Below are 72,089 nucleotides of genomic sequence, written 5' to 3' on the forward strand. Positions count from 1 at the left end.
AAGCCGTTTGATGGGACGATGGATCATCACACACACAGGCTGCTAGCGCTGCGCTCCAGCTCGCTGTCCACGTTAAAGACAGCCTAAACTGAGTGAAGAGGCTGCCCGCCCCAAGTGGTGGTGTTTCCCCCACTCGCGCAAAAGACGGACGTCCGACTCAAAGCACAACCTTCTTTTAAAGTCCGAAAACCAGGTAGCGTTCGCTTAGGTGACAGCTACATTGTTTTGACAGGTGTCAAATCGCCGGCCGCGGTCAGGGGCCGAGCGGCGCTCCCGACTCGGGAGTCCCGACTCGAGTCCCGGCCGTTTAAATGATATGTGCCAAACCCTCTGGTCCAGACCGGTGTTCGTGACTGTTCTGTCTGTGGCATCTGGCGAGGCAGAAGTACCCCACACCTACCCAAGGAGTTGCAGTAGCAGAATAATGTTAGACCGTGGACAATTGTCCTTGTGGCGGGGTGAAACGGAAGCTCAGCCAGGCCGGCTGTCAGTCACTAACCCCAGCGCCCCAAAATCTGAGAAGCGATATTGGTTAAGGAAGAGGGGGAGAACAGAAAGCTTTGCTCCCCCACCTCCCTCTCCCTCTCCCCCGCTGAGGAAGTGTTTTCACAGACTTTCAAATCTCCCGCCCGGCAACTCCCGTCATTCCCCAACCCAACCCCACCCCAACACGCCGCGCGTAGCTCCGCCCCAGCACTAGTCCGACCTCGTGCGCTAACATGGCGGGGAGAGCAAGACGCGCCCTGCAGTGGAGGGGCGTTGAGGTCGAGGAGATGCTGAGGATCATTGTCCATCATGGGCTGGCCTTTGACGTGACCCTCAGCGACCTCCCCCAACGCCCCTTGTTTACCAGGGTGGCGCGGCTTCTCTCTCGCGCGGGATATGCGCGGAGGACCGCCAACGCCTGCTACAGGAAGTTTAGCCTCCTATTCATCTCCCTCCAGATGTTCGACTTGTTGGGAGGGGAGCTACCACCCCACTACGACCGGCTGATGGAGATTCGGAATGCGGCCCGCGCAGAGCTGGCCGCTCGTAGGGGTGAGTCAATCGCTTTACCAAGACCTTTTGTTTTTAGGTGATGGGCTTGTTTTGTTGGCCTAATGACACATTAGGGGACATCAACGTACATTTTCAGATTTTAATGGGAACATCTGGTCCTGCCTCAGGCTTTAATTCCAACTTTAGGTAACCTTGAAGTTCCTTCCAGGTAGAGTCACCTTCCTTCTAACTTTTGGATTTGCCATTGAAAGCCCTTTACCATTTTCGGGGGTTTAAGCTTTCAAGAAGAGTCCAAGCTCCCACCCTCACAGCAGGGGGATCACAAGACAATGAAGACATGACACTCTGCAAATCTGGTTGGTCTTCCGGTTTAAGGTGCTTATGGAATGCAATTGAATGACCTTGCCCTCCCTCATTCTCCCTTTCAGGGCTTTTTTTGGGGGGGAATTCCCAACTCTAACTTCCCCTTCTCTGCATGCTGGTGAACCTCGGTCATCTCTGCAAAACTGCGGGTAGGGTTGCCAATGTGCAGATGAGGGTTTACCTGGAGATTCAGGGGTGGAGCATGAGGAGGGTGGGGATTGGGGTGCATGGGCATTCATTGGGATTATGTGCCAATGTGAGGACCTTTACCGCTTACTGTTTTCAAAGTGTGCTGGAGATCCAATGTGATATCTCAAGCTAACGCCTAGAAGATTAATAACCCAAGCACTCTTCAAACCAGACCCTGCACCCTCACACCAGCTGCACATTGCCTTCCCTGTGTCACCTTCTCATCCCAATCTCAAGTGTGCACAGGATATTCTATTATGTTCCTACCTTCTTGCATTCCTAAACATCAACTTCACAGGCACTCAAGCAGCACCTAGAAAGGAAGAAAATTTTACATTCTTCCCATCGTGGTTGCTGGCCCATGATGCGAGTCAATTAAAGGGGTTTTTTTTTTATGCCCCCGCCTCAGGGGCAGAGAGGATCCAAGCTTCTCCTCCAAGCTTCATCCAAGCCTTTTGTAATAATTTTCTGAAAGTCAACACAAACTGGTTTTTTGGTGCTGCGTCCATGTCAAATCTTTGCTCTGGTCTTCATGATAAGCTAGAAAAAATTGGTTTCTCCCTTCTGAAATCATTGCACTCTACAAGTGAGTGCATGGTATGAACAGTGAAAGGTGAATGTGTCAAAGCAGTGCTTCGTATTATGGGCCAGGTATGAGGACACCACGGGGAAGCATAGAAATTTTTTTTTTAATTTTTATTCTGGGGGCATCACATTCCTGGCCAATTTTCATGCACAAGCCAGGGTGCCATGTTTCCCTCGACTTGGGATCTCTCGCATCTAATGCCCCTTCTCATGTCTTCAGCATTTGCCCGTCATCACAGAATGTTGATCTCATGAAACGGGATGCTGAAATCATACCCTTAATGGAAAGCTTGGTATTTTGAGCGGTGGGTGGGGTCTCCGTTGGGACGGCCAATTAATTACCCTCCCCTGGCAACTGCTCCCACAGTGTTTGAATGAAGATGGAAGGATTCAGCAGGGTAACAATAACCACCCTGCTGAAATTTCCAATTAAAATACCACATCACCTAACAGTTTTAGGCAAATTCTTGATTTGGATAAATTAACAGGGGTTCCCAGCCAACGTCACAACTCGACAAGGAGGGCAGCAGCTCAACGCTTACTCACACTTGTGGAGCGTAAGTCTAAGAGTGGCACATAGCGCAATTTCTGGGTGGCCTTGCGTTATTGTAACCGCGCTCCTTCTCTATCTCCCTCTCCCCCCAGAGGCGGAAAACCGAATGGACATGGCGGGGCAACAGGGCATTCAGCAGTGCCTCCAAGAGCGGTGAGTATGGAGTGTAGGCTGGGCAGGACCGTAACAGGAGTTGTTGCCATCCCCACGTTTCCCATCATTTAACACTCCTCAAAGGCCCACTTTCTGTGTCCTTGCCATCACCCTCCGACCCTCCAGTAGCTTTAAATACACAGTCTGTGTCTCGGACTGTGTTCTGGCCTGCAGTTAGCGGAGACTCACTGAGCCTATGAGCATTTGCCCGCACAGCATGCTTCCCCCATGAATGGCCGCTTCTACATGTTGCAATGTCATCATCTGGTCCTAACTTCAATTTAAAGTTTTTATCCATTTACAAGCCCAAGATTACAGTAGCACCTTGAAGCCTTGCAAAAAAGGGGGGTTGGAGGGGATGATCTCTCGTGAGCCAGTGTTCACTTCTTCTGATAAGACGGTGAGCCGTGGCACACTCAAGCTCATGCCCTCCCATCACTTATTTGTGTAAGGCTTAAAGTTTGCAACGGACTATTGCCCTATTTGACCGCCACCAGAAAATTAAGGCGGCCGCCCAATGCGAACGATCTCACTGAACAAGTTTTTCCTCTTACAGATACCCTGGTCATGGGCCAGAGTGCGAAATATGGGGGTTGGTGAGAGAACTGCGTGCCTCCGGTGACTCCTTGCAGTGATTTGAACCATTTTTCTGTATTATGAGGGACCACATTGGAAGCCCACATTGCTTAACTCGCTTAGAAGTGGCCAGGCTGCAACTATCTGTGTTCTCTTCTCCAAATCCCCAAAAAAAAAAAAAAAAACCCACACATGACCTGCAACATGGGCATAGCTCTACAGTTCTTCCTGAACACTTTCAAAGTATTCTATTTCTAAGAAAATTTTAAGCTACTTGGGGAGCTATGACCTGAGGAGCGCTGTGATTTGGGTGGCGGCTCAGTTCAGCCAACGCTTTGCCCATAGAGTCATTGATACTGGCATTGCAACCCCCCCTTTCAACACATTAAAGTTGTGAACTGACATGTCAACACTGTTTCCCCCCCCCCCTGCAGTGGAAAACCTCGAGCAACGCGTGTCGCTCCTGGAGGAGGAGCGGCGCTAACCAGAACCACGGGGAGCCAGAGGAGAACACCAAGTTTAATAATGTTTTTGTATTTATACTTGTTCGGTTTAAAATGTTGTTTTATTGAGGTTTTTTCAAATTTTTAAATTTTAATAAAGGAAAAGTTATTCTTTGGCATTACACAAGTGTCCTCAGGAAGACTCATAAGGTTACAGACATTTCCCCAATGTTTCCTTTTTAAAGAAAAACTCAAGGTTTACACCATTAAGGGAAGGCCTCAGAGCAATTGGGGGAGAGGGGTTTTACTGCGCCTGTGTCCAGGGCAGCCCTCTCCGGTACGACACATCAACAAGCAGCGTGCAGACGGAGGAGCTTTTCAGTGTGCGTGCCCAAGGTGTCATCACTGGCCTTCGAGTTAAGGGAACCACCCCCCCACCCACATAAGCGTGATGAACGTTTATGGGTGCGGCCCACACCATGCTGTGTGGCCTTTGGGCCTGGGTGGAAAACCGGAACATTATTCCTTTAGAACCAATGGGTCATGAGAGGCGTGGAAGCTCATGCGACAGATCAGGCCCACACTTCAATTACATGGCGCTCAGTGACAGTAGAGGCTTCCTGGATGGCTCACGCCAGAAAGGACAATCTGACCTGCGAAGGGGAAAAAAAGGGGGAAATGAGGAAGGGAGACAGACTGCCAAACAGCCACAACTCTACAGAAATTAGTCCCTCAGCACTGACAGGTTTTTTTTACTCAAGCCAAATCAGAATGGGGAACGACTCGTGATGAAAGCTTCTGGACTTGAATCAGGAGCAGTGGTGGGGAGCAGAGCAGAAGTGGCTGCAGGCCTAATTCTTACACTGACTTTCCTCCACACACAGCCCAATCCCGAACATTAAAACGGCAACTCATGAGCATTGCGCGTGAAGGGGTCCCCCTTCTGCTACGTGTTGTTCTAAAGCAGGGGTCCTCAAACTTTTTAAACAGGGGGCCAGTTCACTGCCCTCAAACACTGTTGGGGGCCAGACTGTTGCGGGGGAGGTGGCGGCGGCGGCGCAAGGCGGCTCTCCGGAGAAGCATCCTCCTTACAAGCCCAGACCTTCCCCCTGTAGTGGTTAAGAGTGGCGGTTTGGAGCGGGGACTCTGATCTAGAGAACCGGGTTTGATTCCCCACTCCTCCACGTGAGAAGCGGAGGCTAATCTTGTGAACCTGGTTGGTTTCCCCACCCCTACTCACGAAGCCAGCTGGCTGACCTTGGGCAAGTTACAGTTCTGTTAGCGCTCTTTCAGCCCCACCTGCCTCACAGGGCGTCTGTTGTGGGAGGGTATGGGAAGAGGATTGTAAGGCAATTTGAGTGTCCCTTTAGTGGTAGAGAAAGTCGGCATGTAAAAACCAAGGCCATTTATTTATGGAAGGGTTTGCCTTGGATTTGCCGCTCTCCAGATGCACATTTTCCCCATCCGAATTCTCCAAACCGTGCCCGGGGAAGGGGAGAGCTTACTTTTGAGTTCTGAGAATTTGGATGGGGAATATGTGCATCTGGAGAGCGGCAAATCCAAGGCAAGACCTCCTGTGCATAAATGACCACAAGTCTTTTTCTTCTCCCTGGAGATATTCCCAGCCCCCCCCCCAAGGGCCGGGGAGGGTGGGAGAGAGAGGGGGAAGGGGGCAACTGGGCGGCGTGCGAGGCAGGAAGACACCTTGTGCGCCCAGGAAAGGGGGTTTTGGATTGGAGAGGGTGGGAGGGAGAGGGGGAAGGGGGCGACTGGGCGGCGCGCGAGGCAGCAAGATGCCTCGTGCGCCCAGGAAAGGGGTTTTGGGCTGGAGAGGGAATAGGGAAGGGGGCGATTGGGGCGGGAGGGAGGCTTCTGGCTGTGCGCACGCCGCCAGGAAGCCCAGAAAAGCTCTGGGGAGGGGGGCAAGGGGGGACTGGCTTTCTCGGTCTCCGGGCCGGACAAAAGCCCTCCGGGGGGCGGATCCGGCCCTCGGGCCGTAGTTTGAGGACCCCTGTTCTAAAGTGAGAATTCCGGACCAGACACATGAACGCTTGGGGAGAAAACGGGCAGGGGAAGCCCATGAACCAGATAAACTCTCACCTTTCTTTGCATGAAGCTCGGGTGCAGTAGAAGCCTCCAGGATGTCAGCCAGAAGAAAGAAACACCAGAGCTCATCCGGGATGCAAAAAAACATACAGAGAAGGTGATTAGAGAAGTGAGAGAGCACACGGAGTTTGAGTCTTGACTACAGCTTTAGACCTCGTTTTGGCTAGTCAGTGGTCAAATTAGTCTGCAGAGGGGAATGGATGCTCTTTCCTTTTTTAAAAAAAAAATCGGGAAAGAGCGCCTCACCAGATTCCCACCGACACAGTCCACGAGGACATGCGGTGACAACACGCTTGTTCTAACCTCATCCTTCCTCAGTGTCCAGGTCGGGGAAGCCAAACAAGGGCAGGTTGACCTTTAGGAATGCCAACTGCTCAGCGTGCCAGGGTGCCAGGCTTGCGCGCTGTGGGCGAAGAACTTCACCCAAATGAGAAAATAGCCGCTCACTCTGGACGCTCGTAGGAGGGCAGGAGAGGAGCCTCTGGGCCACGACTGCGAGGTCCGGCCAGACTGACTGTTTTGCGGCCCAGTAGGTCAGCGGACACGTCATCTGTGGCTCGTAGGGCTCAGAAAGGTACTCCCTTACCATTGCTTCTCCCGTGTCCTGTCTCCTGCGCTTAGACAAAGCCTCGGAGGGGCCAACTGCCCACCCGATGACGTCCATCTCCATCGCCATCGAGGCGGTGGCCTGCAGGGGGACGGCACAAGATGCTGAAGGTGTGGGATGGGTGACAAGGGAGTCTTCCTCCCTCTCCACCTCCTCAGTGTCAATCCCCCGTTGGGCCCGCAATCGCTCAACTCGCTGGGACAGCTTGTCTCTCCAGCGCAGAAGCTCGCTGGAACGCTCTGCAATGCTGCCCTTGATGCGCGGGTCGCACATGCTCGCCAACATGTAGACCGGCTCCTGAGCGACAGGCATCAGACGGTTGGACACTCCTTCAAGAAGCCTCGTCACTAGGCCGGTCAAGGCTGTCTGATCTTCTCCCTGTTCCTGGAACTGCTGCTGAAAGGTCCTCATCCTAACACGGAGCCTGTGGGCCATGGGGGTGAACAGAGCCAGCGTAGCCGTGTCCAAGGAGAGCATCTCTGTGCAATGCTTGAAGGGCTCGAGCACTTGCACAGTCTGAGCAATAATCTGCCACTCACGTTGGTTGAGCTGCCGCTCAGACCCCACGGATTCTGATTCCAGAAAAAATGCTCTGAGGGCCCTCTTTTACTCCACCAAACGCTCGAGCATGGCGTAAGTGGAGTTCCAACGCGTGTCTACATCACCCTTCACACGGTGCTCTGGCACGCCTTCCCGGACCTGCATCTCACGCAGTGCGTAGTTGTCCTTTGGACTGCGCGAGAAGTGACTTGCAAGCTGCCAGCATTTTACCATGAGCTTCCGGAAGTTGCGAGTCTGCCCATCCATTTTGGATTCAGGTTGTGATCCGAGGCCCAGGGCATCTTTCACCACGAGGTGGAGAAGATGGGCCGCACAGTAGATCCGTGATTCAACACCCAATTGCCCTGCCGCCGCCCTGATGTTTGCGCCACCATCGGTCACCATGAATCCCATGGTGACTTCCCTGCCTAGCCAATTCTGTATGTGTGGCTTCAGGACGGCGACGATGTTGGCCGCCGTGTGCGCCTCCGCGAACTCCTGCGTGTGTAGCATGGCCTTGCAATAGCCGGGCCGGCGACAGTGTCCCTGCCTAACGCTGCCCACCCCTCCCCCACCCACAAGGTCCTGTGGTTGCCACCAATGCGCGGTGAGGGAGATGAAAGATTCCGCATTCAGACTTGTCCAAATGTCGGATGTGAAGTGCACAGTGCCGCCGGCAGCGCGCGACAGCTGTGCCCTCACATGCGCCTTTGCGCCCTCGTACAACGATGGCACAATGGATGTAGCCATTGTGTTGCGAGATGGTAACTTGTACCAGGGCGCAAAGAATTGGATGAGTCTGCGGAATCCAACCTTCTCAACAACACGATAGGGCATATCGTCCACGGCAATCATTTCGCCAAGCAGACGAGTGGCCTTTTTCGTGGCTGCTCTGACCCCACCTCTCGGCATCCTACAGATGCCATCCCCCACACCAAACATCTCTGAAAGAGTGGTTTGGCGGGTCTTTTCTAGGGGAGTCGCAGCAAGGGGCGCGACGGGGAGAGCAGCAGACGATGGCAGTGCAGTGGCCCCGGGAACCCTTGTCAGCGAAGTACCAGCCTGTCTCTCCTCCTGGAGCAGCACCGCGTTGTGGTGCTTCCGGAGATGGTTCCGGAGTGCGGTGGTCGAGAGATGCTTGAGATCTTTCCCTTGACTCACCCGCGCCCTGCAGAGCTGGCACTCGGCAATGCGGGTATCATCCTCTGCCACTTCGAAATGCTTCCAAACCGAGGATGTGAAGTGGCTCCCATGTGGCTTGTGCGCGGAGGTTGCCGCAGGAGCAACCTGCCTGGAGGTGCTCAGGGCAGACTCTTGCTGTCTAGGGACCTTGCGGGGAGGGGACGGCGGGGTAAGGGTTTGAGATGGCTCCAGCAACAACACAAACTCTTCCTCTTGCGACTCCTCCACCCTCTCCTCACATTCCGTAGTTCCCAAACTGCTTCTGGGAGTTGGAGAAGCAGGCAAAGTCGGCGGGCTGTCCATCGAGTGTGCAAACTCCTCGACCACTCTTCTTGAAGTGGGGGTGAGATACCTCAATGCATCGGTATCAAAACATTCCATCCCGAACTCCTCCCCAGACAGCACCCCCTCCTCCTCCTCCCGCTGCCGCGTGACAGGCCCCTCCACGTCAACAATGGGAGGAGCAGGAGGAGGTACGGTCTGGACAGCAGCAGCATCAGCAGCAGTCCCTGTACCAGTGTGAGCATCACCTCTCACCTGTGCAGGATTGGCAGCTGCGGAGGCACCGTCTGAGAAATCGATCCGCCGCTGCACCCCTGAGGGTGCCACCGAAGCTGATCTACGCACAGGGCGGGGGTGAGCCGAGGCCCTCCCCCTACCCCTCCCCTCCACCCCTCTGGTCTTCTGCAGTGCTTTCCCCCCAGGGCCCCTGTTTCCTGGACGCCTGGCACTCATCTTTCCCCTTGGCAAAACCCAGAGGCGGGTTTGCTGGGTCAGATAAGGTGGCACGCAAGCACGGTGGAGGGGGTGGGATGGGGTCGCGCGAGCCTCAGCGGCGAGAGGGTCCTCGCGCCTCCGCACGGAGACCGCACGCCCTTCTCAAGGCAACCGGGGGGGGGGCTAGGCCGGATCGTGGAACCCCAAGCAAAGCAACCCACCGCACCACTCACAGGCCACACGAGGCAACCAAAAGCCGAAGGCGCTGGATGAACTCAAGTGGCACCCAAGCACCGGGGGTTGGGATGGGAACACGGGAGGCCCGGCCGGCGGCGAGAGGGTGCGCCTCCGCACGGAGACCGTACGCCCTTCTCAAGGCAACCGGGGGGGGGGCTAGGCCGGACCGTGGAACCCCAAGCAAAGCAACCCACCGGACCACTCACAGGCCACACGAGGCAACCAAAAGCCGAAGGCGCTGGATGAACTCAAGTGGCACCCAAGCACCGGGGGTTGGGATGGGAACGCGGGAGGCCCGGCCGGCGGCGAGAGGGTGCGCCTCCGCACAGAGACCGCACGCCCTTCTCAAGGCAACCGGGGGGGGCTAGGCCGGATCGTGGAACCCCAAGCAAAGCAACCCACCGCACCACTCACAGGCCACACGAGGCAACCAAAAGCCGAAGGCGCTGGATGAACTCAAGTGGCACCCAAGCACCGGGGGTTGGGATGGGAACGCGGGAGGCCCGGCCGGCGGCGAGAGGGTGCGCCTCCGCACGGAGACCGCACGCCCTTCTCAAGGCAACCGGGGGGGGGGGGCTAGGCCGGACCGTGGAACCCCAAGCAAAGCAACCCACCGCACCACTCACAGGCCACACGAGGCAACCAAAAGCCGAAGGCGCTGGATGAACTCAAGTGGCACCCAAGCACCGGGGGTTGGGATGGGAACGCGGGAGGCCCGGCCGGCGGCGAGAGGGTGTGCCTCTGCACGGAGACCGCACGCCCTTCTCAAGGCAACTGGGGGGGGGGCTAGGCCGGACCGTGGAACCCCAAGCAAAGCAACCACCCGCACCCGCACAACACAAACACCACAAAACACCCTCAAACCAGTTCCAAAAGATGAACTCAGGTGGATCTCTCACAACTGCAACAATTCTGCTGGCTGGATCTCGCCACCAAAATGGCAAACACTGGGGAAGGAAGGGATGGGCGGCAGGCGTTTTAAACTTTCTCTTGGCCAGTTCAAAACTTCAAATCAAAGCTCTGATTGGCCAGGGGAAGATTCTGCTGGGCTACCATTGGCCGTGGGAGAAAGCGGCCGGATCAGCTCCTGCGCATGCGTCTCTGCCGAACCACCGAATTCGCTGAATTCACACGCCGAACACGCCGAACATGAAGAGTTCGGCCATCCGGATTACTCTCATTTTGGAGTTCGGATCCGTCCGAACTGAAAATCGCCGAATCAAGGAGAATTCGGCTGATTTTCAGTTCGGGCCGAACCGAATTGACAGCCCTACTGCCATCCACAGAAGAATTATTTTTCCTCCATCAAAGCTGTTACCAAGGCTTTATTGTATTCCAGAGGAGCATAATTACCAAAAGAACTCTACAGGACAAAAATGCAGAAGCCTTGAATACATTTTGACTGGTAGGATGAATTTGTTTCTCACACATATCCCATAACAATATCTGAAATAAAGCATATAGAGGTGTTTTTGTTTGTCTGTTAAAGATTTGGTTTAAAACCCCATCAGCTTGTGCTCCTCCTCACCAACTGCCCAATACCAGCATAGGGCAAAGTTGGGTGCTGCTGTACCTGTACTCCTCATCTCAGGGCTGAGCATGATGGGACTGGCAAGGAGGAATATGGGAGAAGAAGAAGAGTTGGTTTATATATGCCGACTTTTTCTACCACTTAAGGAAGAATCAAACCTTCCCTTCCCCTCTCCACAACAGACACCCTGTGAGGTAGGTGGGGCTGAGAGAGCTCAAAGAGAACTGTGACTAGCCCAAGGTCACCCAACTGGCTTCGTGTGTAAGAGTGGGGAAACCAACCCGGCTCACCAGATTAGTGTCCGCCACTCATGTGAAGGAGGGGGGAGTCAAACCCGGTTCTCCAGATTAGAGTCCACTGCTCCAAACCACCGCTTTTAACCACTAAACCACACTGGCTTTCAATGGGTTGTTATTATTCCTAAAAATATTTCATCTGGTTCTGCTGGGGCACTTAGCTTTTTCCTGGCCCCTACTTCCCTTTCAACACATGCCATGGGTTACTCATCACCTTAGTCTAAATTTAAAAAAAAATGTTTTTAACAAGGTATGAACAAACCTTTCATTACTCCAACAGCATGATGAATCAGTGCAAGTATTGCTTTGTTTATTACTGTCTCTTTCAGTCACTCTGTTGTGGGGAGTGTTTGGATGCTCAGAGCGCCTTTCTTTCAGATCTTTCCGTCTATCTCTAATGTCAACACAAGGCACTCTTACAGTGCAATCCTACTTCCCTGAGAAGGGCGTAATGTCTGTCTGAACTATCAAAGCCCCGGAGAGCAGCAAACTACTTCTGTATTTCTGACATGTTTTCCTCCCCAATCCTCCCTCGCAAGGCTTTAAGGGCAACCACACTGCTCATTTGCAAAACAATGTCTGTATATTTTGTTCTTCTTGGAATGTTACAAGACTTACCCATGTTGGAAGGGCTTTAAATAATACCCAAGTATACTCAGTGCTTTCCTTTTAAGAAGAATAGGCATGATCCAGTTTAGGTTAAACTTTCACATCTCCAGTTGAAACCAACAAGGTGTTTCAAGTGCTTCTTGGACCAGAAAATGTCAGATGTTTTTTATTACTATGCAGATGTTTGCTGATTTAATCATTGAAATTCTTGACCAGTCAGCTAAAATAGGGATGGATGAATGTTTCGTCCTCTGATCTTTGGCATTTTTGTCACAAGTTTCATTTGTCCACTTCTCACTGTTGTAGATGCATTTGAATTTTGCATGCAGGGGGTATAGTTTTATATGCATGTCATTTATAGGGGTGTTCTCCAAGAAAAACATTAATTATAATTTCAGATCCAGGATTAGGAGGGGGGAACTTTAGTGAGATTGCTGATTTTTGGGTAGGACATTACTGGATAATGATAATCCATACTTCAGAGTGGGGGTGTTCTGGAATTTTGGGACAATTATTTTCAATGGGAAACCAGTTCAAGGGTCTGGGGCAACTGTTTTTTATTGATAATGGCACCAAATTTGCATGGGGTGTGGGGAGCAGGACCATCCCATTGTCTATATCTAGACCTATTAGCATTTCTGAAAGGGTGGCTGAGGTTGGAAAACAACTGAATTGACTTCCCCCCTCCTGCCTAGAGAGAAAAACTTTTTAAAACTCATGGTTAAGGTTTTGCTCAATTCAAACCTCCAAAGAAAAAACGAATTTCTTCACACTCCATGTTAGATGTCACTCCTATCATATATAATCAGATCCCTTTGTCCATCCATAACCATCCTTTCCTATAAGCCATTCTTTTTTTGTTTCCTATTCTGTTTTCTAGAGCTATGGCTGCTGGGTCCAGGCACAAGTGTTTTGCTTGCGCACGCTGGCATACATCCAGTGCCTGAGGGAGAAAGCAACGAGTGCTGTACTTCTGGCCCCTTCATGAAGTTAGGCAGCACTTCGGCTGTGGGGGAAATACAGAGGCAAACATTTTGCTTGCTTCCCTGTGACTAGAGGCAACTTGTAAACTAGGGGGACGTAAATAATTCTACATTCCCCTCCGATGCCATCCATACAGACTATAGTGCCTTAGCTCCATTCAGTTAAAAAATCACCTCTGTTAGGATTTCAAAACTACACATAATATAAAGTTCTGTAATTAGGGAAAGGGAAAAGAGAAAATACTGAAATATTAATGTCACAAGCAGGACGGAAAGTTTAGATAGTGATTTTTTGAACTGCATTGCTACCCTCTATAGTTACGCTCTCACGTTTTTGCTAAATGTGGTACTTCCCTGATGACACTTCATTTATGATTTATAGGCCATTTATGCATGGGCATTTTACTTTGGGTTCGACGCTCTCTTGATCCTCACTTCTCTCATCCGAATTCTCAGAACTATATGCATGGTGGCTTACTGCCTCGAAGAAATCATGTCTAATCTTACAGTAATGTACCCATGCATATTTTCCCCTGCAAAAATGCAAAGCTGCTGAAGCCACACGCACACACCCCTTACATTGGTGCAGGCTTGGGTCCTTCCCCTCTGAAACTGATCAGCTGCCTCTTTGTTTTTGTTTTTTTAATGTGGACATGCTAGTTTAGCGATAAGACGTTAAATAAATAAATAAATAAATTTTAAAAAATGGAGAGGCAGCCGAAGGAAAAATTATTATAACTGGAAAATATATTTTCTTTCAAAACCAATGAAACCAGAAATAAGCTGAATAAATAAAATTCTTAATCGACATAACAAAACCAACTCAAGTTTAGTTGTTTAAAAAGGAAAACAAACATATTGACCCTGGAAATTGTGCCCTCCCCTAATCTGTATATCGGACATCTATCCACTACTGCAAATATTTGTTTTGTTTAATGAAACAGAATATTATGAATATTTTTTTGCATCCCTATTGTAGATAAAGCCTTCATTCAGCTGGATGTTTGCGGAAGCAAATTCTAAACTACGTCTGAACTATGCAGAAAAGAATGCTGAAATCTTTAATCCTTTGTTTCTCTGTTGTCAGTATGAAACACTGTGTTATTCATAAAATAAAGTCAACTTTTTTGCTGGTCTGCCAAGTCTTGCTTGTTTGATCTGGACATGGGAGTTCAGCATTTTAAGAGAGGTAATGGGGGAGGGGAAACAGAGCAGAAAGGAGACAAAAGTCTACTGGCTATTTGTTTCTGTGGATATTTTTGAATTTTCACAATCATTTCCATAAGTGACCATGCCTGTTTCACACTGTAGAACGGAACCAATAATCAGCAGAAAAAATAATAAATAACACTGTTTTGTATGCACTAAAGGATGGAAAATAAGATTTCTACTGCAAATGATGAGTGACAAGGGAGAAAGCCGTTGTGTAACCTGATTTGCAAGAATATATGGACTGTGTGTAATCAAATTGTGACCAAACAAAAAATGAGTAAGCTAAATAACCTTGCATAGTGTGCAGACAAGATGTATTAACTTTAGCAAGGAGAAATTACTATTCAATAGAGTTATTTTTCATTATTAAAATGCTCCAACTTATATGTAAAATCCTCAAGTGTTTCAGCTTCCCAGCAATAGTTAGGAGAACTTTAATAAATGTACCAAACTCCAGTTCTCTACAGATGGTCTAAGATACTGAGGTTGGATTGGATCCTAACTCTGTCATTTACACTGGTCACATTTCTGCCAAGTATTTCTTTCACTGCAGCCCTCAGGATTATTTTTTTGCATTTATTTACTTCGTTTATACCTCACCTTTCTCCCCAATGGGGATTCGGAGAGACTTATATCTCTCTCCTCTCTTCCATTTTATCTTCACCACTACCTAGGGATGCCATACCGGTGGGATCCCCTGATTTAGCCCCCCCCCCTTAATAATCTTCTCTATCTAAAAGTTTTTTTATATATAATTTATTTAGATATTACAGTTTACGTTGTTCTCACCACCTTCAACAACAACCTAATGACATAGATTAGGCTGAGAGAGAATGACCAGCCCAAGCTCACATAGTGAGTTTCCATGGCAGAGTGGGAATTTGAACCTGGGTCTCCCAGATACTTTTTTGACACTCTACCAAGGACAACATGCTGGTGAAATGGACACTTCAGTTGAAAACGGCCTTTCAGGGCCTCTTGAATTGACATGGCGTTGCAAGTCTGAATCCATTTGCACTTGATCCACTTGAAAGTTCCACAAGGATTCTTCACTGGGATCTCTATAATCTTATTCCCTGAGGCTCACAGCACCTCATTAAAGCTCTTGTGGGCCCTGGGTGAAGTATAAAGCAGCAGCCAACAGCACCGCCTCTCCTGCTCTGCCCAAGAGTCAGAGCTGAGCACGTTCCCTTTTAATTGCTGTGGTCCAGCAGTGCCTCTCTAGCACCAGAGTCATAGCCAACTGAGCTCTCTCACAGCAGCAATTAAAGGGAAGGAGATGGGGCATTACCTCAGTGGTGGTAGATCTGGGAAATGTATGATGCCAAATGTTTCCTCTGCTACATGTTGTGTGGAGAAAGTTTGTGGGGCTCAAGACAGAGTTGATGATCTGATGACAGCTCCATGGTCTTCAGAATCTCCATTTTCCTCTCACACTTCCACTTCTGACTCTTTGACTGGGTTCATCCTTCAAAGTGCCATCATAGCTCAGTTTCATGTAAATGGATTTTCAGTCCTTTCAGCATATTAAACTGCCTCTTTGGGTAAGAAGTTGGTTTGCATTGGAATTGCTGACTGGACCTGCTCTGGCACCTTGTGTTATATATAATAAGAATTTAAGGCTAAAGGGTATGGCCAGTCAGATAAAAGTCAGAATATTGAAAAGGTCAGAATAATAATCCACATTATTATCATTCATATCCCAAAAACCCACTATCAAGATTATTAGGGCAATGGAGAATTTACTGAAATTACCCTATTAATATTCCAGCCTCATATTGAGATTTAATAGTCCCTTCCTTTCCAAAATTGTAAGCTGGCCCTTAATAGACATCATGATCAAAATCCTGTCAAGAATGGATCTAGAGCCTTTGACCACAGGGAGTAGAACTGGAGGAGTTCATATTTAAATGTTAAAATAATGGTCTTTATAAAACTGGAGAGATTTTTCTTGAGCTCTGTGATAGTTACCTTTGGAGGCTTTCAGAATCTGTTGAAAGAGGTCTTCCTTATCAAGACCAGCTCATCTGGGTTGCAACGCAATTAGAAGGTCTATTTATCGGTGTAAATACAGTACTCTAGTTTGCATCACTCTCATCGAAACGAATGGCTTTGTTCTCTATTTCCATCCCCTGCAAAAACAACCCAACCACAACCGAAAGTTATACCTGTATATCTGAGTCTATTGCCCCCAGTGAGACATGCCAAACTAGTAAGGCCCATAAAGGCTCAATAGCCTAACTGAAATTAATTTAATGGATCATTGAATTGCTATTAAATGGATTAATGAACAAGACATCATAAAATGTGGATTAAAACCAGAACATTAACCAAAATGCACAAATCAAAAGGGGGACGTCCCAAACTTGTATCAAAACAACAAGTATTCAAGGCAGTTCTGCACAGTGGAATGATAAACAAGCTGCATTCCAAAGTAACTGCAAACATTTAAAAAATAAGAGCAATGATCTACAGAAAGCTACAGACAGATGTGACATCAGAAAACTAATGTTCTCGAGCACTCCAGGACCAAATTCAGCTCTGGAGCATGTCTTGAAGGAAAGAGGAGCTTCAACCTTCCCCCTGTGCGGTTTTCCCAAGCTGAAACAGCCATGGGATGGGGCCCTATTTGCCCCATTATGAAGCTCCACATGCACTGGCTACAGCACATGATCACCCAGAAGTGATTTCACAGCATCCACAACACTCTCCTACCCAGACCTTGCACCCCAAAACCTCCCAGGATCGGCAGAAGCATTCCTGGCAAATCAGCAACTGCTGTAAAAATTGGCATGGCCATGGCAGCCATCACACAACTTAGCCTAATCCAACAGCACTGGTAGGGTTGCCAGGTCCCTCTTCGCCACCGGCGGGAGGTTTGTTTTGGGCGGAGCCTGAGAAGGGCGGGGTTTGGGGAGGGGAGGGACTTCAATGCCATAGAGTCCAATTGCCAAAGTGGCAATTTCTCCTCGGAGGAAAACACAGGGCTGGTTTCTCAGGCTTTCCAGGCTGCTGCTGACACGGTCACCTTGTTTCCTCCTCTCCAGCTCCCCTCCCCTCCCGCCCCATAACCTCCCCACTTGCCCCAGAACCTCCTCGCTGATCAGCTGTTTTTTCAGTCAGCTGTTTGGCGAGGAGGCAGGGAGGACGGGCTGCTTTTCTCTCCACCTCCGGGTTGGGGCTGCCTCAACAAACCCGACCTGACATCATCACATAGATGCCGCTGGTTGCAGCCCCTAACGCCGCCTCCCTAAACCTCCAGCTGGTTGCAAGGAGGGACCTGGCAACCCTATGGCTACTGCTCATCCCTGCCTACTGGTGGCATCCGCAGCACAACTTGGCCCAGTGACCATTGCACAACTCAGTCTGGCTTGACTTGGTGGCAGCAGCCACTCCACAGTTTGGTCCGGCAGAAGTGGCCACTGTGCAGTTTGGCCCAGCTCTATGGCCACCATGCAACACGGCCCAATGTTTCCCAGAGACAGTCTGCTAGGGGGAGGGAAGGAGGGAAAGCTGAAGATGGAAGCAGGTAAAGTTAGGTTGGCTGGTTGTTACGGTTGCCAACCACCAGGTACTAGCAGGAGATCCCCTGCTATTAAAACTGATCGCCAGCCAATAGATATCAGTTCCCCTGGAGAAAATGGCTGCTTTGGCAATTGGACTCTATGGCCTTGAAGTCCCTCCCCAAACCCTGCCCTCCTCAGGCTCTGCCCCAAAAACCTCCCGCCGGTGGCAAAGAGCGACCTGGCAACCCTACTGGTGGGTGGAAAGGAAAGAAGGAAGCAGGAAAATGAGAGAGGCTCTGGGACGTTGCCACAGAAAGAACTACAGCCTGCATTCTTTCTCAGATAACATGATCCCATGGGCTTCTCAGTTCTGTCTCCTCAGCATCTCTACAGCAGTTTGTCTTCTTTGTGTACTTGAGCTCTACCGGCTCCACTACTATAAACAAGATGCCAGCTCAGTTGCACCCATATCTTGTTGCCACAACATCAGTCTCTTCTCTTTAGCTAGATTTACAGTGCAATCTGAAGCTCTGGAGCACATTGGTGTGCTGCTAGTCTCCTTCTGCTGAAGATGTAGCTCTTGCTCTTCATACGCTTGCAGAACCCAAATGTGGAGTTAAAAGCCCAGTGATTCATGCTTTTCATCACAGCACTGGAGATTGTGAGACCGAGCATTCCTTAAGGTCCTTTCTGAAGTTTTAATCTCTGAATGTCCCATATTCAACAAGGTAAAAACCAGCACACTGCTCCATAAAGAATATGCAAAAAGTGCATTACAATGGACAAAGCATAGAACAAACAAAAAACAACAACGACAAAGACAAAAAAGTGTACAAAACAATCCTAGGGAACCTAGGAACAATGAAACACACTTAATAATTAAAGTCTGAAAAGACCTTGAACATGGGTAAATTCTGAGTTCCACGGAGGTGGTATGGGAGAGAATGCTTCTTGGTAGAGTGAAAATTTGAAAAAACCATGCAAAGCCCCGAAGGACAGCGGGACGGACTTCTCCAAGAGCTACAAGAGCGAGGAGGTAATACACTTTTTGCATATTCTTCATTGAGCAGTGTGCTGGTTTTTACCTTGTAGTAACCTCACAGCACGGGTGTGTCCCACATTCAAGGCACATTCAAGGCAAAAATCTGCTCCTGATATTAAGAGAACTGTTGATACTTCTATTTCCTTAGTTGTTATGGATAACTGCTGGATTTTTCCTCAAAGAAGATTGTTTTTCATTTAGCGCTTCTCAACAGGGTGAAGATGGAGGACTGAATGCTTGTCTGCTTCGCCATATAAAGCATTCTCTACACATGCGAGCTTGTCAGAGAAGAGTAGTTGAGCTCCCCGACATAATGGTTTTGTATATGTAGGGGGCATCGTGTGTAGGTCAGTATTCAGACACCCAATCCTTATTCACAACAGGCTTCTGTTGGCATGTTTCTGCTCCACTGTGTTAGGGAATAGGTTCTAGATTAACCTGTTTCCAGATAAACTAATATTTTATTCACAGGGTCTTCTTTTTTTTTTAACATTGGAGATGATTCAAAATGCAATCCCTTGCAAAATAGTTTCACTCTATATTCCAACTGTAAAGACTTTAAGCACATTGTATCATCAACTGATTCTTATAGCATTGGGAAACATTCAATATTGTTATTGAATCTAGAGCTTCTCTTTCTTGCTTAAGACTGAACAAAATTACCAGACAGGTGTTTTTGTTGTATTACCGCCTATGTTGAAATGATATAAATTGCACCATATTGAAGACTAGTGGTATATTTAGCATTATGTACTGTGTTGTGGGCGAAATTACTGAAAGTACAGTTTGAAATACTTAGCATCCAGGAACAATTAAACATAATAGTCTGAAATTATGACTATTTGTTTATACTAACACTTTGAAGCATTAGTTTTTGTGATTTTTTTTGCAATTCGCTTTATTTGTTTTAATTGATGTGAATCTGTTGCTCTTCTTAAAAACAACAATGAAAAACTTTAAAATACTATTACCTTAGTAATAGTAAGTCGACAGGTGGTTGCTAGAGAAGGACACTCAAACTACACCACCCACCACAGCCTCTGTCACAGATGTTCAGGGACACAGGTAGGTCAGCCAGCCACAGTTCACTGACTGTCTTGTCTCTTTTTAATATACAGATAGCTGTGATCCTTTCATAAAACAGGTACCCTCATTCCCAGAGACACTACTAGACAAGGCATCACAGTCCCCTTTATCAACCACCCCTCACTCAGACACTTCACAGAGTTATTTGGATTGAGACCCAGTTTAAGGCTGGCAATTCTGGCTTTAGAAATTCCTGGAGAGTTGGGGGCAGTGCCTGGAAAGGGCAGAGTTCGAGGAGGAAAAGGGGCTCAGCTATAGATGCTGATGCTATGGAGTCTACCCTCTTCCATCTTCTCCAAAAAATGCAGATGAGCAAGACATTAAATCAACTGTGCATGAGATGTGCTGTGTAACACTGATTTAGATATGTAATATGCTGCTTCAAGAGATGCTCTGACATAAAAAATAAGACAAAGTAATGGTTTTTAATGTCAAAGGATTAAAACAGTGATCAGCAAAATCCTACCCTTCCCCCTTCAACCAAACAGGCAACTGAGGTAACTCAAATCAGAAAAATCAATCACGACCACCACCCTTACAATGTCCCCTCCTCCATATACTTGGCTAAAACATCCCGCATGATAGCACCCTCACAGCGATTGCAGGTGTCTCTTGGGTTATAGCGCTGTGGCCGTTCCAGGTGGACCTCCAAGGGCTCCGGCAGTGGGATGCGGGAAAGGCGCACTGCTCTCTCAGTCCCTGTGTTGACAATGGAGTGGCCCCTCTCCTCACAAATGTTATGCAAGATAACGCAGGCAGTGATCACTGGTGTCGTGTTCTCCTCAAGAATGGACAGCTGGTCACCCAGGCATCTCTATCTTGCCTTCAAGTGCCCAAAGGCGCACTCAACCACATTGCGGGCACGACTGAGACATTCATTAAAGAGTCTCTGCCTACTGTTGGTGCAGGGAGCGTAGGGCTTCATCAGCCACTTCCTCATTGGGAATGCACCATCCCCAATGACCAGTGGCAGCACAGAAACTCCGTCCAACATAAGACAGGGATTACCAGGGACAAAGGCTCCCTCGTCCATCACACCACACATGTTGGAGTGGGCGAAGGGAAACGCGTTGTGGTTTTTACCACTATAGCCGACCTCTGCGTCGATGAATCAGCCGGTGTGATCCACCGTAGCCATCAGCAGAACCGAGGGAAAGTTTTTCCTGTTAACGTATTCGTTCAGTCTTCCCCCAGGTGATCTGATCTCTATATGTGTACCATCCACGGCGCTGATGCAGTGTGGGAATCCCAAAGTTTGGAAACAGTCCATAATCTAAGGGAGAAAAAGAAGAACACAGAGCATTGAACCTGCAATGAACACGCAGCCTTTCTTTGCTGGGTAGAAATCTAGGAACATGGCGGTGTGCCTGTTGAGGCAACGGGGTGAGATCTGTCAGGAATAAATTCTCAAAAAATTGTGGAAATCAAATCGGTTGTCTAGCATCTCAAGAGCGGAAGATGGCTGTGCACGTGGTCAAGCGTGAGCAGCAAATGTCTTTTCAGACACTCACAGGTATGAATCAATCATAATTGCATTGGTAGCCCAATTAACTGCATCTCAATCCCACAAAGAAAGAGAAAGAGCCCACTTTGAACCCCACCCTTAGCGTAGCCAACCTACAGGCACTGGCAGAAGATCTCCCCTCTTTTAAAACTGAGCTGCAGAGTAAGATTTTAATAAAAGGAGAACACCTTTGTTGTGTGGTCGGACTCTACAGCATTGTATTCACCACCCTCCCGAAACCAAACCCAAACCCAGACCACCGAAGCCTCCAGCACAAAAGAAATTTAAAGTTAAGGATACCTTAGACACGTTGGGTCCCAGGCAGACCACCTTGCCGTACAGCTTGATCTCATTAGCGGAGTAGACCTCCAGGATGATCTCGGCGACTAGGGCTGTTGATTCGGTTCGGCACGAACCAAAAAACAGCCGAATTTCTCTGAATTCGGCGGTTTTTCAGTTCGGACGAACCGAACTCAAAAAGTGGGGGGAACCGGGGAGCCGAATTGGCCGAGTTCGGGGTGTTCCCGAATATATTCGGCCGATTCGGGAGGCACAGATCTATTTAAAGGGCCCATCGCGCGCCTCCAGGGAAGCTCCCTGGAGGCGCGCGGCGGGTCTTTAAACACCACACCACACTCAACACCACACTCAACACTCAACACCACACCACACTCACCACAAAGGAGGCGCTGTTGCGCATGCCGGATTACATTAAGAGGGGACCAATCACAGGTCTCCTTCAAGTTACCGCGCTAATGCAGCCACGCATGCGTGTTGATTAGACCGAGGCCACCGCTGTGATGGCGGTAGCGCTGCCCCCCGTTTCTTTCTAACTTAATTCGCTCTACATTGGTTAGTGCGAATGGAAAGCATCCGAATTACAGCAAATATGGCGGATAAAGGCGGCACGGTGGGAACAGAAATTTTAAGTCGTCATGGATGCTTCCATTGTGAACGCGTTTAAATTGTGAGGTAAGTTGCTAGTGCGTTCACGGGCCTTATCTGCCTGGTTGGATAAGTGAGATATATCACTAATGAAATCAGGACCACTCCTGCCACTGGACTGTCTGTACCCCCGATCATTAATTTTAAATGGCTTTGGGGCAGTGCAGCGCTTGAACAGGCGGTCATGACAGAAGATCTCATCAGAGACTTGCAGCCAAATAACCTGTTCATTATTTCAAATCAATATGATTAGCCACTCTTGCCCAAATCCCCCTGTTTATTTTTCCCCCAATCCTCCTCCCTTCTCAGAGTCCTCCCCCTTGTTCCTCTGAATCATCCTGTTCTTCTAGTCTTTTCAGGACTCTGCATCTTCCTGTCCTAGGCCTCGCCATCTTCACCCACCCACCAGCCCTTTTGCCCGCTACTCTTCAGTATCTAAGAAGTGCAGTCAATGATAGCTAGAGGCTCTTCACAGCGGTAGCCATTCGTTTCCAGAAGCTTTTTTTTTCTCGCCACCACCTCAAAATCCCTTAATGCTTGACAATATATATTGCTGTCCTCTTTTCACTGGACCCCCATGGGCTCTCTTCTATGTGGAGAAGGAAAGAAATATGTTGTTTCATCCTTTAATAAGTTCCTGAGCTAATTACCACAGACTCTTCATTAGGAAAGTGCTGGAGTAATTTTAACCAGGATGCCCTCACAGTCCTCAGCAACTCCTGCTTTGGATTCTGGCTTTTTAGTTCAAGGAAGATGGAGGAGGGCTTTTTTTTTTAAAGCCAAATTTTTAAATGCCAAAAAAATAACATATCAATAGGAGCAGATGTTGCTTTCATAAAGGTTCTCAATAACAAAAATGTCAATCCCACACATTTGTGATGAAGGTTTCCTCCTGTTTTAATATATTTTCCCCTTCCTGTTTTATGGATGATTTGTACTACACACTAGGAATGCTTCAACATATGACTTATCAATGCTGTTTGTTCTTTTTCCTTTGCTGGATATCTTTGCTCCGAAGTGTGAATGCTACACTCTCTGGAGTATGTTGTGATCCTGACTCACTTGACAGCATGTTCCCAAGTATCACAGCTCATTTTCAAATGCCAAATTTCTAAATTACAGATTGCGAAATGCAATTGGTGTTGTTCAGCTTTTCTTTCTTTCTTTCTTTCTTTTTCTTTCTTTCTTTCTTTCTTTCTTTCTTTCTTTCTTTCTTTCTTTCTTTCTTTCTTTCTTTCTTTCTTTCTTTCTTTCTTTCTTTCTCTCTCTCTCTCTCTCTCTCTCTCTCTCACACACACACACACATGCCACTCGCATTGTGTTGTTTTGTCTCCTCAGTGGCTGGATTAAAGAAGAAGAAGAGTTGGTTTTTATATGCCGACTTTCTTTCTTTCTTTCTTTCTTTCTTTCTTTCTTTCTTTCTTTCTTTCTTTCTCTCTCTCTCTCTCTCTCTCTCTCTCTCTCTCTCTCTCTCTCTCTCTCTCTCTCTCTTTCTTTCTTTCTTTCTTTCTTTCTTTCTTTCTTTCTTTCTTTCTTTCTTTCTTTCTTTCTCCACATTATGCTTTTAAATAAATGCTTCAGAGAAGTGCTGGGACAGCAACATATTCTTTTTAAAAAATATTTTCAGCTCCAGACACGTACCTGTGTTTATCAGTGCAGCAAAACAGAGAAAGTGCTTTTGTGGCATCTTAAAACAATCAAATTGATTGGGAGAGAAGCTTATATAGGTCGTTTATGCATGGGAGTGTTACCTGAGGTTCATTGCTCGCTGGACCCCCACTTTCCTGCTGGGAATCTATGCACCAGCAGTCTCCAAGCTCGAATCAAGAAGCATTTCAGTCCCCGCCCTTTAAAATGCTGCTTTATAATTGGCTGTAGTGAGAGAAAAGTGTCCCCCCCTTGGAAATGCAATTTCTTCATACAAAATCATTTTAAGAACAAAAACAAAAAAGGGAGCTATCTGAAAGAAACGGGAGGAGGGGAAGTAGCCCAAGCCTCATTTCTAAAATCCTTTCTTCTGCTCAGAATGAACTCCAAGGAAGCAGGAAGCATTTGAATCCCCACCCCTTGACATGCTGCTTTTTAATTGGCTGTAGTTCTGTCTGTGAGAGAAACCAAGTTTCTGTGTCCCACGCTTTGCCTTATGCATGGGGATTTCAGCTGGGCTGAACTCAGGGGAGAAGGAAGAATTGGGTTAACAGAGGAAAGGGAAGTCCTGGGATTTGTGAGGGCTGGTGGCGAGGTCATCTCTAATGGATGGAAAACTCATGTATAACTACAAGGAATAACTGAGACCGACCAGGGACAAATGTGAGTGTATCAATGTATAAACGACCATAGACTACTAGAGCCTGCTTCATCACAGTGCTTTTTAAAAAAAGAAAATTTGGAATTTTGCAGTGGTATGTGATTGCAATTTGCACACATAATGTTCATTGTTGTGTGTGTGGGAGCACGTGTTGCTATTTAGAATCACATTCCTTGACATTTAAATCCTATGCATTTCTGCTCAGAAGAAAGTCCCATGACAGTCAGTGATGCTTACTCCCAGGTAAGTCTGCAAAGGATTGCATAAAAATTCTTGGAACTAGGAATGTGATTGCTCTAAAGCAGAAGAGTGATATATTTAAGCTTCACACAAGAGGCATCGTGAGGTAAGGGCTATAAAAAACAAGAACAAGAGAGAAAGAAAAACAGATGCACAAACAGCCTCAGCCGACACCTTTCTTAGTTCACAGACTTCGTCCCATCCTGCTGGAACAACCAGGAAGTCAATTCTGAAAGAAACTGTAATCCTGATACCATATATTCCATAGGACACAACAAAGAGAAAAAGAATAGTTGCACTTTAACCATTCACATAATACAACTTTTTGTATGATTTCAGTTGTTGGAATGCACTAATGTTCTTTTGGAAGACCACATATTTCATGGAACTGCACCCTTCATATCTGCTTGCAAATTAAAAAAAACAAAACAACCCCTCCTGCTTTATCACATGTATGAAGTTAAGAGAACAACAGGTTTAACTGGGGTATTTTTTCAAAGTGAGGCCAAAAGCTAAAATGTAAGCAAGAGAAGTAGGTATGTCACACTATTAAGCAGAAGCCCCCAGACGTGTTCATCACTTTATTTATTTATTTATTTATTTATTTATTTATACATACATACATACATACATACATACATACATACCTGTCTACTATATACTGCTTTGGGCTGGATGGCTCAGGCTAGTCTGATCTTGTCAAATTCTGGAAGCTAAGCAGGGTTGTCCCTGGTTAGTTTTGGATGGGAAACCGCAAAGAAGTCCAGGCAAGCAATGACAAACACTTTTGTTCATCTCTTACCCTGAAAACCTTGCTTGGTCATCATAAGTTGGCTGCAACTTGATGGCACCCTCCACCATCAACCAAATGTGTGAACACCTGATGACTGGCAACCAAATGTGTGAACTGATACAATGGGAAAGCTGTTGCATTTACCACTTGATGTGTGTTTTGTTTGCCATCCTGTCACAGCTGACTTATGATGACCCTGTAGGGTTTTGAAGGCAAGAGATGTTCAGAGGTGGATTGCCATTGCCTGCCTCCATGGCCTGACCCTGGTATTCCTTGGAAGGCTCCCATCCAAGGTCAGGGCTGAGAGTGTGTGGCTCAAGGTCACCCAGCAAGGTCACAGAATCAGCATTGCTGACAGATGGCCATCTAACCTCTTCTTAAAAACCTCCAGGGAAGAAGAGCTTACCACCTCCCGAGGAAGCCTGTTCCACTGAGAAACCACTCTAACTGTTAGAAAATTCTTCCTAATGTCTAGACGGAAACTCTTTTGATTTAATTTCAACCTGTTGGTTCTGGTCCGACCTTCTTGGGCAACAGAAAACAACTCGGCACCATCCTCAATATGACAGCCCCTCAAGTACTTGAACATGGTTATCATATCCCCTCTCAGTCTTCTCCTCTTCAGACTAAACATACCCAGCTCCTTCTACCTTTCCTCATAGGACTTGGTCTCCAGATGTCAGGCCTCAGCAAGTCGATGCGTTCCAGGCAATAACTTTCCTCCAGCCGAAGCAGCGAGTTAAAAGTTTATTTCAGAATAACAGCGATTTCAGCAGGTCAAAGACTTAAGGCTAGCATACAGGTATGGGGAATACAGAGACATATATAGGGTGGATACAATGGGATTGATTGGATTATTGGAAACAAAGGCACAATACCGAAGCAAACTATTGGTAACGACTTGAGCAAAAAGTATTCAGAGTAAAATGAGTGCGTTAAGTGGCAGATCTTCCGGGGCTTCCAGTATTGTTTTGCGGGACCTGGTATCAGATCAGCCATTACCGAGGCGGGTCTCCATTGAGCTGCAGATCTTGGGCAGGAGACCAGGTGCAAGCAGAGAGGGACGGAGTGCAAAAGGACCCCATTTTGTCCATGGGGGACACCATCTTGTTTCTCTCTGGGGCCGGCGGAGAGCCTATCTGACACCAGACCCCTCACCATCTTTGCTGCCCTCCTCTGGACACATTCCAGCTTGTCTACATCTTTTTAAAATTGTGGTGCCCAAAACTGAACACAGTACTTTAGTTGAGGTCTAACCAGAGCGGAGTAAAGTGATACCATCGCTTCATGTAATCTGGACACTATACTTCTGTTGATGCAGCCCAAGACTGCATTTGCCTTTTTAGCTACCGCATCACACTGCTGACTCATGTTCAGTGTTTGGTCTACTAAGACCCTAAGATCCTTTTCACACACACTACTGCTCAGACAAGTCTCCCCCATCCTATAATTATGCATTTGTTTTTTCCTACCTAAATGCAGAACTTGTCTTTGTTGAAGTGCATTGTATTAGTTCTAGCCCACTTCTCCAGCCTGTCAAGATCATCCTGCATCTTGGCTCTGTCTTCTACTGTATTTGCTACCCCTCCCAATTTAGTATCATCTGCAAATTTAATAAGCATCTCCTCTATTCCTTCATCCAAATCATTTATAAAGATGTTGAACAACATAGGGCCCAGCACAGATTCCTGAGGAACTCCACTAGTCACTTCTCTCCAAGTGGATGAACCATTAACTAGCACTGTTTGGGTACGATCTGTCAACCAGTTGCAGATCCACCTAACAATAATAGGATCTAAACAACATTTTCCCAATTTGTCAACTAGAATACTATGTGGAACCTTATCAAAAGCCTTACTGAAATCTAGAAATCTAGACTATGTCTACAGCATTCCCCTGATCCAGCAAGGTAGTAACTTTCTCAAAAAAGGAGATAAGATTAGTCTGACATGACTTATTCTTGAGAAACCCGTGCTGGCTCTTAGTGATCAGATCCATCCTTTCTAAATGCTCAAGGACGGACTGTTTGATGATTTGTTCGAACACTTTTCCTGGTATAGAAGTCAAGCTAATGGGTTGGTAGTTACCCGGATCCTCCTTTTCCCCCTTCTTGAAGATGGGGACAACATTTGCTAGTCTCCAATCTTCTGGCACCTCACCTGTTTGCCAAGACTTTTCAAAAATAATGGACAAAGGTTCAGAAATTACATCTGCAAGTTCTTTGAGTACCCACGGGTGCAATTCATCTGGCCCAGAGGATTTTGTTTCATTTAAAGAAACCAGGTGTTTGTGCACTACCCCAATGCCAATTTTAGGCTGCAAATCCCTTCCCTCATCACATGTTCTGTTTATGCCATGTTGAGCACCACTTCCCTCACGAGAAAAGACTGAGGAAAAGTAGAAATTGAGGAGTTCTGCCCTCTCTTCATCTCCTGTAACAATTTCACTTTCCGGTCCATGCAATGGGCTTATCATGTCCTTGTTCTTACTCCTACTCTGTACATAGGAAAAGAACCCTTTTTTGTTGCGTTTAGCATCTCTCGCTAGCCTAAGTTCATACTGAGCTTTAGCTTTCCTAACACTCTCCCTACAATCACTAGTTATTTGTTTATATTCCTCTTTGGTTATAAGGCCCTCCTTCCACTTACTAAATGAGTCTTTTTTATATCTCAACTCTTTAAAAAGCTGTTTATGGAGCCACCCTGGTCTCTTTAGACTCCTCCCATTTTTCTTTCTCATAGGAATGGTTTGGGATTGCTCCTTCAGTATTTCATTTTTAAGAAATGCCCACCCTTCTTGAACTCCCTTCTCCTTAAGCATTTCCGACCATGGGATTCTACCAAGCATAAGGTTAAGTTTGTTAAAATTTGCTCTTTTAGAGTCCAGCCTATATGTCACTACGTACAGGTTTTCCTTTCCCCAAGATTGTAAATTCCAAGAGTACGTGGTCACTACTACCCAGGGTGCCTACTACTTTAACCTCATCGACCAGTTCTTCCCTGTTGGTGAGAATCAAGTGTAAGATAGCAGACCCCCTTGTTTCCCTGTCCACCTTCTGGAATAGGAAGTTGTCAGCAAGACAAGTCAGGAATTTATTGGATCTTGCATTTTTAGCAGTGTTGGATTTCCAACAGATATCCCGGGTAATTAAAATCTCCCATGAGCACCATGTCCCTTCTCTTTGAGAACTTTGTGATCTGGTCTAGGAGCGTCCCATCCAAGTCCTCTGCCTGGTTTGGCGGTCGATAGCAGACCCCCACCAGAATATCACGATTATTTCTTATTCCTTTTATGTTTACCCATAGAGTCTCGACTGCACTACCATGATCAGATTCATGTACTTTTTCACAAGTGTACACATCTTTGACATACAGTGCTACTCCTCCCCCCTTCTTTATCTGTCTATCCCTTTTAAACAAGTTGTACCCCTCAATTTTAATATTCCAATCATGAGTGACATCCCACCAAGTTTCAGAAATGCCTGTTAGGTCAAAATCCCCTTCCTGTATTAGGGCTTCGAGTTCTTCCTGCTTGTTTCCCATACTCTGCACATTCCTGCTTGTTTCCCATACTCTGCGCAAACATGGCATAAAAGTTCCTTCACCTTTCCATTTCAGTGGTCAAGTTCTGTTGTCCTGGAGAAAAATGTCCTGTTCCCATAATAGAGACTTAACGTATGGAAATGGGCAGCTGAAGCGTTTTCATGGCATGGTGATAAATAATTTTATAAGTAACGTTTCATTAAGCCTCTATTAAAGGGACAGGAAGAGCCCTGTGGCGCAGAGTGGTAAGCTGCAGTACTGCAGTCCAAGCTTTGCTCATGACCTGAGTTCGATCCTGACAGAAGTTGGTTTCAGGTAGCTGGCTCAAGGTTGACTCAGCCTTCCATCCTTCCAACATCGGTAAAATGAGTACCCAGCTTGCTGGGGGTAAAGGGAAGATGACTGGGGAAGGCACTGGCAAACCACCCCGTAAATGAATCCTGCCTAGTAAACGTCGTGATGTGACGTCACCCTATGGGTCAGGAATGACCTGGTGCGTGCACAGGGGACCTTTACCTTTACCTTAAAGGGACAGGACATTTTCCCACTTGGCCAGGTAGCAACCTTAATCTGTACTTCATCAATACACACACACAGATGTTCCATAACACCCCTGTGCCACTTCCGGATATAATCTCTACTCCCAACTTTGCTTCCACTTTGACTATTAGTGGGGCCCCCATCTTTGCCAAAGACCCTCTGCTACAGTATAGTATGGGTAAGAGTTAATCTAATTTGAGTTATACTTTTAACTTCTTTCATGGCAAACCAAACTCTACAGCTCTCCCACTCCTAGTTGTTACATAACTTAGTCCTCACAGAGCAAGCTACAGTTTTTACTCGAGGGCAATATGTCACTGGCAAACAACAGAAGGTTCTGCATTTTAATTAACAGTGTGATCTGTCTTCACTGCCTTTCTTCACACATTGTGTGCACTTGGGTTTTTCCCCCCTTCATGATTAAAAGGCAAAAAATTCAGTTGGGTTTTCACAACTGGAGTTTCCACTCTGCTTCCTATTCTGTTTTCATTATCTCTGACTTATGCATGCATCTTTATTTATTTATCTGCCTGTTTTCTAAAAAAAAAAAAATCCACATCTTGTCGGCAGGAACAGTAAAGCTGCTTCATCCCTCATTAATAAAGAAGGAACATTAATACCAAAGTTTTACAAAATATTGAGAGGGTTTGGGGTTGAAATTAGTGTCAGGGAGATATACCGAACCCTTTTTTTTTTTTACATGGGACAATGCTCAGCAGTTGGTGAGCCCACACAGCAAAACAAACCAATTCTTTAATTCAACAAGAAGAAGAATTGTTGCAAGACTGAGCTGGAGAAGCAATTAAAAATGGCTTGCCTTTAGCTGAAGGCTTGCTACTGCTTCTGGTCTTAATGAATAGTATTATCTCCTTGAACTCTGGCCAGTTAACTCTTTGGCCTTTGGTTAGCGGAGCTTTGCTCTTGTTTTTTAACTCAAAAATCAACACTGTAAAGGAGCTGGTATTCTTTTGTCACCAGCCATATACAAATCGGCTCTCTGCTTAGCTCAAACCTAAACTTTCCCCTTATCCCACAAGTCTATAGCTCATGTACACAATCCTTCCCCATGTGGGTGCCGTGCCAATGTATTCCCATATGACTAAACAGAGCCCTGCCTCTCCTCCTTCCTTGTCACTACCCAAGACAATCCAGAGAATGAGAGGTATGTATCTATGACTTTCAAGCACATTCCAGCCTTCCTCTTTGTTCAGTCAAGTAACTTGGCGAAGGAGAGAATGTGAATGCAGGTGGGGACATGGGAGGCACACACTTATACTTCTTACTCCTTCACTACCTGATCCTTAAGGTTGCCAACCTCCAGGTAGTAGCTGCAGATCTCCCGCTATTACAACTGATCTCCAGCTGATAGAGATCAGTTCACCTGGAGAAAATGGCCACTTTGGCCATTGGACTCTATGGCATTGAAGTCCCTCCCCTTCCCAAACCCCGCCCTCTGCAGGCTCCACCCCCAAAATCTCCAGGTATTTCCCTGGAGCTGGCAGCCCCACTGATCCTTTTAACTGAAGATACTGGGGATTGAACCTGGAACAACTGCATGCAAAGCAGATGCTCTATCACTGAGTCAAGGACACTCCTTTTCAAGAATGGGCAAAAATGTGATAGCTAGTGAAGGGAGACTAGGGTTGCAAGGTCCTCTCTGGCCACTGGTGGGGAATGAGGGGTAGGAGTGCAAGATCTAGTTTGGGGAACTCCTGGAGATTTGGGGGTGGAGCTTGGGGAGGAGAGGGATATCAGCGGGGTACAATACCATAGAGCCCATCCTCCAAACCATCCATTTTCTCCCAGGAAACTAGAGAGAAAGTTTGGATATGAGCTGTACTCCCCAGGATCAACCTGGAGGGTGGCATCCCTAAGGGAGACACCTAAGTGCTTTGCAGAAGTAGTAGATGGTGGGTTGGCAGCAATCAGTGCAATCAATGCGTTGTACATACTTTTTTGTATTATTTGTTTTTTCTTTTATGTATTATACACATATTTCTTTCTTTCTTTTTTTGTTTTTTTGTGTGTATTCTTTATTAAAAAATCAATAAAAAAAATTTTTTTAAAAAAAGAATCCTCCACACCTGGCACTTATGACACAACTGCCACCAGTGGTACTCACTATTATAATTGTGATTACATAGATCGTCGGTACCAATGCACAATTCTCCTGTTGTTTGCTGATTATTCCAGGAGTAGAAACAAGGCTATTGGGTTGGATTTGTTGTTGCAGAACAGACAGACGATGTATTTTTCATTGTCATTATAACAGCATGAAGGACTCATCTGCACAAAACATGAGCTATAAGTCAGGCTGACTCACATGCACCATTGGAGGACTCACCTTAGAAAGTGCTCTGTTACTTGATGTGGTTTGGGAGTGCTTTGCAAGAGGACATGTGTCTCCCTCCCACGCTCTTTTCAGAGTGGAAATGGCTGTGAGGAGCCTGTTTGCCCCTATCTCAGGGCATATGTGTCCTCTATCACATGATCCCAGGACATGTGGCCCCTGACAACAGGACAAACAGCCATCCCCACAACTCTTTCCATTCTGTTAAATGGTGTGGGAGAGAAAGCAGAAGCTCCCCTTGTGCAGTGCTGCATTGAGTGAGGGAGTGCTTTCTAAGGTGAATCCCCTGTTGGTACATGTGACTGTGAGTCAGCTTGGATGGCCCAACTCGCATTACATATCTCATGTGGACAAGTGCAAAGATTTAGCACCATTTCCCAGTGTGTGGTTTCCAAGGGAAAAATTTGAATTTGCCAAGTTGCTCCCTAGGAACTAGGTGTGCGATTAGCAGATTTGCTTCTTTTCAACCTCTTCATCAATGACCTGGAGCTGGGGGTGAACAGCGAGGTGGCCAAGTTTGCAGATGACATCAAATTATTTAGGGTGGTTAAAACAAAAACGGATTGTGAGGAGCTCCAAAAGGATCTCTCCAAACTGGAGGAGTGGGCATTAAAATGGCAAATGAGATTCAACGTGAACAAGTGTAAAGTGATGCATATATTGGGGCTTTTTTGCCCCAACTTCACATATACACTGATGCTGGCAGTGAAAGACCAAGAAAGGGATCTTGGGGTGGTAGTGGATAGCTCGATGAAGATGTCAACTCAGTGTGCGGCTGCTGTGAAAAAGGCAAATTCCATGCTGGCCCTAATTACAGGAGGAATTGAGAATAAAACTGCTGCTATCATACTGCCCTTGTACAAATCTCTGGTGAGACCACACTTGGAATACTGTGTACAGTTCTGGTCACCACACCTAAAAAAGGATATTGCAGAGCTTGAGAAGGTGCAGAAAAAAGCAATCAAAAGGATCAGGGTGCTAGAGCAACTGCTCTATGAGTGGTTAAAACACTTAGGGCAGTTTAGCTTAAAAAGAAGGTGGTTAGGGGGAGATATGATAGACGTTTATAAAATTATGCATGGTATGGGCAGCTTTTCTCCCTCTCTCATAATACCAGAACATGGGGTCATCTGCTGAAGCTGGAGGGTGAGAGATTCAAAACAGATAAAAAGAAGTGTTTCTTCACACAATGTACAGTGAAATTGTGGAACTCCCTGCCCCAGGATGTGGTGATGGCTGCCAACTAGGAAGGCTTTAGGAGGGGAGTGGACAGATTCATGGAGGATAGGGCTATCCATTACTACTAGTCAAAATGAATACTAGTCATGTTGCATACCTATTCTCTCCAGGATCAGAGGAGCATGACTATTATATTAGGTGCTGTGGAACACAGGTCATTTCTGCATGGGCGTTTTACCTGAGTTTCGTTGCTGGCTGGACTCACACTTTCCTATTGGGAATTTATGCACCTGCAGCCTCCCAGGCTCAAATCAAAGCCCACCCTTTTAAATGCCGCTCTGTAATTGGCTCATTTTGCAGTGCTCATTGTGAAAGATAATCACCCCCCCAAAAAAACCCCAACTGCCGCATAAAAAAGCATTTTAAGAACGAAAAACAAAAAATGGAGCAATCTGAACAAGGGGGAGAGAACTCCACGCCTCGTTTTTAAAAAGCCTTTTTTTTTTCTCGGATAGAGCTCCGAGGAAGCAGGAAGCACTTGAATCCCCGCCTCTTTGCATGCTGTTTCGTGATTGGCTGTTCCTCCCGCTTTCCCATCTGCACTGAGATCTGAGCCGGGCTGAGCTCACGTTAGAGGGGAAAGTCGGATTAGCGGAGGAATGGGAAGAGCCGGACACTGTTAGTGCTGGCAGCGATCTCATTTCTCACGGAAGGAAAACCCATGCATAATCCCAAGGGATATCCAAGTCAGACAGGGAGCGGACGTCATAGGCCACAGGCAAGATGCTGTGGCAGTGGTCTTGTTTGTGGGTGTCCTACAGGCACCTGGTTGGCCACTGCGTGAATAGACTAACGGACCTGATGGACCTTGGTATGACCCAGCATGGCTCTTCTTATGTTCTGCCTCTTCAGATGTGCACACAGGATTGTGAAAATACATCGAGGGAGTAAAGCCACATGGATAGATGACGGGGGCTCGGCAATTTAACGGAACACTTCCGTTTCAAAATTAATAAACAAGGAGAATGGCTCCTTTAGAGATCTTTGATTCTCACCATGGGGGAAATAAAATAAAATAAAATAAAATAAAAGGGAAATTATTGTTCAGGGAGTGACTAAGACAATATGAAATTCTTTAAGTGTGTAAAAGAGAAGGGATAAAAGATTGGAGGCTGGTGTCATTAGTTTACTAAGAGATTGGGAGATAATCGAATACCAAAAGAATAGGATATAAGGAAAGAAATTAAATAGGTTTTCCGCCCCCACTGTAATTTGTGGGGAAAATTCCAGGTAAAAATATCACAAATAAATACAAATACATGTTACAAGGGCTGAGGAATGAAAATGAAAGCAGATCACCTCTGAATGAACTTACAAATCCCTGAAACTGAAGATAAAGATGCAGGCCTCTAAGATTTCTTCCTCTCACCCATATCAGACAGCAGAAGCAACATTAATGACCAAAAGATTACTTTTCAAGATACCCCCCACTTTCCATTTTAAAGAGGCATCATACCGAGAAAGTGAAGAGCAAGGAGAACATCACTCTTATAACACTCTGGGAGAAAAAGAAATCAGCAGCTTGGAATGAAATGAAAGAGTGCTGTGCACAGCTGGAGATGGCTGGACAAATAAATCTGTATTTATTACTTCATTTTAAATATATTAATGCCGTCATTAATAATATTATGTGATTATTCTAAATCAATACATATAACTTCCCGGAGACCAGTGAAGTTCAGTTTACATTACGGAAATTAGATAGACTAAGGATCAATGCGTTGGGCACTATTTCAGATTTCAGGTGAGAGATCCAACAGGCTCCAAAAGTCCTCCCTGGGAAGAATGTAAAGTGAAATTCCAAGGGGAAACGTTCAATTTGAAGAGCATTTATTGTTCCTTTTCTTATTTGAAACCAGGTAAGAACTATCACAATGTTATCTGCACATAGGGTTATCCTTGTTCTTAAGCGCATGATGTCTTTTAAAGAAATGCCTGGAATTTCTGAGTCCTTTTATTGTCCAGAATTCTCTGTTGCATTGCATTCCCTCTTAATTCTGGGGGGCTACCGCACTCAGCCTTCTAGGGCATTTTTTAAAGTTGGACAACATTATATAATAAATAATTTCCTATGTGTTCCCTACCGCACTCTTCTACTCCAGCACGGTATAGGATTTCCGAAACGTTGCATGGAGGGGGGCGGGGGGGCTTCTTGCCGGACTCCCGGGGCCCGCCGCCGCGCCGAGAAGCGCCCTGGAGAAGGGCAGCTGGCTGGCTGGGCTAGGAGGGGCAGGAGGGCTTCTCACCGGACTCGTGGGTCATTAGGGACATCACTTAAACGGAGCAAACCAATACACCGCTTGTAAAGGGTTTTTGGATACCACGGTTGAAAGACGTCTTCACAGCTGAAGGGGCCAAAGTAAGTGCGAACACCATTTTTTACAACGATTTCAAACTCTTAATAAATCGCTGGGAAAACATTGAAAGTGCGAACAGATTTTTTTACAACATTTCCAAACTCTTGAAAAATCGCTGGGAATACCTAGTGCGGTAACAGCCCTGGTTTGACGAGGAGATTTTCTAAAGTCAATTCTGGAATTGAAGCATGTGTAGCATGCTCCAGTGATCAATGTTTTTGCATCTTTTCACAGTGCCAAATTTTACATGTACATTAAAAAAGGAAGCTTGATGTCATCAAGTTTATTATTATTCCATCCAGATTCTTTTGGTATAGTGTTTTACAGAATTTTATGAGCATTTCTGCACATTTGAAAACCCATATAAAAAGAACTATGAGACAGTCAGATTTATAACAACATTTTTTGCAGCTTCTCTAATGTTCATGTGCACACTGATAACATAGAGGAGAAAAAATATATGCATACAACCTTAAAGGAACTGAAAGTTTTAACCAACCACAAATGCTCAGCGCTCTATAAAATTAAGAAGTTAAAAAAAAGGAACAATAGAAAATCTCTACTGCACCATTTCTACTTCAGGGTCACAACCAAATAATTCAATATTTGTGGAAGAATTCAGATGATGATATGGAGAGTATCCTCCAGTATTTTGTGAACTCTTATCTGTATTTGCACGTGGAAGAAACCCTGCAAAAGCCATACTGATGTGATTTGATACTTAAGGCTGCATCAGGATTCTTTCCCTGCTGATCTGCATGTGCACTTTCTGAGCTCATGCTGAAATAAACGTTGTTAGTCTTTCAGGTGCTATTGGACTTGTTTGGCAATTAGTGGATTAGATCCAGACTTCCTTGTCTGCTTGCACTAGGCACTGTCACTCATAGATTTTTGTTGATTCCTCCTTCTCATTGCAGAGGGAGGAATCCTCTGACCCTGACGATGTACCTAGGGGTCTACTGACCTACATGGGACATGAATCTGGGGTCCATAGAAAACTTTAGGAGGAGGAGGAGGAAGCGAAGAAGTTATTGCTTATGCCGTTGGACTCCATTTATGCTGTGCAAGCTCCAAGCCAGTATCTTAAAAATAATGGGACTTAGCATCCCACATACCATGGTGATAATCAAACTATGGACTGTCCATAATAAAGATAAAGATAATTAGGCAGATCCCAAAACCTAGGTATCCCAATGCATCCTGTGGACATGTAAATTAGGGCTGCGCAGAGAGAGTCATTTTAAATTATATTCAGATTTTGTATGTTACACTGGTTCATCTTGTTTTTGTTATCACTGACTATCCTTTTCTTTTAAACCTCTTTGCACCATTTATATGCTACTTTTGCATCAGTCATATGCCATTTTTCACCATTTTGCATACCATTTATATATAAAATGTATACATGGTTTTGAAAGATGTATTAATTTTTAGTGGGATATACTCAGCATGGTGTGAAAATTAAAAATTCACAAGTTAGCTACTCATAAGAGAGAAATGAGAGCAAAAGGCTGGATCTAGCACTTTTCATTCGTTTTGATGCTGCTACCTCATGTACCCCAAAAGCACAATCCTGTCAATATGCACCGTTGTCATTTTATGGGAACTGGTTGACATACTAAGTTCCCCTCTTCAGTATATGTGATTGGAAAACAAGATCTTTTTATGGGTAAGTTTTTGAAGCAGAAAAAATAAGCATGTGACCCTACTCACACAAAATGGTGACTGTGCAGATCAAGAGGATCACACATACTGTGCTGTCCTGGTATGTGAGGCATGACCACCAAAATCAACATCTGAAAAGGGCATCTGTCATGTTCTGGTGAGATGCTGTCTCAGCCATGTTCCTAGGGTTGCCAGCTCTGGGTTGGCAAATGCCTGGAGATTTTGGGGGTGAGGTTTGGGGAGGGGAGGGATCTCAGCACGGTATATTGCCATAGAGTTCACCCTCTAAAGCAGCCATTTTCTCCAGGGAACAGATCTTGGTCACCTGGAGATCAGTTGTAATAGAGGAAGATCTACAGGTGCCACCCTATATGTTCCTGACCTATCTGTTTCCAAATTAAGGGTGCAATTTAAAGCATCATTACTTGAGCATAAATCCATAGGAACTGGTGAGATTTTCTTCTGAGTTATGGTGTCTAGAAATGAGCTGCCATGTCATGATGTCCATTTCACCAAGCAGGAAGCTTCAGGATTAACCTAGTTATATATAACACAGCGTTAAAGCTTAAACCTGAACTGGGTACTGGAAACCGAGTATGGAATTGTAAACATAAATCCTGCAGTTCATGGATAGTGCTAATTTGCAGAGTTTGTGCTGTTTGGATTCTTCCAGTTTGCCCTAGAAATTAGTTTTATTTCTAGATTTTACATGCACATGTATAGCAGCTTGGATCCTACAAATCCTGTCTAATTCAGGGCCAAAACACATTGCTACAGGTGACGTGAGTTGGGTCATGGGTCCCTACCCCAACTCTCAAGTTTAAAAAGTTACTATGCGTAGCTCCAAACTTTGCAAAGGGGAAGGAGCGTCCTCAGGCTTCCTTCCCATGCCATTTTTTCTAGTGGAAATAGCCATGGGGGCCTTTTTTCCCCCTTCCCCAGGTTCCACTTGTCTATCTCTGGGCATGCAGAGACCAAGGAAGGGGCAAAAAGGCCCCTCCAAGGCTGCTTCAGGTGGCAAAAAATGGCACAAGAGGGAAGCCCGAAGTCCCTCCTTTCCCTTTTCAGTGTTGGGAGCTGGGTGGCAGGATGGAGAGTTTTTTTAAAGGATAGTCACTCACTGAATGAAAATGTGACTGAGAGTCAGGTGGGCACCCATGACCCTACTTGTGTCCCTCATATCATATATTTTGTCCCACAGTGTTCTAGCTAGCTAGGTTTAGTCCACAGCTAAGCTGGTAAAAGAACATTCCAAGAAAGGGTTTCCAGAACATCAAAGAATCTTGTTTGTGTCTGGTTTGAAATGCACTGGGAAGCCTGGCACCTCTTTGTAACTTACCTATTTTTATTCATGAGGCTGCTGGTCAAAGGCAGTGTTTAATTAAGGTCTTTTAGAAAATTGCTGACAGCACAAATTCGACACAAGTGGCAAAGTGTGCGTGGCCTTCTTCGATAAATTCTTTATTTACAATACAGCTGCACTTCTCTCTCTTTTCCTCCACAGTGGCTCAGGTCACTGTGCTATCCTGCTGTGTTATTTCCCCCATGTCTGCTTTTATTTCTGTTCATCAAGGCAACTACACTCTGGTGTGCTGTCTGTTGACTTTTTTTGCAGAATTGCTGTACAAAGGTCCGTAAGAGAGTCTTAGTGTGAGATGAGAATTAATGCCAGCCGGTTGCTATGTCAAGCCTTTCTCAGAAGAATATCAAACATGGACTGCATTCCCATCTCTCTCTCTCATTCTCTCTCTTTTTGCAGAGTGGTAGCAATGATGAGCATTGCACAGCCAGTAAGTACATAACTTCTCTCCATGCTTGAGAGCATCCATAAAAAGAGCCCTGATAGATCAGACCAGTGAACGAACATCCTGTTTTACACACTGGCCAACTAGTTGCCCAAGAGGGCCAACAAACAGGACATAGAACCCAAGGCCTTCCTCCTAGCACTGGCATTCAGAGGTTTGCTGCCTCTGAATAAGGAGATACCCTTTAGTCACCATAACTAGTATCTATTGATGGACCTCTCATCCATGAATTCACATAATTTCCTTTTAAAGCCACCTTTGCTTGTGGACATCACTATGTTTACTGTCACGGAAGATTATAGAGGCAGACTCAAGGCATTCTTTTTGTGCACTTGTAGCTTTTTATTGGGAGTCAGAAGTGAGGGTTGAGGAGGTGACAGGTCATAGCCTGCCTGAGCCACACTGATGCTGGCTGGGACTTGGGAGCCAGTTGAACCCTGGTGGTGCTGCCAGAGATTCTGGAGCCCATCTTCTTTCCATCAGATGAAGCAATGCAGTAGGTCTCAGATGAAATGACGGGCACAAGACATGCTTGTCCACTGCTCCTGCTTTCTCAAATTCTGGTGTCCCAAGAGGCCACTTGGCTCCATTATGCAGTCATCCAGCCTTGCAGAGGGCATGGCTGAAGTACCTTGAGGATTCCACAGATAGGTTATTCTCATTTTATCCATATAATTCCTCTTCTACAACTTCTGCCTACCAAATTTTTGCCTATTTTATGTGCTAATCTGCCACAGCTCATCCAGTGGGGCCAGGGCAGGTTGGAGGGTGGACCCTTTTCCATAGCTGTTTTGTCCCTTAGCCTGCCCCTGCTCATACCCTACCTTTCTGTTTGGAGAAACTCTCAAGGTAGCATACAATAGATCTAAAACATCTGGCAGATATTGCAGAGGCAGTTATCAATTTTCATCCTTCAGACTTGAGCAGGTTCCTGGCAAGTGTGTGTAGCGTGGTATGGTATCAGAGTAGCATCTGGGAGACTCAGATTGAAATTCCCACTTTGCCATGGAAGCTCACTGTTCACCTTGGACAAGTCACTCTCTTCCAACCTAGCCTACTTCACAGGGTTGTTGCTGAGAGGATAAAAGAGGGGAAGGATGATGTAAACTGCTTTGGGTTCCCATTGGACAGAATAGGAGGGCATAAATATATAAATAAAAATTGAATACAGTAAATAGTGCGGCACCAGCATACAGGTTTCTGGTTAACATCCTGGTTCTACCTGGCAATGCTGTAAGCCATTCTAGGAAACTGATTTTCTGCCATGTTTTCCTCCCCAAGAAAATCCTACTCAGAATTCTAATCTCTTATGCCCACCCGTTTCTCCCTGTCATTCATTTTCTGTACATTAGATGTTCACTTTACTTTCCCAAAGCAGTAACAATTACTCTGACAGTCATTATTTTTCTTCAGCAGTTACGAACTTTAAATCCTGCCAAGAGGATGAACTTCAATTTTGCTACCTACAACAAGTTTAACACTAATTAAACTTCAAAATGCTCTGTGTATATTTAATTGCATGAAGCTTCCTAGATCTCCAGCAGCCAGCCTTGGATTAATTTACATAATATCTATGTTATGTTAAGAAAATATGTACTGTCAGCAAGAAACAAGTTGTAATGAGAAGAAATTCTGTTTTTTCCTTAAGGATTGCATCTCTGTGTGTATGTGGATGTGTGAGTGGTGGTGGGAGGGAAAGATTCTTTTCAGACCGTTTTACTGGGATAATTATTTCAAACCTAAACTCTGCTGTTAAAAAAAGTGTGTCACAAAAGAAACTTTAAATGGCAACCGACTGTACTTTCCAGGTTCTGCAGGGCTTCCCTGAAGTTTTTATACAACGTTGAAAATGCTGGTTTTGAATTATAAGGATTGAATAATTTAGGCCCATTCTAAGTCACAGCAATTATTTCCAAACTTATGAAGGCTTTCTTTCTATTGAATCTCCTTTGACAAGATAACCTTACACCTTGGAATTTCAGGGAACTGCAGAGGATTCTGTGCATTGCACCAGCATTGCTGGGGTGGGGACTGTGATGCTCTAGGTATTCCTGATATCTGTATAGTTTTTACCATGGACATTTTGGAAATTCTTAGAGCAATATGCGATGCCGTGATATAACTTCTGGGTACAAACTTCGAAGCGACATCACCAGGATTCTCAGGTTCCCACCTGCGGCGGGGAATCCCTCAACCCTGGCTCTTATTCCCACCCTTGCTTCGGTGGCTGGTGGGAAGAATAAAAATATTGTTACACCACAGAGTTTCCTTTTCCTTTTATTATTAAGTTCGTATGACCAAAAGTATTAAGCATGAAACCAATATACCACAACAGATCAAACAGACAAACCAATGTTACATAACAAAACAATGAAAAACAAAATACCAAATCAATAAAATACATGTATCTCATACAATCTGCAACACATTTAAATATTATATAACAATGGGCCTATACAGTTTCTCATAATCAACAAAATAGTACACATTTTAGCAATATTTTAGGGAGATCCCTGTCATCAGATATTTAGCAACAGCTCGGATTGTTTTCTGGATCAAGATCTGCTAATAATAATGATGCAACCCCAGCGCTCAAGAGGGAACTGGTATCTAGATAAAATAGGAATAATCAAGAGATCTCTGGGGGCAGACCATTGTTCACAAATAGCAGGACATGGTCTACAGTCTCTAATGCACCAGATACATAATCACAAAAGCGTTCAGAAAATGGAATTTTAGTGAATCGTCCTCTTATTTCTGCAGTCGGCAAAACATTCAATCTGGCAAGCTTAAAAGCACACTTGTGGCTGGGGGTTGTAAGGAATTTCAAATATGAGGGAAGGGACTGTGTGTGTGTGTAAAGTGCCGTCAAGTCGCAGCCAACTTATGGCGACCCCTTTTGGGGTTTTCATGGCAAGAGACTAACAGAGGTGGTTTGCCAGTGCCTTCCTCTGCACAGCAACCCTGGACTTCCTTGGTGGTCTCCCATCCAAATACTAACCAGGGCTGACCCTGCTTACTTTCTGAGATCTGACGAGATCAGGCTAGCCTGGGCCATCCAGGTCAGGGCTAGGGAAGAGACTAGGGTTGTACAAAAAAAATTCGGTAAATTTTGGGTTCGAGTTTTTGGGGTCTGATTTTTTACCCCTGCCCCTATCAAACAATTACAAAACCACAAGTATAAAACAAATGCATCAATATATTTTCTGGAGGATAGTGGCACAAACAATTCTTTAAAATAAAGAAATAAAAGGCCTGTTTAATCCCCATAGTAATATATATATATATATATATATATATATATATATATATATATATATATATATATATATATATATATATATATATATATATATATATATATATATATATATTGCACATTACCCTTGTGCATAAATATTACCATAAAGGTAAAGGTTGTCCCTTGTGCAAGCACTGGGCCATTATTAACACATGGGGTGATGTCACATAATGACGTTTACTAGGCAGACTATGTTTACGGGGTTGTTTGCCATTGCAAGCTGGATACTCATTTGACCGACCTCGGAAGGATGGAAGGCTGAGTCAACCTTGAGCCGGCTACCTGAAACCGACTTCTGTTGGGATCGAACTCAGGTCATGAGCAGAGCTCTGACTGCAGTACTGCAGTTTACCACTCTGTGCCATGTGCTTCTTACCAGATAAACATCAGATTTTTTTTTTAATGGGATCTTCATTAAAACAAGCGCAGGAAACAACACTACATATGATGGCATTTCAGGTTATCCCCCCCCCCACCTTTTTTCTCTCTCTCTCTCTCTCTCTCCCTGATGCCAGTAGAAGAAAGCCCTGTTTGGGCTTTCCTAAAACAACAGGGAAGGCAAAATTTGTTCATGCATCTTTCCTCAGTTTGGTTTCTTTTCAAGAGATTCTAATCAATTAAATAGATTCTTGTTTAATTTACCTGTACATTCCATTTTTCAGTTTTCCAATTAATCATTCTCTACATAATTATCTTCTCCAGCTGGGCACTCTATCCCTAATTTCATTCTGATGATGATTTCCGTTGCTAGATTTTCTGTTCCATTTTCCTAGAAGCACAGAGATTTGGCTGGTTATCAATAAAATCAAACAATAAGTGATTTCCTCATCCTTGCAGCTACTGGCCCACACATTCTTATTATTTCTAACTATTTTTCCTTCCACTTTCCTCCCTTCTCTGTTCTTTCCCCTCCTTTCATTCTTCTGGACTGCTCCCCATTCCTTTTTTTAAAAATGTGCTTGAATAATTTATACAGCAATATCAAAATCAGTACTACAACTTCTTCCTATCAAATAGAAAAAAATCAATATATCCAATTCTCAACATAGCCCTACCTGTAGATACTTAAATCCAGAGACTGGAGCCATGAACAGACCAGACAGATCTTTCACAAACCTGAGAAAACCCTAGGTTTACAGAATAACATGAAATCTTGAGGGGGGGGGGATACACTGGGGGTTTAACCCCTCAAAATAATAATAGAATCAGCACCTGTAACTCTAAGAAGTGAATGCCTCTGGGGGAAACCCAGTTTCAGATTCCCACACTGCCATGGAAGCTTGCTGGGTGACCTTGAACCAGTCACTTTCTCTCTGTCTAACCTACCTCACAGGGCTTTTGTGAAGACACAATGGAAAAGAATGATGTAGGCAACCTTAGGACCCCATTTTGGAGAAAAGTGGGGTATAAATGAAGTAAATAAATAATAAATATTGTTGAAGATGGGGAGCAGATAAAAAGTTGGTTGGCAGCTGCATGGTAGATTTGCCCACCTCCAGGTGAGGTCTGGAGATCACCTGGAATTACAACTGACCTCTAGATTACAGATATCAGTTTCTGTATAGAAAATGGCTAGACGGGAAACAGAGTGGGAAATGAGGTAATTCCACAAGTCTTTGCATTTACCCCATAGTACAACTGGGGGGCTGTTGGGCAGGGACCAAAAACTGGGGGAAGGAAGGGCAACCTCTGGGGATTCCCTGGAGTAGGAGGAAGACCCAGCAGACCAGAAACAGACTGTGGAAATATGGGATGGGCCCTAGCCTCATGTGATGACCAAAGAGTTAATCTTTGAGAGAAGCTCAGAGAAAGGGAGTGGGCAGAGCTAAGGAGCTCATTCTCTCTGTTCTGAACAAAGGGATCGATTCTGTTATTGGTAACCTGCATGTTCAGTAGCTAAGTTTGACTCAGAGAACCTGAGGGTTCAGATTTGCCTAAACTGGTGTGAAACAAATCCTGTGGAGTAACAGGCAAATATTGGGAGTAAAAGGACCCTTTCTCAGGTCACTGGAAGGGAACAGGCTCTGGGAAGGAGATATTCCAAATAAGGGTGTTGTTAAGGGTTTACTGCCACAGAAGTGGGATATATCTATAGTGAGAACTGGAAGAGCGATTTGAGGAGAAATCTCCATACTTCTAGGTTTCTCTGGGGAAATGAGATTGTATAATCTCCAACTCCCCGTTAGCTAGGCAGCAGAGTTTGAACAGAAACAGCTATAAGAAGTTCTGGGAACTGAACTGAAATTGTGAACTTAATCTAAGAACTGTAATGCTGCACCAACTAAGCCATCTAAGATCTATGCCTTCTCTGAAGTGAAAGATAAAAAATAGCTATAGCTCTATGTTTTTCCTAACCACAGTTTCCCCTCCAAGTCCATCCCTTGTACAGTGTTTAATAAATCTCTGTTACTTGTTTGTTAACTTGAAAAAGCCTCTGGTGTCTCATTTCTTCTGGGGTAAAATAAGTAAAAGGGACTAAGAAGGAGAAAATTAAAACGCCAAATAAACATTCTGGAAAACAAGCAAAGCTCTCTCTCCCTCAGTACCCACACAGCGGGATCGTGATACCTTGCAAAGGAGGAGCTAGAAGAGGCTTTTAAAGAAATGGAGGGTGGAATGAACAAGAGCCCACTGGCCAGGAGGCCTGTCAACCAATGTATGGGGTAGGGTACATTGATGGAAGCCTGAAGAAGGCCTGCCTGGAGACAGCCAAAAAGGACTGGTCTTGTTCTCAAAGCTACAGGACAGGCAGAGGCCAGGAAAAGAGGGGACCAGGGTGAAGAAATACCCTCCTCACAGGGATGCTGGGAAATGAGAAGCTAGAAAGCAAGCCCCTTGCCAGACTCTGGCCCCTGACCAGTGGAGTGTGCCATCGGTTGTGCCTGCCTCAACCTCTTGAGAATCAAAACAGTTCCATGCATGGCATGCTAGAGGCCAACCACATCCAGGTCAGCTCTGGATCAAGTCAATTGCAGTGGATGCCTGGCTCAAAATTGAAACAAATGGCAGATGCCTTTGGCAGCTCTAAAGTCATCAGCCATTTGCTTTCAGCCCTTTGTATGCAATCAACAGGCTCACTTTATACTGTTGGCTCCCTACTGTTATAAATAACGCCACATAGCATATGAAAAAGCTTAGCAGTGGATAATCACCACTTATGGCATCCCAGGCTTTGCAATATGCCTGAGCCTGAGCCAGTCTTTAGTCTAAGTGCTGTTACAGCAGTAATTATGATGGGAACACACCATCCCAGCTGGTTTATGCTTGGGTTGCTAAACTGAGGTGGGGAAGAGTCAGAAAGCTGATCAACTGGCTCAGAGGCATGCTGAACAGCATGATGGGAAGGAACATAAAAAGGAGAGTTCCCTAACTTAAGGCAAGAGGAGATAGTAGCAAGTAAATAAAAGTGTGCAGCACAGAAGAAAAGAGAGAGAAGAGATACCAGGGCTGGAGGATCCAGGTCATTGCCTCACAGAAGGGAAGAGACTAGGATGGAAAAATACCATTCCTTTATTGTTCAGAAAATTTACTCTGCTGCTTCTCCCTAACTCCAGTGCATTCTTATTCTTCCTTTAAGAAACCCAGGGCAGCTCTGGGTTGGAAAATACCTGGAGATTTTGTGGGGTGGAACCTGGGGAGGATGGGGTTTGGGAAGAGGAGGGACTTCAGCATGGTACAATGCCATAGAGTCCACCATCCAAAGCAGCCAGTTTTACCAGGGGAACTGATTTTGGGCCTTTTATGCACCTTCTGTTTCTGCTGGATCTGCTGCTTTCTAACTGCACAGTATTGGCAGCTGAATTGTCAAAACACTATGCACAGGGGCTTCTTCCCCAAAGAAATGCCAAGAATACCTTGTAATCAATTATAGATCTCCAGTGATAATGCAGAGCTTCTGAGCCACGCGTGAGTCACTCCTCCCTGAAAAAGCTGCTTTTTAAATGGCTGTAGTGTATTTTTTTTTAAATAAAAGTCAACAGTCCCCACCAGCCCTGCATCCCCCACATATAAGTGGATGGCAGCAAATTAGCCCAGCTCTGTTCCATCCTGCCAAGAACTGAAACTGACCCACACTCACTGTGAAACTGACCAAATAAGCAGCCACATGATATTCCAACATTATTCTCTCACTAGTGCCCTTGCAAATGGCTTTGAGGGGAGGGGCTGGATAAGAGGGACAGACACACGTGAGGGAGACGTGATAATGGTCATGGGGAGAAAAACCTGAAGTGACAAGTATGCACAGGACCGACTTTCAATTTGGGATCGAGGCAGACTTTAAACTGGCTCAAGGTCATCCAGCAAGTGTTTGAACCTAAGCTGATACTTTTTGCCATTCAGCCATTAAGCTCCTTGGCCTAGTCACTCTCACCTATATTAATGTTGCTGCAAGGACAAAATGGAGGATGGAATAGCTGTAAATATGCAGTTCTGAGCTTTTTGAAGAAAGGCTGGATTAAAATGTTATAGATATGCCGTGCAAGTTTGTCATGGTTTTTACTCCATGTAGTATTTTTCCATTCTTTGCATTAACACCGTTTACTGATAAACCCTGCCAAAAGAAATCTTGATGTCCTTGTATGTATGATTGTGTCAAGATTCCTTTTTTGCCGTGCTTTAACAATGCACACATGCACTCCTGAGCACTGGGGAAATATCACACAAAAAGAATCTGGCACATCATCAAGACTAATCTGTTTTATCAATGTACATAAGTGCAGATTCAATTACTATATGGTGGCAGTATCCATCAGTACAAAAAAAAAATTGGAAGGCTGTTATGTTGTTATGTAAGCTGTTGACCTAATGGTTGGTTATAAAATGCATTCAAGACCATTCCACAGGCCCTGTTCAGACCTCATGTAAGAATAAACCACATTCTTAAACTACCTACTAGGGTTGTGCATATCAATAAACTCAAACTGAAAATATACCCAAAATTTGCCAAAGGGGTCGACCCCCTCCATAGAGAAGCATTGTCAACTTTACCATGCTTCTCTATGGAGGAGGGGGCAACACCTTCAGGACCCCATACAGTTGGACCCCCTGACCCAATCTTCATCAAACTTTGGGGTTCATGCAAGGAGAGTCCCTTGAAGCTACCCTGAAAATTTGGGAACACTACCTCCAAAAATGCCCCCACAGGAGCTTTGAAAAAATCCCCATAGACTATAATGAACCCGTTTTTGGGGGGGGGGGTAAACCTGGAAATAAAACGGAAATACCCTTTTTACCGGTATGGGTATCTGGCTTATTCCAGGTTTACCGGGAAAAAATTAGACCAAATAAATCCAAACCCAAAATTACCCCCCCCCCCAAATTATTATTTTTTGCACAACCCTACTACCTACTATTTGTTTGTCATCTGAAGGTAGGCCACTTTACTAACTATGGCTAGTTAGCATCTGTCAAACCAATATGTGAAACCAGATGTTAATTATGGTTTTATGTGATATTTTATTGCACATCTTGGCTTGTTTCCCAGTAACACCCTTAGGCACTCCCAGGCTACACAGATGCCTAGCCAGACTGAAGATAATGAAACCAGCATTTGTGAAGGAAAATCAGGATTTAAGTGTGGTGTAGTGGTTAGAGCCTCAGACTGAGGTCTAAGAGGCCCAAATTCAAATCCCCATTCACTCTGCAATGGAAGCTTGCTGGGTAACCATAGGCCAGTCACACACTGTTAGCCTAAACTACCTCACTTGGTTGATGTGAGGATAAAATGAGATGATGACGATGCATTATGTGGGATATAAATGAGGTAAATAAATCTTTGAGCCTGGGTTCACAAATCAGCCATAGTTAAAATAAGCCATGGTTTTGTGTTATGTCTGAATTGAGCCCATGTTTTGCTGGGTTCGTTGCTCGGACTAATGACAAGCATCACTTATTTGGGAATTTATTTGGGATATTTTTTTTTACTGCTGCTTAAATTTTAATTGCAAAATATTGGTGTTGTCCAGAACCAATCATATCCTTCTCACAGCTACTAAGATGTGAGATCTTGCAGAGATGTCAAAAATGATGGATTTTATTCATAAAAAGAATGAAATAATCTCATCAAAGTGTATCAAAACCATTTATTGAAATGATGACAGTCAAAATAGGGATAAAATACCCAGTATGATGTAGTGGTTAGAGTGTTGGAAAAGGATTTGGGAAACCCCAGTTAGAACCCTCATTTTCCCATAAATACTTACTGGGTCCTCTCTCTCTCTCTCTCTCTCTCTCTCTCTCTCTCTCTCTCTCTCTCTCTCTCTCTCTCTCTCTCTCTCTCTTTCTCTCTCTCTCTCTCAGCCTAATCTACCTTGCAGGTTGGAGGCTATTATAAGGATAAAATGAAGGCTGGAGATGATACTGTAAGCTGTTTTGGGTCCCCATTGGGAAGGAAAGCAGGATATAAATATCTAAATAAATATATAAAATTAACTGTGCAATCCCAAGGGGGGGGCAAAAAGCTTTGGAGGTGTGGCGCTGGGGTAAATGCCACTTGTGCTGTCCAAATGGGCCTTTATGCCTGCTCCGGGCCACTTACACTGGTGCCGGGGAGTGGTGTATCAGCACCATGCATGAGCACCGGCACAACTGCCATGGCAACGTACCTCTGGCGCAAGGGCACACGCCGGTGCCAAGGGGGGCATTCCCGGGGACCAGACTGACATTAGTCAGCTCCCTGAGCTTTTTGCCCCAGGAACACCCCCTTTTGTCAAGGCAAACTTGTGCCAGTAAAAATGGCGGCACAGCCCATGGAACTACATACAGCAGTTTCATGGGCTTTGGGGGATTTTCCTGTGTGTCTTGCTGGCCACAGCACAGCAGCTGCACCATAGCTGTGCCATCCCTGGGGCACTGCAACCCCCCTCCATCTTAGGATTGTGCTGCCCGTGTTCACTTGCTTCACATCGATAATGTTAATTAAAATGGGCTTCAGATTAATACTGGTTGTATTGGATATGCGTTAATTTTGACATTGACATGGTTTTATTTACTTAACAAAGAAAATTGGAAAGAAAATCAGTGCATACGTGTACCAGAGATAATACGCTTAAGGAGAGGGGAGGAAGACAGTGTAGGAACTGAAAGCTGAGGTTAACTGTAAATGCACAATGCACCTGTTGAATATTCAGAAAACAAAATGGAATAATTGAAAATTTATAACCATTGAATTCATAATTCAAAAAAAAACAAGGCCAGGTCATTTGTAACTCCAAAAGCTTGGATGAAATTCATAGCACATTTTCAGAAGCATCCTTCTGTTGGCATCAGTCCTTGGGCATAGATGTTGTCAGGAACTCCTTGGCCTGACTTGTGATCTGAAGCTGAAACCTAATCTAATAAGCTACCTGAACTGATGAATGGTTCAGTTTCGAAGCATGGAGAAAGGTGAGCAGAGACTGAGCTTATATAGATGATCCATCAAAGCTAGGGCAGGAGACCTACTGGCATGGTGTGGGGCATGCTGGCTACACAGTTTCTGACTCATTTCTAACTCAATCTGAAAGTGATATCACCTAGGGCCAAACTCTATGGTTTATGCTATAGCATCGCCTCTACATGATGGTATCACTTCTGGGTCATGCTGGAAGCCTCTCAGGAGGCAGTTCAGCTGCTCTATGGCTGAGCCGTCCCTTGGTGCATTGCAACTTAGGATTGTGCTGCCCGTGTTCTGAGTCACGCTGGAAGCGACATCACTGCATTACCAGCACTGGCAAACCCCTCTTTCCCACCAGTCCAGCGAGCAGCAGTGAGGGAGCAGGGCTGCTGGTGGGTGGTCTCCTGCTAATCTTGGAGACCTGGCAACTTCAATCCCAGCCTCCCTCTTTCTAGCAGGAGCAAGTGCAAAAAAATGGCTGCCAGCAGCCTTCACGTACAGCACAGCTCCCATTTGCATGTTTCCACTCTGTTCTGTACATGATCATGCGGAGGAATTTAGCATTTCAAGGCATCTTGAAGTTAAAAGCCTCATCCTGACAGGTGCTTCTATGGAGAGGAGACAGAATAGTTAAGATAAGCCTTGGCAGCAAGTAGGCTGTCAAGGTTGGCTGCTTTTTGTTTTCATTCCACAGAGTGTGCTGCCTCGGGCTTAGACAGCCACCACTGCTGAGCCAGTAGGGGAGAAGAGGCTCATCATTGTATGGAGCACTCTCGATCTCTTCAGGTCTGTTTAAAAAATATGAAGTGCCACCTACAGGCTAGATCACACACACAAGCTACACTCCATTGTGGAAAGCTGAGGGGCGCTGATGACACATATCTCCTAGCCGTACCCAGCACCATTTCCCAACAAAAGAGTCTGACCTGAAAATAGGAAAGGTTCACTCAGTCTAATATGGAGATAACCGGGGAGAAACAGAAGAAATGGAATTGAAGACTAAGTGGAACCCATACATTAATTGGGTGAAAAGAGGAGAAGCCAATGAAGAGACTTTAATAAAACTAAAAAGGCTATGCTCATGGCTGAAAATGTGATATTATGGATTGGTCCGTGGGGGGAGGGAAAGGGGGGGAAGGGGGAAATTTGTATTGGAAGAAGGAAAGTGTAAATTGTAATTATAAAGGTATGGAGATGTAAAATGACCTCCAATGCAATAAAAAAATATTAAAAAAATATGGAGATAACCATTATAATTGTTTAGAAAATTGGGGGGAGGGGACCCAAAACACAATATGACTAGAATAATGGTTTGCAGACTTCTGTAATCCAAATAGGTCTCTATATGTATCAGGGCCGTAACATACAAAGGCATCCCCTAGCTGGCATAGAACAAACATGTATGAGTATTTCAGTTCTTGGGATCTATCTAGGGTTGCCAACCTCCAGGTACCAGCTGGAGATCTCCTTCTATTACAATTGATCTCCAGCCGATAAAGATCAGTTCACCTGGAGAAAATGGCTGCTTTGGCAACGGGACTCTATGACATTGAAGTCCCTCCCCTCCCCAAATTCCGCCCTCCTCAGGCTCAGGTATTTCCCAACCTGGAGCTGGCAACCCTAGATCTACCCTGTGTATACCACAGTGTAGATTCAGATCAACACTTGGGAAAATGAGGGGGGAAAGGTACCAAAACAGAAGGGTTTTTTATTTTATAAGCAGAAGAGAAGCCAAATTAATTAATGCAATAAGAGAACCATGCTGGATCAGACCAAGGTCCATCAAGTCCAGCAGTCTATCACACAGTGGCCAACCAGGTGCCCCTAGGAAGCCCACAAACAAGACCACTGCCACAGCATCCTGCTTGTGTTCCACAACACCTAATATAATAGGCATGCTCCTTTGATAAAGGACAGAGTAGGTATGCAACCTGACTAATATAATTTTGTACTAGTAGCCATGAACACCCCTCTCCTCCATGAACATGTTGACTCCCCTCTTAAAGCCTTCCAAGTTGGCAGCCATCACCATATCCTGGGGCAGGGAGTTTCACAATTTAACTATGTGTTGTGTGAAGAAATACTTTCTTTTATCTGTTTTGAATCTGTCACTCTCCAGCTTCAGCAGATGACCCCGCATTCTAGTATTATGAGAGAGGGAGAAAAGCTTCTCCCTGTCCACTCTCTCCATACCTACCATGCATAATTTTATAGACCTCTATCATGTCTCCCCTTAACCGCCTTCTTTCCAAGCTAAACAGCCCTAAGCATTTTAACCACTTCTGATAGGGCCGTTGCTCTAGTCCTCTGAACATTTTGGTTGCTTTTTTCTGCACCTTCTCAAGATCTGCAATATCCTTTTTTAGGTGTGGTGACCAGAACTGTACACAGTATTTCAAGTGTGATCTCACCATAGATTTGTACAAGGGCAGTATGATAGCAGCAGTGTTAGTCCCTGTTCTTTGTCTAATGGTGGCCAGCATGGAATTTGCCCTTTTCACAGCAGCCGCACACTGGGTCTTCATCGAGCTATCCCCTACCACCCCAAGAGCCCTTTCGGGGTCTTAAGTGTCTAAAGTGTTTCCTTGGGGAGATTTGGAAGTTAGATATGGCTGGGTACCTGCAATGATTAAAGAAGGGCAGAAATCTTCCTGTCTGGTTGTTGAGATATGGAGGAAATCACCAGAATTGGCCTGTTGCTTATTGTTTTTGAAATCTCGGTCATTAGGACCAAATTATCAGAGAAGAGGCTCTGAGCTCCTCAGGGGAGATGGCCTTCTATTAATTCCTTCTTAGGGTGGGTTGCCCAAAGAGGTGCTGCCCAGCATTCCTTTCCTCCTTAGCGTGACTCAGTGCCTTTTGATATCACTCGTCATGGCCTCACCTGTGAGTGACTCAGAGGGGTCAGCAGAAGAGCTGGAACAGCTGACCGCTCCTCCTGGAAACGCGGCAGAGAAGCCGTTGGATGATTTAAAAGGGCCGGTAGAGGCTCCTACATCTAGACAGTTTGATGGATTCCAGCCCTCCTCGGAAGCCAGAGGGAGGGAGACAGCTGATGACTTATGGCAAGAAACTGGCCCCATAGAGCCCCGGAGAAAGAAGCAGCTATAGCTGCTTAGTGAAAGACGACACTCGGCTAGATTACTCAGTCGTAAAGAGATTTCAATGGCTGAAGACGACAGTGAGTAATGGTAGAATCATGCTTACTCCGATAACTGGCCAGATTTAAGGTGCGGCAAAACCCACCTGAAATGTGGGTGCAATGTGCTGAACTCCGGCCTCAGTTATGTGCCACTCCGGTACTCTCCTGCTTGCTTGCGACCTTGGACTGACTTTGGACACCGACCCTCTGCCTTGCTAGTGACCCTGACCTCGGACTGCCTTTTTGACGTCTCTGCTGTTTAGCCTCTGATAAGTACCAGCCCCCGGCCTGACTTTTGGATTGTTTATCGGACTTTGCTTTCTCCGCTATCTCCACTGTTTAGTGCAGCAGTCAGGCTGCAGAAGTCTTGGCTTCTGTGCTTCCCTCGCATCCTGCCACTCCTTCCCTCAGCTCCCTCTGCACTGGGCTGCAGTAGCAGCCCTGCCTGCCTGCCCAGCCAGTACGTCACTTTAATTCAGCTCCATCTATCATTTCTATGCCCACACTGAGGTGTACAGATAAAGGGCGAACAAGCTATGAGAAAATGGGGGTTCCCAGGACCTTCGGGGCATCACTTCTGACACCTGTGTGATCGTTTTCTACATTGTTTTATCTACAAAGGAAGTTATGGGCACTTTCTAGACCCCGTGCATTGTACAAAATGAAATAAAACAGTATTCTGTAGAATGCAAATTGTGTCCACATACCAATTGTGTAGTACTCTGTTGCCATACACCCATGGAAAGTACACTACTCTTCAACTATTTTTTACAGAGGAGAATTTGTGGACAAGCACTTTCAATAATTCTTGACTAGCAATACAGATTTTCTTATCAAGAAACCTGAAGGTTTGTAGGAACATGGTTTGAAACAGCGGTCTACAAAGATCTCCTTCTAGTTGGTCATATATTTGAGGACATATTGAGTTTTCTCCATGTATTATTTCTGAAATAATTTTAAGGATGCAAAAAAATGCCTTTATTTACTTATTTAAACAATTTTTTATTATAGCCTCTCTAAGGAATCTGCCCAAGGCAGCTTACAAAATACAGTATAATGAAGACAAACACTCTAAAAGTTATTAACCTCATAACAGCATACAAGAACTACCTGAGTTCAGATTTTTACAAAAAAAACTCAGGGAGAGATGAAGCAGGGCTCATCAATATTAAATTACTCACAAAGAATGGAAACATTTATAGGTTCAACTTAACTTTTAACGCCAGAATTCCAAACTAGCATGCTTTTTCCTCAAGGAATTTGATGGTGTGATTAGAAAGCTGATGTCAAGATTTTCACATCAAGTGTTTATAAAAGAACCTTGAAGTTTTGAGTTGAACCAGAACATTTATGAAATTTTGTTAGATAAATAATGGAAGACACTAATGGAAGAAGAAGAAGAGTTGGTTTTTATACCCCGCTTTTCTCTTCCTTAAGGAGTTTCAAAGTGGCTTTCAATCTCCATCCCTTCCCTCCCCCACAACAGGCACCTTGCGAGGTAGGTGGGGCTGAGAGAGTTCTGAGAGAACTGTGACTGGTCAAGGTAACTCAGCAGGATTCATGTGGGAAAGTGGGGAATCAAACCCAGTTCTCCGGAGTAGAGTCGGTCACTCTCAGCAACTCACCACGATGTCTCTCAGGCACTTCTGTTAGTGGAACAGTACTTTCCTGCCCCTCCCTCCTACTGCAGTCCACTGATCTCCCCAAAATGCTGCTTCTGGGGGAAAGGGGACCTTCAGGAACAGCCTGTAAGGAAAATAAGGGGGTCTGCAGGAGGGAGTGTAGAATTGACAACAACAATTCCCCCACTTTCCATTAGAGGGAGAGTTAGTTTGGATCCAACCCAGTGTTTCCCAATACGGGACTGCCTGCTTTTTATCAGTCAATTAGATGGGACATTAGGGCTGAATGTCTGTTGTGAATGAAATCTTTTTTGTGGGGGAAGAAGTTATGAATATTAAAACATTAATGTGTTTCCTCATTTGGATACTTGCTGCTGAGAAGGTGACAGGCTGTAAATAGCACCATAAGTATTTACTTGCAGCATTCAGGCACTTGCCTTGAAATTGCTGCAGCTTTGTGTACAACCCCACAAAGCTGCTACAGAACCCTTCCGCTGAATATTAATTTTGATAGCAATTTTTTTTCCTACAGGGAAGAGAATTTCTGCATGCTTAGTGATTTTGCTAGTAGCAGATGGACACAGAAAGTTGTTCCAATGACTCCTCTAAAGAATCTCACAGAAAGAGGCGGCAGATGGCAAAACAAATTGCTTTAATTTTAATAAACGCTTTCATTTACTCTGATTTTAGCCTGGCAAATATCTGTGAGTCACCTAATGTGCAGATGATTAGAATCTATCTTTCCTAGGGCCAGACAACTTAGGGGGCTGGCAAGGATCACGAGCCTTTGGCACACATTGCTGTCAGAGCTGATCAGGATTGATGATGAATTACAACCATCTGATGGCTGTTTTGGTGGTCTTTATGGTGGGTACCATTCCTTCTGTTTCCTAATAGAAGGGATTCCACACTTAGGAGAACACAGGTGGTCATTCATATTGGTGGCTTCAAAGACAACCTGTGCAAGTGTAGATGTTCTTCTTCAAGTCGGTTTCAGTGGAGGGGAAGGGAGGAAGAGAGGAAATTGTTAGATATTCAGGCCAAGAGGGCAAGTATATTGGACAGGCAGAAAAGAAGGGCGCAGTCAGTCATGGTGCAGGTTGGAAGATCAGTAGTCAAGGAGCACAGAAAGAACACCTAATGATTTCCCTCTATGTCAAGTTGCTCAGGTGAGTGAGAACAGCTGATCTATGAGCCTTATACCATGTTCACAGAAAAGAACTGGTCCTCTAGTATTACATGTATCCCTAGGCCAAGAGGATTCTGGGCAGTTAACAAAGGATTAAGCAGTAGGTAATCTATCTGAAACCTCTATCTGAAACCTCGGAGAGCTTTTGTGAGTCAGAATAGACAATGCTGACCTTGATAGAAGTAGTAGATAGTCTGATGTAGTAGAAGGCAGCTTTATGTACTCCAATGTGTGGAAGGGTGTGTCAAAAACATATGAATGAAAACTCAGCTACTGCATTCGTCCTCTGTGGCTGCCATCCAACAAGCCTACCGTATATACTCGCGTATAAGCCGAGTTTTTCAGCCCCAAAAATGGGCTGAAAAAGCCGGCCTCGGCTTATACGCGGGTCAATACGGGGGGAGGGAGGAGGGAGGGAGGAGGGAGGGGGGAAACTTACCGCCGTCGCCGTCGGGCCCGTGCCACTTCCTGCTGCCAGGAGCGGCCTGGGGCAGCCTCCTGCAGCCGCAGGATGGCTGCCCCGGCCCTTCCCGCCCCCCCCCGCCACCATTTTTCCCGGGCGGGAGGGGCCTTGGGCAGCCTCCTGCAGCCGCAGGAAGGCTGCCCCGCCCCCCCGGCCCCCGCCGCCATTTTTCCCGGGCGGGAGGGGCCTTGGGCAGCCTCCTGCAACCGCAGGAAGGCTGCCCCGGCCCCCCGGCCCCCGCCGCCATTTTTCCCGGGAGGGAGGGGCCTTGGGCAGCCTCCTGCAGCCGCAGGAAGGCTGCTCTGGGTCCCCCTGGGCCTCGCCGCCGCTTCCTCCCGCCGGGAGCGGCCTGGGGCAGCCTCCTGCAGCCGCAGGAAGGCTGCCCAGGCCCCCCGGGCCGCGCCGCCGCCGGACCCTCACCGCTGGAGAGCCCTGTCAGGTAAGCCTGCGGGGGGGGGGGGGAGAGGGGTTATAAGCCGACCCTCGGCTTATACGCGGGTGCCTAATTTTTCCCCATTTTTGGGGAGAAATTAGGCACCTCGGCTTATACGCGGGTCGGCTTATACATGGGTATATACGGTATTTACATGCATGGGGGAGGAACTTGCACACAACTGGGAATTTTATTGAAATTTCCAAAGCAGCTTATCACATTTTTATAAAGTAAATAAAAAATAACTTGCCTCTTCTGTACATGGAGGGAAATCCTTAAAGAGATCTCTAGTTCAGCAGGGCTTTCTCTCCCCCAACAAAAAAAAAAGCATCGGGGACCGTTTTTTTAGAAGTTGTAACTTGTTTGTATTGTGCATTCTTTTTTCTTTTTTAATTTTCAACATCTTACAAAAAATTCAACCTGAGTAATCATAGATTTGGATGCACCACAACATTTCCATGGACAGAAGGACATCTACCTAAGAACTCTATTCAAAATGCTCCAGCATCTACAAATCTGACATCTGTATTTCTAGAAAAGGGCAAGAGTCCAGTAGCACCTTAAAGGCTAACAAAAATATTTTCTGGTAGGGTATGAGCTTTCGTGAGCCACAGCTCACTTCTTCAGATACAGCTAGAATGAGTGAAGAAGTGACCTGGGCTCACGAAAGCTCATACCCTACCAAAAAATATTTTTGTTAGTCTTTAAGGTGCTACTGGACTCTTGCCCTTTTCTACTACAGCAGACAAACTAACACGGCTACCCATTGTGAATTATCTGTATTTCTGTCCACCTACCTCAAGAGAAAACTTGTCTCTCTTTAAAAACCTTTTTCAATGAGATAATGTATCCAAATATGAAAACAGAAACCTGTTTTTCCATAGTATCTAACATCCAAAGTTATTACATTAGTACCTTCTCTGTGTATATTAGGCCTGTTATCTGAAAGGTTAGAGAAAACCTGTGCCGCACTGGGAATTCAGAACAGCTCAGCATCTAACAAAATCTAGACAATAACCCAGGTTACAGTCTGCTAGTCTGAACTAAATTATTTCAGAAATATGCCATTCAGCCATAATAATGGCTCAGCATGCTGTGTGTTATTCCAAGAAAAGAATACATAACACGAGGATGATTGCAATTATCTGATTTATGGATTCTGCTGTTACACTGTGTCTTCCAGCTCTGCAAGCACACATTCAACACCCCAGGCTTTTCACTGGGAATCAATAGGGATGTCTGCAAAGGCTCTAAAGTGAAATTTTATCACACAGTGTCAGATCAAATTGGTTTACTAAAGATACTTAACATAAAAATGAAAAATCAAGGGTTCTGTAACTTGCTTACTGGGTGAATCACCATTTTAACTGGAATTTACTGCACATCTTACCGAAATAGTTGTGGGAATCTCTTCCATAGTTCATAATTTTATACCCATTAGTTAATGGGAAAAAAAACTAGGGGCAGAGAGTTCTGCTGCACAATTTCAAAAGATCCTAGAGACACGTGTAATTCTTATGAAATGCATAAAGCAACCAAATGCAGCTGCGCTCCATTTTAAGTGGGGCTATTCCACTTGCATTCTGCACTGGGAATTATGATAACAGAAAAATGGAAGCATACATGGAACTGGTAAGTAGGGGCTGTCAAAGAGCCACAACCTGTCTCCACCAGTTGGAGGCTGCTTTGGTTTGGTCAAAAGTTTTCCAAAAGACAAAACCTTGAACTGCAGGCTTTCGTCCCAAGTCCAAGGAGTAGCTGCCACCAGCCCTTTCAAAAGATTGAGCTCCAGGAGGAAGATAAGGGCAATCCTCTCCCAACTCACTCCAAAATTAAGTGCAACGCTTACCCTGCAAAGTAGAGGCCTGCCAGGGAAAGATTACACTCCCAAAATGTCTTAGGTTTTTGGTAGGTGGTTTTATATTCACTCAAACAAGGCACTTAGAATTTAGGCTTGGAATCCCAAAATCAAAAGATATAGTCCATTTAAAGGCTAACAATTTATTTATCAAAGTTGTGCTGGTTTACAGGAAGGAAAAAGTCATGAAGTTTCAAGCAAGAAAATAATAAACTATTTAGCATAGCTAGCTAATACATTCAAAAGCCTTTTTGGTTCAAAAGGATTGGCAAAGGTTTCTTGTATCAGGTTGGTCTGTCCTTATATTCGTTTTCTCAAAAGGATGAGCTCATAGAAACCAATCGAGAAAACAAAAGCACTTAGCTGGTAATTAATCGCTTGATCAGAAATGCTGACTCCTTAAGTGATGTGTTCAGGTGAGGAAGCTTACAGAACTACCTGCACCTGGACATTGTCATGATGGCTGACCGATTAACTACTAGGGCAAGGCACGGCCTTGCATTCCAGGAAGGGGAGAGGTCAACTAGCACCAGCTGGGGCCCACCTTTCTCCCTCCACAAAAGCAGTTTTCAAAGTGTAACTATTTTACTGCTCCAAAATCCTAACAGCACAAAACTCATAGGCCTCCTAGGCCTGAACCAAAGAAATAACACACTCCAAGAAATTGAGAGGCCTCAACGTCGTGACAGGGGCCTCGTAGCAACAGAAGTCCCCTGGCTTGGAAATGTAGGTTCTGCCAATAATTTCTTTGAAAAACGTTTATGTATGTCTATGTATTGAAATACAAATTCTAATTCAAAACAAGAATTTTTTTTCTTTGAGAACAGATTTTGGTTACATCCTTAAATCAAAGTCTTGCAAAACTACAGCAAACTGCTGTAATTTAGATCTAGTTTTCACTGCAACACTATAACTGTGTCCTGGCTATACCAAAGCTTAACCTGCTGTCTAATATGCTGGTTTAGGGTTGTGCATATTGATATCCCAAACCAAAAATAGTTTACTTTGGAGTATGGGGTGACCCCTTCAGGGGCCCATAAAACTGGACCCCCTATCACAAACTTTACCAAACCTTGCGGTTCATCTAAGGAGAGTCTCTCACAGATACACTGCAAATTTCGTGACTCTCTGCCCAGATTGCTAGCAGATACAAGGGTCAGAGGATCACAGGACCATGAAGTGGCTGCAAACAAGTTGCTTCCACACCAGCCAAGCCTAACAGACAGTTTACCTAGAGCCTTATCCCTTCTGCTGTAGAAGAGCCAGCTGTTGCCAATTAGGATGCTCTGACATTCTCAACCAGGTGGTTTGCTTCAGTCCTGCTCTGTCTCATTGCTGTCAGGAAGGCCTCTATGCTGGGCTTGTAACCTTGCATTCTGATGTCACTGTTGGAGTTGAACCCACTGCCTCCTCTGCTCCAGTAGCTATGGCGATCTCTCTGGGGGCCCTTGCTTGTTGCGAGGTGTCAGTCAAAGCTAGCATGTTTGGGCTGTAAGTCTGCAGACATGGTGATGGTTACAAGGATCACTGAACACACCAGAAGACAGAGATAGAATTCAACAAGATCTGGACACACTGGAAAAGTGGGTGGATGTGAACAAGATGCAATTCAATGTCATAGTTCCACTGTACACTGCATTGGTTAGGCCGCACCTGGAATATTGTGTGCAGTTCTGGAGGCCTCACTTCAAAAAGGATGTGGACCGAATGGATCGGGTGCAGAGGAGAGCAATGAGGATGATCAGGGGCCTGGAGACCAAGTAGGGTTGCCAGGTCACTCTTTGCCACCGGTGAGAGGTTTTTGGGGTGGAGCCTGAGGAGGGCAGGGTTTGGGGAGGGACTTCAATGCCATAGAGTCCAATTGCCAAAGTGGCAATTTTTCTCCAGGGGAACTGATCTCTATCGGCTGAAAATAAGTTGTAATAGCGGGAGATCTCCAGCTACTACCTGGAGGTTGGCAACCCTAAGACAAAGCCCTATAAGGAAAGGCTGAAGGAGTTGGGAATGTTCAGTCTGGAGAAGAGGAGGTTGAGGGGGAACATGATTGCTCTTTTTACAGTAATAGTTGTTCAACAGTAGAATCCGCTACCTAGGGAGGTGGTGAGCAGTCTTTAAGCAGAGGCTGGACAAACACTTGTCAAGGATGATCTAGGTTGATTCTGCATTGAACAGGGGGTTGCACTAGGTGGCCTGTATGGCCCCTTCCAACTCTATGATTCTATGATTCTATCTTCTGGGTATGGCTGTTCCTCTGCTTTTCTTTCTGCCTGTTCCTCTGCTTTTCTTTCTTCCTCCTCCTATTTCCTCTTCATCTGAGGAGGCCTCAGGCTGATTCTCAGTAGGCTGACTCATGACACTCTACCTTGAAAAATGCCCCCTCCCTCGGGAATCTAAAAAAGAAATCCTATAGACTATAATAGACCTGAATTGTTTCAGGAAACCTGGAAAAAAGCCAAAATACTCATTTACCAGTATGGATATTCAGCTTATTTTGGATTTCTCAGGGAAAACCTGGGACCAATAAACCCAAACCTGAAATTAACTGGGGAGGGGGGGATTTGCACAGCCCTATGGTGGTTTTCTATGGTCAGGGAGTATTTGTGTATAGAAGAACATTCACTTATGTGAGCAGTCTGAAGTGGGACAATGCAGACACAAATGTACCACCTCAGTGAGAACTAGGTCTTAATTTTATGACATTGTTCACAAAATCATATTTATTTATAATATTTATAAACCCATCTTTCTTCTAGCAGTTTCAGATCCAAGGCAGATAACAACCAAATCAAAAATAAATAAAAAACATCATAACAAGAACTAGAGTTTAAAAAAGAATAAAACCAGCAAAGGGCATATGTAAGAAGAGTTGCCATTTAAAACACTGCTCTGTTGCCCCTCTATGAAACCCAAAAAACCTTTCTCAGAGCTCAGTTTTGCAGACTATGTGTTGGATCTAGACAATTTTCCGCTAGTGAAAGGGGTGCAGTGATTTCCTCCCAATCCCCCATGCATGAACAGAAAATTTAGTCTGGATCCCTTTCTCATGTGGTGTTCCACAATGTAGGGGTTATGGCAGAAAAAGTCTGTGAATTAGTCACATTGTGTACACTGTTGTGAAGGAGGGGATAGCAAGAAATCATTGATGGAAAAGGCAGAAAGACATAGCATTAGATGGAAAAAACAAGTATAATGTGAGGAAGGAAGAATGGGAAAGACTGGGCACTTGAGGATAGGGGAGTAGAGGGACCACTTCTTTCACTGGATGGGTGAAAGCTGTTGTTTTTGTATAGGTCCGGAAACAAAGACTGCATCAACTGAGCTATATCCGTTGACTTGCTAGAAGGATTCTTAACAATGGCCAATAACAGTTCCTTTTAGAAATATTTTTATTATAAAAATAAAATGTAATGGCAGAAGGAAAAATATCATAGCAAATAAGCTTGCTCACCCCCTGTGTTTCCGTGCATTTTTTAAAAATGTTTATTATAAAGGAAAAGGGTAGGGGAAATACAGGAAAAGGGAACATACATAAAAGTTACATATCTGCATGGCCTGCACAAGTCAGGACATTTACTCAACACAGAAATATGGTTTATAAAGATGTCAAAATATGATCAGTTATAGCCTTCCACCATCAGTTATTTTACGACACTGTGTTAAAGCTTTACATGTTAGTATAAATTACAAAAATATATCAATTTCTTATAAACTACACAAATTATTTTCTCTACACGGAAATAAGATTTAAAAGAGACAATTTTAACCTTCTAGCCTCTATGCTCTTCTATTGTTAAACCTTTACATATTGATAATAAAGTTTCCATTTTTCAAAAAAACAGCTCATAATGTTGATCTTTATTTACTAAATTAGTCATTTTGGCCATGATTGCGTATTCAGACAATTTCTCCTTCCACTCTTCTATATCCGGAATTGATGTCAACTTCCATTTCCTTGCTAATACAATTCTGTTTCCGTGCATTTTGGCCACATTTTCAGGGACCTGTTTTATCTCGAATTTGAAAACTCAGGCAAAATGCGCAGAAATGCAGGGGGGGGGAGGAAGGCAACCTCTGATGATTGGAAACGGCATGCATAATCAATTCAAAGACCCAAAGTCATTGGAGGGGTGATCACGAGGGAAACAGCCATGCATAAAAGGCCGATGATTCAACCAAATGTTTTTTGTATATGGATGTTTATATAATTTATAAGGGATATTTAAGAAGTAAGTGTAGGTCTTAGGCCTCTCAATGTATCCCATATTTCTAGCAGTGTAATGATGCATGGATTAAGTTCTGTCAAAATGGTCTTATAAGAACCTTGATATTACACTGGTAATATCTTAAAGGTCTTTAGAACAACTGTTGCTGTTTTCTCAACAGCAGTAATCCATTGAATTGAGAACTTCCAATGTGTGGCACAATAACAACATACAATATTAGGGCATTGGGCTACCTTTCCATTGGTCTTTTGGATTGTTGCAAAGGCAACTCTGGTTTTTTTTTTTAATGGTTTTAACTATATATTCATGCATATGATACCAGTTTAAGGGTGCTGATAGTTATGGGAACAACTAAATGATCTAAAATGAACATTCCACCTTTCTTGATCATGAGCACTCTCACTAATTAATGGTGTAAAATTAGCCTCAAAGGTATGTTGAACTTTTGTCTGATAAGTAGATCCTTAAATAGCACACCAGCTTAATGGTCCCACAAAGATCACAGGTTTGAATTATTTGCTCTTTCACAGCATCTGGTCCATCAGCCCCAATCAAACTGGTTTTTAGGATGGTGATTTGGTGTCCAGAAAGTCTACCAATTGCCATGTTCTATAGACTATTTTAGACAATTAAGTATGTTGGCACCAAACGGGTAGATAACAGCATATGAACAAAGTGGTAATGCAATGTCTGATACCATCTGAGAAAGGCTTAGCAGTTTAGCTATACCACTTGTCCTCAAGCATGGGAAGTACCAAACTGAAACCCCCATTCTCCTCTTGTGGTATGCCACTGGGTATGATAACATAATTTATAGAGCAGCCATGGATTCCTTTCCTTTCCTTTTATTCCTTAGAAGCTCCTTCATCAATTGATCTTGAGCAGCATATATCTAGTGTTGGAGGGATATAAGGACTGAAACAAATCTTGCCACTGACAATGTAGCCTTGGGGTCCCTGTCGCTTAGTAAAAAAGGCATTATGTCAGTCACAGAGGCATTGGATTTGTATATTAAAAGGGGGGAAATATAGTGCAATCGAAGTTCCTCGTAAAAGCGGCATTCCAAGAGGGCATGAGCTAATGAATCAATAGAGCCAGAGAAGCAAGGACAGATCCTGTCTGAGTATGGTATATTCAGAATTCTGCCCTGCATTACCATAGAAGGTTTAGCATTCAATCTAGCCAAGCAAAAAGCTCTACAGAGACGAGGAGTTGTCAGATAATACGTATAGGCAGGCAGACCACGTGGAGGGGGTATTCCGAAGAACTGGGATGAACAGACGCGACGAGCACGAAAAGTAGTGCTGTTATAATTGAGCTCTTTAATGCGCTTTTTAATTTTGGCAAAAGCTTCAGTTTTCCCAAGATCTGATAACATATCCTGCGAGAAGCCCAACAACGCCAATTTCTCATCTAAGATTTTTTGCCATGAGGATTTGAAAGGGTCATGCTTCAGGGAAGCTAGGAATCCCTCAGTGCTAAAGCACAGTTTAAGGTGGAGTTTAAAGGCGGCCAACCACGCCCTAGCTTCAAGTGACATTTGGCCAAACTCGGAACGAAGAGTAACGCCAGCAACACATCGAGGGGCATTTAGGAGTTTTCGTAAGAACTGAAGCAGTGGACGATCTATAGATTCATTGATGACTGTAATCCAGATGGCAACACCAAAGAGGATAATTGGGGTAATTTTCAGGTTGCCATGGATTTCTGGCACTTCTATATGGGGTGTTAGGCAGGAATGGACTTCCCTTCCTTCCATTCTCAGGAGGAGGGAGGCACCCTCTACAACAGCAGAAATAGAATTCACGTGGAGAAAAGTTTGTGTATTCATTTGTAATCTGCCTTTCTTAACAAAGACTCAAGGCCACAACAAGCAGCCGTAAGTGCCTGGAGCATCTCTAAAATATGCTAGGCAGAAACGGCCTCCATTTCCTTTTGTTCTCAAGATGAGAAAGGCACCCTCTCCTGCAGCAGACAGAATTCCAGCAAGTAAAATTTTCTGTGTGTCCATTCTTTTGTGGGAACTTAGAAGATTTTAATGGATAGAAGCATTGCATCACAGGAGACGTTACATTTCTTACATTTGCCTTCATTACTTCCTGTTGTTTTCACAAAAGAAAAAAAAGAAGAAGTATTTATAGGAACTTGATTTACTGTAGATGTAACATTTCCCAACAGTGCTTCAAGCTAAAGTGATATCTGGAGCTGGCGATAAAACTTTAAGTAAAATGACATAATTAAAACGTTAGTGAAGGGATGAATAAAAGATATATGCACCCATCCTCATGTATTCGGCTGGATGGTGCTACAGCTGCAGTGTACCTAACAGACGTTTGTGCTGCCAAAATAAGATGTAAATTCTGTCTTGCTGCATAAATGATCAAATTAAATCTTCGAAGCAGGATTTACTGGGAAGGCATTGAAATCAATCTCTTTAAAAGGCATTTTAAGGACATAAACAAGTGTTGTAGATACCCTGGGCAAAATTAAACATAAAAATGTATTGCCTTTGAGGCAGAACAAAATAGTTTCTTGCAGTGAACAATATTGCAGTGTCTCAGCATGAGCTTAAAATTCTATTTCAGTGGAGAAGCTTGGGAAACACATGCACACAAAAAAGTATGCATTCATAAGAATCTTTTGTCCTCGATAAAGGTGGTGTTGATATTCTTGTCTGACACAAGCATAGTACACATAACTAACACTGTGTTGTTGGTTTTTTTTAAATCCTCAAGATACAATATTGTATTTGTCCAAATGTTTAGTTTACTTTCATCTACCCATGCTGATCAAAAAGTGATAGGGCAGCAAGAAAACAAACTAGGGATTGAAATATGGGCAGTTATCTCAGCTCTATACTTACTACCTCCATGTCACAGAACAGATCATAGGATCAGTTTTGCCAATGTAGAGGCCAAAGTCACAGGAAGGATGAATCCTTGCAAAGATGAAGAAGAAATGAGCTTGCATGTATGACTAAAAACCAAGTCTCTGCAATTTGTACCCCATGCCTAATAGAGCTGCCAACCTCCAGGTGTTTCAAACCAAAACAGCTTATCTAATGTGCTCTGTCTAATGCTTTTGACGTCCATCACCTATTCTCTGAATTGGCAGCCCTGATAACCCCAAAGCCGCAGCTGTAAATGCTGCACCAATGCAAAAGGAACGACTGCCATACTCTGCAGCTGGCATGCACAATGGCTCCCCTGCTACACAAAGGAACAACTGCCACACTCTGCCGCTGGCATGCACAGTGGCTCCCCTGCCACACTGATCTGTGCATATTACCAAGTGAGCTACACCCTGAAAAAACCATAGACCCTCTACTTGGAGAGATGATTGGGACACATCCCAGAATGAGGATGCCAAGAAGTCACTGTTCCTCAGCGCTGCATAGAAAGCTGTCAATGCCACAGCTTGAAAAAGCAATGCCTCACTCAATGATCACAATAAGCTTTCTATGTCATCAGAATACTCATAACTTATGGCATAAAAAGGCTGCTGAGCATCTGTTATGCCCGGCTCCTTCCAACACCATCCTTCTAGCACCTACCTAATCCTGATATCCCCAGTACTATCTTGCAAACCTTAGCTAGAAGTACCCCCAAATAGGTTGCCAATTCCTGAAAATTTGCCAATGGCCTTTTATGCATGGGTTGGATCTCCCTGCTTGGACCTGGGTTCATCGCACATTAAAGTAACCCAGGTTGGGGGAAACTGTATGTACTGGCTTGAATGATCAGGGACAAAACTGTGTGCTAATCGAACCATGAATACAGAAAAACAGTTTCCCAAGCTCAAATCAAGTCCCACCCTTTTAAATGCTGCTCTGTAATTGGCTTACTTCACAGTGCTCCCCGTGAGAGAAGATTTCCTTCCCCCAAACCCAACTGCAGCATAAAAAAGCATTTTGAGAACAAAAAAACAAAAAATATATATGGAGCAATCTGAAAGAAAGGGGGGGGGGAATCCAAGCCTCGTTTAAAAAAAAAAAGCCTTTCTTTTGCTCAGAAAGAGCTCCAAGGTAGCAGGAAGCAGGAAACACTTGAATCCCCGCCTTTTTGCACACTGCTTTATGATTGTCTGTGAGAGAAGCCAATCTTCTGTTTTCCCCTCTTTAACTATCTGCATGCTGCTTTGAAGAGGAAAAGGGTGGGGCGTGATGGCGCGAGGAAGCTCAACCTGAGAACAGAGTATGCACGCTCTGTGACTCTGGAATGAGCCAGGATGAACTGTTTAATTCGGGCCAGAAGAGGAATGGGAAAAGCTGGGTTCATTATGCGTCGAAACAGCGTTGAGCTTCCAAGGAATGAGATATCGTGCATACTGAAAAATTTGATCCTGGCTGAAACGGGAATAAAGGAGGTTAAAGCGACCATGCATAAAACACCAATAACTTCACACATTCACTTGTTCCCACTGGGACTGCAGAAGGAAATTCATCCCAGTAATGGGTGACTTTGTGGCCCAGGCTTTCACTGAGAAAGCTCACTCCAACATGGCACTAAAGCACTCAAATGTAGAGCAGGAAATAGAATACCCCAGAGGCAGCGCTTTATCAAAAAAAAAAAAAAAAAGATTGCCCCCAAAGTGGAAGTTTAAGAGGTCAAAATCCCAGGGATGCACCAGCAGTAAACAAAAGGCTGACTTAATGGCACAATTTGCAAACATGGCACCCCTGCCACAAGACCTAACCATATTCACATCTAAGTCAAATGATGCCTATCTGGCATGGTTCCCTCTGCACCTACTACACACATATTGAAACCTACTTGAGCAGCCCCCATGGCTTCCCTTCACTACCCTTGGCTGTCAGATGGCCACTGTCTGAGTAACAGCCCACCAAAGGTCATGCTGGACCTAAGCACTGGGACCACTGCTGTTGATTCACGTGATCCCATGGAAGCTCAGGGTCCAAGGCAGCCCTAATTATAAAGGTTTCACCATACCTGACCTATGCAGGGCCAGTATATTCAGAATATGCCCTATGAATTATATCCAGGTACTTGATTAAAGCAGATGCCCTATCCGGTTGGACCTGAACCATTATAAATATTATACCTCAACAATCAATTATCCCAGGATCTTTCCAACAGCTTCTTCCTAACCTTTTTCTTATCATCCTCTCCCTCATCCTTAACCTATGGCTTGCTGAACAACAGGGAGCATATATCTACATATTTCCCATGCCAAATGTTTAACTTAGTAGCCAAACTTTCTACCTAGGAAAAATGCTTTGCTTGCATACCCTTCAGGAGGCTAACCAGACCTGGCTTCGAGGCCCCTGGAAACAGCTTTTTTCCCAACCTACTTAATGCATCCTGACTAGGTTTGTGCATATCAATATGCCAATTTAAAAAAAAAAACCTTTTCAGTATTTTTTTTTTTTTTGCGGGTGAGGTTCACCGGCAAAAAAAACGGTGGCAATAAATCGGGCTGAAAAAGTAGACCCCGAATAATGCCAAATTTATTTGGCATTCTTCAAGGCCACTACCGCCTTGTCACCATTTTTAGCATCCCCCTCCCTTCCCCTCCCTTCCTTACCTGCACTTAGCTTTTGCTAAGAGGTCTGCTGAGACACTGGAGGACTGGAGGTGGGGCCAGCCCTGCCTCCAGTTTGTTTCAGCATGGCAGCAGAGCTCGAGTTCTGCTGTTGAAGGAGACTGAAGTAAACTGGGGGTGTGTGTGGCTGGTGTAGTGGTTAAGAGCAGTGGTTTGGAGAAATGGAGTCTGATCTGGAGAACCAGGTTTGATTCCCCACTCCTCCACGTGAGCTGCGGAGGCTAATCTGGTGAACTGGATTTGTTTCCTCTCTCTTCTACACATGATGCCAGCTGGGTGACCTTGCTCCATTTCCCCCACTTAATGCTTTCTGGTCTCCACTCTCCAACCCTAAGGTCATTGGCAGGCTCTGCGTCAAACTCTGCTGCAAAGGACAGGCAGACTGCGAACAAGGAGGAGCTGGCCAAGCTCCACCCCAAGGCCCTGCTACTCACTCAGTTCCAGCTCTGCTGCCCTACGGTATTTGCTCCATTTCTCCCAGAAGATGCCTGCTGAACACCAGTTTCTACCCCGTCGTCACCTTGGTATAGCTGGGAATCCTTACTGGGCACACTGATAGGGCCTCCCGCTCTGCTGCCATATGTTATTTGCTCCATCTCCCCCACCAGATGCATAGTGAACGCTGGTTTCAGCCCCAGCAGCCATCAATTGAATTCTGTCAGTGTCACCACTCAAGAGACTTGCCTCAAGTGCCACCATCCTGCCAGTCAAAGCAGAAGAAATTTGTTTAGAACCATGCCTCACAACCTTTGCTGTGCTGGGCGCCACCACCAGGCACACTACCAACAGACACTGCATGTTCCAGGACCACAATCCTCGCCTATAACTCAAGAATGTTAGGCACATCCTCTTCATCCAAGAAGATCCAGACAGCTGGTTTTTGAGGTGGCAGATGCTTTGCCAAGCCCCCCTTTTTCTGTTGAGCTGTGTTTGGAGACAAACCAGCAGAAAGACTCAGAAAATATCAACTGAGAATAGTAATGCACTCAATGAACCAATAATTCTACCAATGAGGCTGCCCAAACCACAATCCCAGACTCCAATCCTTATTAATCTAGGAAAAAAGAACTGTAAGAGAACAATAGATTTCAAACCTGATATATAAATGCTAACTATTAATGCTATTTGCTTTAATTTTTAATAACTTCCAAGTATTGTTATTAATATTTACCTTTAACACGTGAATATAGATTAAAATTAATTTGCATTTTTCTTAAAACTAACCTACCAAAACCCAAAACTCAAAACCAACTATTAAAATGTATTACAACCCCTGTATTATAGAGCCATAGACTACAAACCTAATATATAACTGCTACTCTCAATCCTATTTGCTACATTTTTATAACTTTTTAATTAACATTATTAATATTTATCTTCAACAAGTGTATACAGTTAAAGATCAAGTGCTTCCACTCTACAATTTCCCTGGGCTTTCCAATCCTTGTTTTATCCTGAAGATAAGTTTACTTCCAAGCTTATCTCGGATGTTAGTAGGTGCATAGTTCAACCGCAGGTCGATCTCCCCATGTCATGGCATGCCCCCATTCTCCTACCCTTCCTTCAACTCTTCCTTCAGCCAGCCTTCAGCCATCCCCTCCACAATGCCCCAGGAAGCCATATCGGAGATGGAGATGGAGGCGGCCATGCCTGGTTCTTTCTCTGTGCCCCCTCGCCGTGTTTTTAAAAAATCGCAGAGAGAGCCAGCAGAGGCTAGGATTGCACATGCACTCCAACACCCATATTTGGGTGATGACTTACCCACGGGGGGGGGGGGGCAAGTTAGTGCACGATCCTAAGCTTCACTGGCTCTCTGTGATTTTTGATAGTATTTTGGATGATATGCTATATTGGTATTCCATCGGAGCGGCAGAAAAAAAATGTGGCAAGGGGGCACAGAGAAGGTGGCTTACGTTTTAGTGATGTTCAGCAGTGTGTGTCCAACCGCAGAGATTTCCTTCCCTTTCTTTTTGTGCGATTCATAGGGACAAATAGCACACTTGCCCATCTATTCAAGTCATTGTGTGTTCAACTGTGGAGATTTTCCCCCCACACACACACAACTTTCCTTTTGTGAGATTCACAGGGATTCAGAAGTGTGCATGCAACGGAAAATCTTCCCCATTTTACTCTTGTGGATGCAATTCTGTACTGTATTTTGGGTTGTGAAATGGCCACTCTCGGGGAGGAGGGGGGAAAGGCGGGGGTGGGTGACATTTCTGTTAGAGTAAGCACTACTGCCAATGACAATGCAGCGTTTAAAGGGATGGGGGCTCAGGCACTTCCTGATTTCTCCTTGTGATTATGCTGTGCTCAAGAGACAGTCCAGGAATGAATGGTCAGTTCTCACAATGGGGGTGTTAAGTCCGCGTGGGGAGGACACACGAGGTCGAGACGGAGTTGCAACACAACACATTTATTGAAGTACAGAACAGAACTAAAGAACTCAGTGAAAATGGCCCTGCTTATATGCCCCCCTGGCCCCCCGCGGCCACTCCCCCCCGATCCGTGATAGGGGGGAACAACTCCGGGTCACCAATGGCGCGTGCCGGCTTAGGGCCAATGGCGTGTGCTGGCTTGGGCCAATAGCGTGTGCAGGGTTTAAGTTTCCCCCTGCATATCCGCCAACTATGTACATACATAACAGGGGGGATGGGAGCAGTGGGATCCCTCAGGGATCTGTGTTGGGACCAGTGCTTTTCAACCTGTTCATCAATGACCTGGAGTTGGAGGTGAACAGTGAGATGGCTAAGTTTGCAGATGACACCAAATTATTATTTAGGGTGGTTAAAACAAAATCAGATGGTGAAGAGCTCCAAAAGAATCTCTTCAAACTGGAGGAATGGGCATTAAAATGGGATATGAGATCCAATGTGAGCAAGTGTAAAGTGATCCATAGTGGGGCAAAAAAATCCCAAGTTCACATATACATTGATGGGATCTGTGCTGGCAGTGACAGACCAAGAAATGGATCTTTGGGTGGCAGTGGATAGCGTGATGAAGATGTCAACCCAGTGTGCAGCTGCTGTGAAAAAGGCAAAATCCATGCTGGCCATAATTAGACAAGGAATAGTGGATAAAACTGCTGCTATCATACAAATCTACAAATTTATACTGAGACCACACTTGGAATACTGTGCACAGTTCTGGTCATCACACCTAAAAAAGGATATTGCAAAGCTTGAAAAGGTGCAGAAAAGAGCAACCAAAATGATCAGGGGACTAGAGCAACTGTCCTATGAGAAGCAGTTAAAACGCTTAGAGCTGTTTAGCTTGGAAAGAAGCCGGTTAAAGGGAGACATGATACAAAATTATGCATGGTATGGAGAGAGTGGGCAGGGAGAAGCTTTTCTCTCTCTCTCATAATACTAGAATGCAGGGTCATCTGCTGAAGCTAGAGTATGACAGATTCAAAACAGATAAAGGGAAGTATTTCTTCAAAAAACACATAGTTAAATTGTGGAACTCCCTGCCCCAGGATGTGGTGATGGCTGACAACTTGAAAGGCTTTAAGAGGGGACTGGACATGTAGTGGACATGCTCATGGAGGATAGGGCTATCCATGGCTACTAGTCAAAATGGATACTAGCCATGATGCATACCTATTCTTTCCAGTATCAGAGGAGCATGCCTATTGTATTAGGTGCTGTGGAACACAGGCAGGAAAATGCTGCTGCAGTCGTCTTGTTTGTGGGCATCCTAGAGGCACCTAGCTGGCCACTGTGTGAACAGACTGCTGCCTTGGTCTGATCCTGCTTAAAAAAGGTAATGGTCCCCTGTACAAGCACCGGGTCATTCCTGACCCATGGGGTGACGTCACATCCTGACGTTTCCAAGGCAGACTTTGTTTGCGGGGTGGTTTGCCAGTGCCTTCCCCAGTCATCTTCCCTTTACCCTCAGCAAGCTGGGTCCTCATTTCACCGACCTCGGAAGGATGGAAGGCTGAGTCAACCTTGAGCCGGCTACCTGAAACCAACTTCCATCGGGATCGAACTCAGGTCGTGAGCAGAGCCTTTGACTGCAGTACTGCAGTACTCTGCGCCACGGGGCTCCTGATCTAGCTTGGCCTTTCGTATATTCTTATGTTCTTATGATTTTCTTAACTACAAGCAACACCA

This window comes from Euleptes europaea, chromosome 2 (genome assembly GCF_029931775.1).
Source record: "Euleptes europaea isolate rEulEur1 chromosome 2, rEulEur1.hap1, whole genome shotgun sequence".
NCBI lineage: Eukaryota > Metazoa > Chordata > Lepidosauria > Squamata > Sphaerodactylidae > Euleptes > Euleptes europaea.